This window comes from Papaver somniferum, chromosome 2 (assembly GCF_003573695.1).
Source record: "Papaver somniferum cultivar HN1 chromosome 2, ASM357369v1, whole genome shotgun sequence".
NCBI lineage: Eukaryota > Viridiplantae > Streptophyta > Magnoliopsida > Ranunculales > Papaveraceae > Papaver > Papaver somniferum.
This window is the reverse complement of record NC_039359.1, coordinates 203,365,578-203,437,666: the sequence shown is the minus strand read 5'-3', so window position 1 is coordinate 203,437,666 and position 72,089 is coordinate 203,365,578. Positions and strand designations below refer to the sequence as shown.

The 72,089-nt window shown below is 35.7% G+C and overlaps 1 protein-coding gene, 1 long non-coding RNA gene and 2 pseudogenes across 2 annotated transcripts; 2 read left to right on the top strand and 2 right to left on the bottom strand.

The window, feature by feature from the left end:
• Positions 1–5,961: 5,961 nt before the first annotated feature.
• On the bottom strand, positions 5,962–8,410 carry LOC113350272 (annotated as a pseudogene).
• A 21,490-nt stretch (positions 8,411–29,900) lies between these two features.
• Positions 29,901–31,990, top strand: LOC113354402. Its single transcript, XR_003361859.1, has 3 exons — positions 29,901–29,994; positions 30,329–30,383; positions 31,572–31,990. It is a non-coding gene; the product is annotated as an uncharacterized LOC113354402 (long non-coding RNA).
• A 7,234-nt stretch (positions 31,991–39,224) lies between these two features.
• LOC113350271 (translationally-controlled tumor protein homolog) lies at positions 39,225–41,034 on the top strand. Its single transcript, XM_026594390.1, has 5 exons — positions 39,225–39,377; positions 40,061–40,134; positions 40,223–40,351; positions 40,442–40,599; positions 40,713–41,034. Exons 1-5 carry the CDS (start codon positions 39,350–39,352, stop codon positions 40,828–40,830), a joined length of 507 nt encoding a protein of 168 aa, XP_026450175.1. The 5' UTR covers positions 39,225–39,349; the 3' UTR covers positions 40,831–41,034.
• A 704-nt stretch (positions 41,035–41,738) lies between these two features.
• Positions 41,739–44,838, bottom strand: LOC113354401 (annotated as a pseudogene).
• Positions 44,839–72,089: the final 27,251 nt, after the last annotated feature.

The window sequence follows — 72,089 nt, the reverse complement described above, 5'->3', positions numbered from 1 at the left end:
ACTTATTTATCACTCGAAAGTCTATTCTGTTTTATCTCCTATTGAGATTAAGTCGTATAGCTATATAAACTTTCACATTATATACATTTGATATTTAGAGCTGAGTTTAACTCGGTTATCTATTCCCCAAAATATGTGTTGGAAGCTTTTTTTCTTTAGCTACGTTCATCACTATTCTTGACGAGTTTAGTTGGAAACCATTTATTTGTTGAAAACTAAATAATGAGTCAAAAGATGATCATGTGAAAATTTCCTTGAAACATCTTACATGATTTGTGTGAGACAGTCATTTGATGTCGAATCGAAATGTTTCGTATTGATCATTCGATCACTTGAAAATTACTTATAAGCTAATAGTTTGTGTGAGATAGCTATTGTCGTTTTCTAAGGATGTTTTCAATGATTGAAAAGGGAGTTTAGAACAATTAACCTCTCTATGGATATAACACAATATACATACCAGTATGCAAACTGTTGTAGTATGATCCAGGTCCGGAAACCAAGTTTGCATACCAGTATGTGAACGGTTTTAACTGATAAAGTCCGGGAACCAAGTATACATACCAGTATGCGAACGATTCTACCTGAGTTAGGTATGGGACGACAACATGCACACCGGTTTGCAAACTGTCGGACAATACCAAAGTCCGAAACTTAAGTTTGTGTACCCGTTTGCAAACTAAGTGGTTAAAGTTCTAAATCGGTTTACTAAGATTTCATACTCATGAACAAATACATTAATAAATTAAGGAATGCAATCTTTGCAAATTGTGGCTTAATGTTCATGAATTGATTCTTGAATAAATACTTTGTACAATCATGAATCAAATCGATTTTGCTTCAATTGTGTCTTATATACTTCTACGAGAATTTAAACAATTGAATAACTCTATGAATAACACAATTATATTTATTTGATTATTATTTGATTTAGAAGTGCTAGATGATTAATATAAAAGTGTTCATATGGCTAACTTCGATTAACTGTTATTGAGCCAACTTAATATACACGTTTAGGTACGGTTACCCATATCTAAATAAAGATATATTTTATTTGTGTGTAACAAGCTAAGACCATCTAACAGTGGAGATATATTGCTTTGGTTTTAAGCAAACTTAGATTGAATCTTAAATCAGGTTTTCATCTAATGGTGAATATCGATTGCTTTGTTTCTAAGCTATCAAATCCTGATTTGAAGACTATATAAGGGAGAACTCTAGCAACTGGAAAACCTGATCCACACACTTTCGTGTGATACTAGTTGCGAGTAGAGTCGATTCTCCTTTAACCTAGATTTTTCCCAAAACTATTATAGGTTAACGACTTAAAGACTTAATTGGGATTCCGAAGCCAGACCCAACTATTTTCTCTGTAGTTGTGTGTTCTGATCTTACTTGTTCTATCGTATTGAGTACTATCATCTCTAAGATTTGCTCGAGATTTATCTCTGATAGGTAAGATATAAAAAGTAATCACAAAGTTATCATCTCTTTCTTTGTGACTCCACGATAACTTCTTTTACTACCATATAGTTAAGTTATTATAAGGTGATTGATATTTCTAAGTTTTTCTTCGGGAATATAAGACCGAATTTACCAATTGGTTTATATTCACCTTGATTTATCAAAAGACGGAACAAAACTTCATAGGTATATCTGTGGGAGACAGATTTATCTATCATAATAGACTTATCTGTGTAATACAGATTTGTTTATAAAGTCTTCGACTTTGGGTCATAGCAACTCTTAGTTGTAGGTGAGATCATCTAAGGGAATCAAGTGCATAGAGTCCCGCTGGGATTCAGAGACGTAAGGAACGCGACTATACCTTAATCGGTGTGAGACTTAGTTAGGGCACAACTGCATTCCAGTCCGAAGTTAACTTGTTGTAGGCTAGTTACTTTAGATGCTTAATACAGTGTGGTGTTCAAATATGGACTAGGCCCCGGGGGTTTTCTGCATTTGCGGTTTCCTCGTTATCAAAATTTCTGGTGTCTGTGTTATTTTTTTTCCGCATTATATTTGTTTATATATTGAAATATCACAGGTTGTGCGTAGTTCAATCAATTGGTAAATCCAACCTTTGAATGTTGATTGAAACTGATTGACACTTGAACATTGGTCTTTGGTACCGTTCAAGTTATTCTTATACCAATCAGTTTATGGATTCCATCCTGTTGATTTGCTAATTGATTTGAGAAAGAGATATAAATCTTGGATATCTTTCCTTGATTGAGTCTGACTGTTGATAAGTGCCTAAAATATATCTTTTGAGTATCACTTTCTTATGCCTTTGTAAGCTATTTTCTCTTATATTTTCAGATATTATGCTTGTTTTGGATTTTGTAGGTATTTTGGAGTCATGTGATCAGAAATAAGAGAAAAAGGATCTCAATTTTCTCTTTGGTAACCTTATGCATTGGCGAACTTGGAATTGATGGATTCGAATCGTGTAAAGACACAACACTCTAGTGTGTCAAAAACAAAGAATTACCGGGGAACCTAGTGATCTCTACACAGGGACATCACCATTTTATTTAGTTATAAAGAACATAGGACTTGGTTGAATGAATTAACATCATTTCAAACCTTGTTTATGGCCGCTAAAATGATGAGAGTTGTTGAGCCATTTATAAGCCATCAGTTAGCCATGGCTCTGCTGGTGTTTAAAATGAGTTGGAAGAGAGGTTTTCGACACACCAAGAAGGACAAGAGCTCATGTTCAGTAGACTGCAGTTTCAGACAAGATTTTAATCCAAGAAAAGTTATTGGAGAAGAGATTGTGCTGCCATTGATAACCCTGGTGAACGGAGGAGGTTAAGACTGGGATGTTGGAAAATTGACACTAAAACAGGGTGAAGAAAAGAATGTTGTATTAGGGTTCAAGGCTCTAATGAAAGATTCTTTTCGACAATTATTCGACCCTTTCCCAATTGAATTGGTGAGTACGAACAGGTCAATGAATATCGCCGTCAGGATACTTGAAGACCCACAACAGTGTTGGATTCAAAGCTTGTACGACCTTGATCCAACCAAGAACACACTGGTTTTGTTTCTGATGATGCTTGTAAGAAAGAAAATGGAGAGAGTTGAGATGTTGTTTTGAATGGAAAACAAGTCTCCTATTTAAAGAGGAAATCACACCCTTTGGAGATGACTCTTTTCAGAGTGAACAGGCGCGTCTCTTCCTGCAATGCGTCCATTGGTGAAACGAGATTTCTGTTCAGTTTTTCTAACTGATAATAGAAATCCTAGAACAGAAAATTTACAGCGAGACGCTGTCTCGCACTCTGCAGTGGTCCCCTTCCCCCCTGGATCCCCAACGACCTAACCGAGCAGGTCGAACCCCGAGAACAGCCTAAATTCCTACAATTCAAGGGGTTGTTGAAAATATCCAAGATGGGAATGCGAAGCTGCGATGGACAGGGAATAATCGGTTTGTTGTAAACAGTTTTGGTTATAGTTTACCACTGAGAAGTCAGGGAAATAATGAAGACAGGATGAGATGATTCCATCGATCAAGGATGATTAATGGAGGGGGAATACAAGCAACTAGATTCCGTGTAGGTACCAGAGAGATGGGTTGATCTCAGATTTGCAAATGCTGACACGAACATAAGTTGAAGCCAAGATAACAACGAAGTTATTGAGTTGCTGACATTAGTTCTTTGTGTTAAATGAATATTGAACTGTTTTAGAGTCTTGAATGAATGTTTGGAACCCTGGGTTCGTCTCAAATGCAGGGAAGGAGCAATAGGAGAGGTTTTAAAATGAGCAGCAGAGATATCCTGCTATTAACAGCAAAATGCGGACAACACATTTGAAGAAACGACTGAGCCACCAGTTAACACAATGTCAAGTTCAGTTGCCAATGGTTTATCTCACTACATCTTAGTTACGGCTAGCCATGGGTCTGAGGGTCATACACGATGGATTATAAGAAATTCACGAGTTCAAGAAAGGCAGGGAGGTACTTGTATTACAGAATTTGTGTGTCTCGAATATGGACAGAGGTTTTTGACCGATAAGATAGGGATGAATATGAGCTACTGCCGTTGGTTTTCCTATGATGAATGGCTGTGATTGATGAGGTTTAAGAAGTCGATAAGTATTGGAGGTGGGTCTCAATCGCAGGTTTGGAGAACAAGCAACAGAAAATTATAAAAGAGGGAGAAAAGCTACAACAACAGGATCTCATACCCCCTCCACGACTGTTTTCACCCTCAACAGGGAGGAGCTTTGCTCCTCTCCAATTCGCCACCACCAGCATCTACCCCATCTGCATTCCATTATCACCTGCACACCTTCATAACCACCTGCATACCATCTACAACATCATTGCCATCAGCTGCAGTTCATACCACCAGTTAAACCCACGTACAATAGCTGGAGCCAGTCACCTGTTCGCAGTACCTTGAGGAGCCTGTACATCCACAACAAGACAGCAGACTACAGGCAACTACACAGCAGCAGTTCCATGCCGCCAGTACCATTTCGTTTACCATCCTGATGGCGAGATCCCGCAATTGCCAGTTTCTTTCTTGAACCACGGCAGTTTACCTTCACTTACACAACTCCACCTGCAGTTGTTTGGTTTTGTATTCCTGTTTTATTTGTTGTTTCCTTGCCATGAACTCTAGTAGCTAAATTCCTGTTTGGTTAGGGTTATTTTGAAGTTATGTGACTTGTCTTTGATATTTTATCCAAATTTGATCTTTCTTTTGAATATAGTTTTATTGCTTGTCTTATGTTGTGCTTATGACCATGAATTGTTTTCAAGTTGTTTGAGTGGCCAATCAAATAGCTTGTTTGCGATACTAATACTAGATTAATCCGTAATTGTTATGGTGATTTAATTATAAGTAGCAAAACATCAACGTTGCAATGGGATATTGTGGATTTTGATGTGTATTTGGCAACCCTAAGTTAACATGTCGAACTTATGAGCATGTGGTTAGGATCAATCCAACTCATAGAACATACTGGTTAGTTAAGTTACACTAGAGAGCTTATTCAAAGTGGCTTGATTGACTAGACACGAGTAGAGAACTTATTATATGAAGTGACTTTGGAGTTTGATGGACTTGTTGAACTTATAACTTGTCTAGGATTATTAGTAAACATATTTTGAAGAAGGTTTATGTTCACTAGTGGAGAAAGAACCTATAATCATTCTCATCCTCATTGTTCACATTCGTATTTATTTTGTAGTTTTTGCATTATTCAAATTTTCAGAAATTTAAAAGACAACTTTGACTCAACTCTCCCTTAGGAACGAAGCTGGTTATCCTTGTGCTACTTGTTAGTGTAAGAAAGTAAGGAATATACCTTTTGTGAGTTTAACACCTCATCAAAGTTGGCGCCGCTGCCGGGGAGCAATGGTAGTTTGAGTTGTTATTTAATTTTCTGTTTTTGCATTTACAGGGGTTTACTCAATAAATACATTTGTAGATTTGTAAAGATTTAAAAAGAGTCATGAAAATTAATAACTTTGCGAGAATTATACAGAGTTGAGCAAAATTTTGTGGAGTTATGCAGAGTTGTCTAATGTCTTGCAGACATCTGTAGAGTCCTTAAGAGTTGTAAAAACAAATTTTTTATGGAAATATGCATGATAAACATAAATACAAAATTTATTGTAGCTTATTTATTATAGTAACTTCAACTAAATTAAAATAAATTATTATTATTTTGTATATATAACTTATTTTTTATGTTCAATAAAATAAAATAAAGTGTGACAATAAATCAAAATAATTATTATTGTACACTAGTGTAACACGCACGCGCGATGCGCCTGCCGTTCCGTTTGTTTCATAATTTTGTTGTTTTCATATAATAGCCAACGGTCAGAGTCAACACCCAGTCAATTGTCAAAGTCAACGCCAAGTGGTGAAAACTCATTTCAAGAAATTCTACAAAAAAATAATTACAACTAAATTCTACTTTTTCATTTAATAATTTTTCAATCTTTACATCAATAATTTGTAACCGTAACTCGTAGTTTTCTAAGACAGAAAGACTTCTTTATATACAACATTTTCCGTTGGAGTAGCTTACAGAAGGGACAATACCCTTGTAAATAACAACCCACCCCTTAGTTACCAAGATGCGTATTAGAGATTAACATGCGGTTGTAGCATGGTGCTCAACCCGAGCTCCATACTTTGGGTTCCTACGATGCCCTATAATCTGGAACCTGTTCTTGACCACATCAAGGGTGTGGCAAATAGCTTCGGCACATGTACCACAAACGCACAGGAAAAAAGCTGGAAGCTAGAGAGACTTTCACTTGTAAGTTTTAAACCTTGGTTGGATGATCTGAGCCTGTTGAACCGCAAGGTCCAGCGCTTGAAGGTGTCGTAAGTGCCAAACTGCATGCCAACATAAGGAATGATCTCAACCAAAGTCTGCAATAATCCTGCATATAACCCTCGAAAGCCACGACTTGTTACCAATATCAACAAAAGCATATGTCTTGATTTTACATGCCCTTGGCTCCCCTTGTGAGGCTAAAATAGTTCGTAACAGATGAAATGGATATGACCCGACAATTGCTTCACATCCCGCTAATGCTCCGCTTAACTAAGATAAGTAAGGATTCAAAAGAATGTGATCCTCGCCCTTATATGAGCCTCAAACAAAAGTTTTAAACTTGAGCAACATCGCAAATTTTATTAAAATATACAACATGACCATGAGTAGAGCCGGGACATTATCACGCCAAAAACCCAGTAATCCTTCTTGTCTAAAAATGTCCTTAGTTTCCTACATCATCCCGGTATATTTTGACTACCCACACATCTCTTTACGAAGTAATGCCCATGATGAAGTTGGCTCCAACTGAACCTAAAATCTAATCTTGGTAACATACGACGGGGATGTTACCCTTCGAGATATGCTGCCAAAATAGCCCCGGCAGCGACATCAATTAAAGCCCATTTAAGTGGCCTCGATTCTTCCATCACCAGAAAGGCATAATCCAGGTGCAATGCTAACACTACCTGGAAGAATGGAAATGCGAAAGAAAAATTCATGAATTTGTTTAAAAATTCATGAATTTGTTTAAAAATTCATTAAAGGGACAATCAAAAACATCAATTCCCGAATAATGATCCCAAATACTTGGACACCACACAACTATTTTATCTCAAAAAATAGGGGAAGTGGCGCTAAACAACTTTAATACTTGATGGTTCAGGAATCTCATTTTTTACAAAACTTTTTTTTCTTCCTCGGGTTTAAGAAAGAAATGCAACCATTTTTGGCATTCTCTAAAAAATTGAAGGTATGGTCTCAAAGTAATAGATTAGAAGTACAAAATGCTCAAACCTGTGTATGATATGTAATACATGTATGCCACATTAAATTTGATTTATTTTCGTCTTGACTACATATAGGTAGATGCTACATATGTTCTATATTTGCACTGATCGATCAGTTACACCACAAAGGCTTCACATCAATGACAGTCATACTGTGGCATCAACCCATTGACACTCACAGTATTTGCAGTTTTAATCATATCAAACTTAACCATCTAGCTCGTGTCAAACTTAATATCTAGCAGAGATGCATGTCGCTGTGCTCGTGACTAATTTGTTTCTTAAAATATTAATCTTAATGCTTTACATCACTGAATATCTGTTAGGAAATTGAAGTAGATTCGCATGATGATTCTTATACCTCTACGTCATAACCATTCTCTGAATAAGATCTGCGTGTCTTTTCTGGATATAAGATGATCAGATTATGATGTTTCGCATTAAACGACATGTGCATTATAAACGGACGTTATGTGTCTACTTCCATTTAAAATGGCTACATTAACAGCAATATCGACCATGGGTTTAATTTACATACCTTCTACTTTGTATTGTTCCTCGACAGTAAAGAACCAAAAATGCTTAGATTCCATTCTTGAGTGTTGCTGCTGGTTATAGTGACTGTCGCGGTGTTGGAGAAACTGACCTTGTTGCTGCTACTCTTGGCAATTAGTTGTTGTTTTCTGCAGTTGATGAGGAAACTTATCAATGACAATTTATCAAACAGTTTAGCTTCCATTAACAAAGTAAACATCATCAAATATTTTAACATGTTTAAATCATAGAATATCTATTAGCATAGTGAATGCTGTCACTTTGGATGTTGGCATCGATCCTTGGTTGGATATCTTACTAAAATTAGTAAAATCAAATTCAACGTAAATCGCACTTACAATACCTAAAGGAACTTCAATTTGTAGAGATTGTAATTGGGGGAGATCGGGTTTGTTGTGGATTTGAACTTAAATTTGTAGAGATTGCAATTGGGGAAGATCGGGTTTGTTGTGGATTTGAATCACCCATCAAAATTGCTGAAGTTCGATTTACAGAGATGAGAGAACGCTTATCATTCGCCCTTTGCACTCTTATATTATTATCTTTTATAGCCAAGTCTTTTTGGTTTCTAGATTTAAATCAACCTCGCCTTTTTAGGGGCCACCCGAAAGGATTTAGGGGCCATCAATTTGTACCCAGACAAAGACTCTAGTTAAGGGGTATCCTATATGATATTGAAATTATATAAATACCCTTCTGGTAAAACTGTATAAAAACCAAATCAAAAAAAATTCTATTCATTTCAACTCTTCTTCTTCCAGTTTCATATTATCTTCCGATTGTGGAAGAAAAAAAACTTTCCCTCGTTCTTGTGTTCAACCGAAACATCGTCGCGAATCGTAAAATCAAAACATCGTCGATTCGTTTATAAAACAATGGATAAGGGAAATGAAACCCACAGACCTAGAACCAAAAACGTTGCTCGGGGTATCGATCCAAAGATTGGGATTTTAGCAAGAAATAAAGAAATTGTTGTTGCAAATGAAGAAGAACGCGAAGAACGTGAAGAAGAAGTACCCGTCGATGTAGTCGGTGGTTGCGATTTCGATAGTCAAACACTTCGTCAACTTCAAATGGCCCCAATTAGGTAAGAATCTATCATTTTTGGGGTTTATTTCGCTTTAATTCGACGAACGAGAAAAAAATTTCTAGGGTTTTCGGTTATTTATCCAGATTCGGGCGATATTCATGCTTATTTACTTCCGAATGTAGTCGTGTTCTTCATTTGTCAAGAACATCGACAGTATTCGGGAGAAATATTTGATGGTTATCCGCCGAATATTGTTGGTCATATCTTCCTGGATACAAACTGGTAATAATCGGTAGTTTAATGAATTTTTTGGCTCCCGAATATATTTAAGTAGACACACAGTATTCAGAAGTACACTCACTACCGAATATATATATATGTATTGAAAAAATCTCAAAATTTCTGATATAGGAAAAATCCCATTTTGGGGACAGTATTTATTCGGAAGACAATATAATGTTTTATACCTCCGATTGTGTAGGATAAAATTTTAGAGTTTCTGAACTCCAGTTGATGAATATTCGGTTGTAAACATGTTTAGTTATATTCCGATTGTTTTTCATTCGGGAAAAATATGTGTCTTCTTACTTCCGAATTTGTTCATTCGGGTTATAGTTGTGTACTTTGTCTTCCGATTGTGTAGGATGAAAAATTTAGAGCTTCTGAACTCCAATTGATGCATATTCGGTTGTAAATATGTTTAGTTAGCTTTCGATTGTTTTGTATTCGGGAACAATATGTGTCTTCTTACGTCCGAATGTGTACATTCGGGTTATATTTCCATACTTTGTCTTCCGATTGTATAGTTTGTAAATATTGTTCTTTTCTTTGTTGTTTAGACAAAGTCAAGAAAGGAGGAAGAAAGTGACAGCTAGTGCTAGGAGGGAAAGGGGTGCCAAAGATAATTCAAGTGCTCAACAAAGCTTACAAGAACAAAGCAGTCAACAAGGAGTGCAACCAAGTGCTGAACAAAGTGTAGAACAACAAGGCAGTGAACAAGGGGTGCAACCAAGGTGCGGTCAAGATGCGGTCCGTCTACTCAAACCTACCGCCGCACCAACAAAAATGCTTGCGTGGCCTTTATCCGGTGAATGTGAAAGGTTCAAGTCAATTGTTGCCAACTCAGGGTTAGCTAATGCCGCCGAGAATTCATTGTTGGAACATGATCGCGTGGCCATATCGGCGTTCGTGGAGAGAATGTATCATGAGACCGATACTTTCCATATGTCGTTTGGGGAGATGGCGATTACCCCGGATGATGTTGTGCAGATTCTTAACCTTCCCGACCAAGGCACAGCTGTGAAGTTTAACTACACAAAGCAGTTAAGTTGGGCACAACTTTATGCTCTAACTAAAAATTGCTTAGGTTGGGATGAAGAGACAACAACAGCAGAGTTTAGGAGGCATGCAAGTTACAGAACAAGACAAATCAACATTACAGCTTTCATGAATATGTTCTGAGGCACCTTGGAGAAGGAAAAGAATGGAACGTTAACTGATGAGCAAGTATCAGTTTTTCCCAAATTCTGATTTTTGGGCCATCGTACATTCGGGACTTTACAAAAAAAAATTATCCTATGAATATTACAAATTCAAAACAAACCATGCCATGGCTCTAGGTGGTTCCAAGGGCCAATATAGAAGGTTAGACAACCCATATTCGGAAGTTTGGGTAACTAAGTTGACTTCCGATTATTGCAAGTTCAAAATTTGAAAAGTATCAGTTTTTCCCAAATTCTGATTTTTGGGCCATCGTACATTCGGGACTTTACAAAAAAAAATTTTCCTCCGAATATTACAAGTTCAAAACAAACCATGCCATGGATCTAAGTGGTTCCAAGGGCCAATATAGAAGGTTAGACAACCCATATTCGGAAGTTTGGGTAACTGAGTTGACTTCCGATTATTGCAAGTTCAAAATTTGAAAAGTATCAGTTTTTCCCAAATTCTGATTTTTGGGCCATCGTACATTCGAGACTTTACAAAAAACATTATCCTCCGAATATTACAAGTTAAAAACAAACCATGCCATGGCTCTAGGTGGTTCCAAGGGCCAATATAGAAGGTTAGACAACCCATATTCGGAAGTTTGGGTAACTGAGTTGACTTCCGATTATTGCAAGTTCAAAATTTGAAAAGTATCAGCTTTTCCCAAATTCTGATTTTTGGGCCATCGTACATTCGGGACTTTACAAAAAAAAATTATCCTCCGAATAATATAGTCGTGTTTAGAAATACCAACCTAATCGGCAGATAAAAAAAAAAAGTTCGCTACCTAATATCCTATTCGGAGGAAATACGTGTATCGTTAGCAACCGATTGTAGTGCATCATTGATACGAAACCTCAACAGCCATATTTTCAGAAATTAGAGCCGTTGGAACTCTAATCTATATAAGGAGGGTAACCCCTCTCAGTTATTATTGAGTAAAAAATCAGAATGAAAAACCTTTTCAATGGCAAGTCAATCATCAATCGAAAACATACTTCGAAGATGCAAGCGAACAACTACATCAATTGCAGCAATGAAAGAAGAAATACAAAAAAGGAACAAACAACCCAAAAAAATTAAACCATCGTTAGTGGTAACGAAGGAGGAGGAAGAGGAAATCAAGGCTAAGAAGCGAGGTCAAGAAAAATTCCATCAAAGAGAAAGATTAAAACAAGTTGAGGAAGAGATCGAATGGATAAAAAATTGTTACATTGTGAAAGATCTACCCAAAGAACAACAGGACGATCGTATATTTTGGATTAACGTTTCATTGGGTCCTTTTGTTGGTAAGTACAAGAAGCCACGCCACAATTATGAACCATCCCATGTTTCTTCAAGGGTGCACCATGTTATAAAATTGTGCACCGAGTACAACCGTATTCTTGCTAGGCACAGAGACGACATGTTTGCGGCACAAGATGCTTATTCCAAGTGGAGAGGAGAGTCGTTTCTACATTTCGAAGCCGCGTTGATTGTTGCATCTCGGACTGGGAAAAAAGAATAACATGTGATGTTTGAGTGTTGTAAATTCAAATTTTAATATTAATCGGCGGTTTGATAAAATATGGAATTCCCGAATATGATTAATCGGATTGAAGTGTTTCGGATTGATTAATCGACACAACTCCATTTTGACTACTAATTAGTATTTTCTTTAGTCGACCATGAGACCCCTCCGCAATGCTTGTCGCCTCGTTCTTGAAGTTACGATATTCATATGTCCATGCAAACACAAACCTCTCCTTAATCGTTAACCATTGTTTTTTAAAATACTCAACCGGTTTTGGGTAGTCCGTGCCGTATTCATCCTCAAATTTCTTCAAGTTACATTCGTAAATTTCCTCGGTCATCGACCAAACGATTTTGTCCCATGCTTTCATGAACATTTTCCAAATAATTCCATCCTCCTTCCACTTTTCTTCAAATAACCTATCCTTCCTTACGTTCTTCCACGGTTAATTTACTAATGCGCTCATCCTCTTCCTTTGACCTCTTGGTACCCTTCCTTGGTCTTTTAGCTTGGAAATGATGATGGCAATTGGTTTTGAGATTGCATTGAATGTGCCACGTACATTGCAAGTTTTGGGCTTCCGGAAACACTACCGCTATTGCATGCATTAAAGCTTGATCGTTATCCTTTACAATAAACCTTGGAAAATTATCAAAGTTATAAATGGACCTCAACGTCTCCAACATCCAAATGAAACTCACATTGTTCTCATGATCCATTAAACCCCATGCAATCGTAAACGTGTTTTTGTCCGAAGTATGGCAAGCAATGTTCAACAACGGCATGTTATACTTGTTTGTCTTATAAGTAGCATATATCAACAAAATTTGATGAAAGCATTGAGCCAATTGGATCATTTCGGGATGTTCCAAGAAAATACGAACCACTATACCATCCTTTTCTTCCCTTCTCAAGGTGTAGCCGTGTAACCCCGCTAACCACTCTGATTGTTGCATGAACGTTCTACCATCCCATTCAGTCCTTTTGATCGTAGATAGGGCCGACTTAATTGTAGACAAAGAGGACAAGTTGTCGGGGTCGTCCGCCTTTATTTTACTTAAGATCGCACTCGCTTTTTGGATCCGCATAGACCTCACCGTCTGCATTTGATGTGGTTTTAACTTGGCAACCATTACATGTCCAATTAAATCCAACGGATCATCATGGTTGTGACAACCATTATCAACTTTATACATTTTATACTCTTTACCTTTAATACCATAGGGCTTATAGAATACAATCTTAAATGGGCATCCTATCTTCTTGGTATTGCTTCGGTATTTCCTATTCGTCTTCCGTACGTACTTACTATTCTTTCCCTCGTGACTCTTTCGCGTCCCACCTCGCTCACAAATCATTTCAAATCGAGTGTCGCTAACATGATTATTTTGAACTACCACGCACATGTTATCTTTTGCCTTGTTCATAAGCCATTCCTTTGCCTCCTTCTTACTTCCAAATGTCTAAATGTGCATAAAACAAAACAAATCTAATAAGCATAACCATTTAACATATAAATTTTGAAAAGAAGAAGAAGTAGTAATGAGTATACCAAATCGTTTGCATAGTATAGGGAAGTGTCGGGCCTCAAATAGAAATCATCAACAAACTCTTCAACGGCCTGCATATGAAAGCAACAAATTATTATACAATAATCGGAGGTTATTAAATAAGTCAAACTGTCGAATATACTATATTCGGAATCCTATCGGTTACCCAAAACACTCGATTTATGCAAATGAATGTACACAGTTTACTGAGTGCAAAAAATGATATAATCGGAAGCTAAAATATATAGTAAAACAGCCGAATATAAATAATCGGGAGATAATTTTAATCGATAAACATCTGATTTTCAAGTTTTCGAAAATTTTATTTTGAGGCCACTGGTTTATTCGGCAGACAAATAATGTTAAACTATTACCGATTGTAAAGGATAAGAATACTGAGTTTTGAAATTTTTTGAGGAATTCGTTTTTGGGGCCATTCGGGGGTAAATAACTCTACATAACTACCGAATGTAGATTTTTTTGGAAAACCAGTTTGGGGTTTTTTCTCATATTCGGCAGTAAACTACTATCTTGGAACTATCGAATATACATATTTGGTACTCAGTGTGTTATATTCGTAAGTTTATTCGAGAAATTATCTACCGAATCTGGGTAGTTCATGGCATTCAATGCATGCAATAATCGGTTTTTCTTGTTTACAAAAGCACACAAACGCATGTAAATCGAGTATTTGAGTTTCTTAACACAATACCTGTGTTTTACATGCATCGTTAGCTTCAATATCAGGCGATTCTCCATTTTCTTCCATGAAAGGGTCGTCTAGGTTTTCCTCTCCACAAAAGTTTGGATCATTCAACATACACCCCAAATCGTCTTCTCTAAACGGTCGTGAACCCTCAATATTTTGTTCTTCGCCATGATTCTCACCTTCTTCTTCATATCCATCCATTTTTGTAGTGATAAAATGGGTTTTTCCTTTTTTCCTTCACCTTCTTCTCTATAACTCTAACAACTCAAAAATGAAAAAGAAATGGAAAAAATGAAACAGAAATCATTCTAATACTGCACCGACTACAATCGGAAGTCTGGGTAATATTTTGGCTTCCGATTGCAATCGGAGGATAAAAATGTTATCATATCCTACGAATATATAAGGGTAATTTTGCCTACGCGAGATAAGGGCTGGCTACATTTTCCCTTTGGGTGACCTTTTTTGTTTTATTGTTGGCCCCTAAATCCTTTTGAGTGGCCCCTAAAAACGCGAGGTTAATCAAAGGCTATATTGGAAATTACAAAAAAGCTTCACCAAAAAAAGGCTTTTTTTTTTGTAAGCATGATATCTATTAAATTACTAAAGGACTATTACATAAGGATATAAAATATCCCAAAGTTCATCAATTACAATCATATTGGTAAGTCATAAATCTGCATCAACTTCATATTTTGGCTGAGTAGCAATCACCAAAAAAAGGCTTCACCAAACAATTACCTCTTTTCTTTATATTAGTAAGATTTGTACATAATAATTAAAATTCAAATAATGTTTAACCATATCATATAATTATACTCATCTATAATAGGAGTTTTATAGATTGTGTATTCATGAAATAAAATAAAAGAGAGTAAAAAACATCTTTATAAAAAAGTTGGAAGTTTTCCAAAATCTTACATATTTTGCAAGACTTTTATCAAGGCAAGTATATACAAAAAAGTCACTCAAAGTCTTGAAAATTGGTAAGTATACAAAGTCTTTGAATTTTCAAGTTTACAACGAGTAACACAAACTTTAGAAGACCCTTTGACAATCTACAACGAGTAACATAAATTTTGAAAGAGATTTTAAAAGTATACAACCAATAACACAATACTTTGTAAATCCATTAAACTCTTTGGAAATCAATAAAAGTATTTATTGAGTAAACCCCTGTTAGTTTTTCATTATAAGCTTTTACTAATTTGTTTGCTTAGAATTTTATTTTCAGGTACCAAAAAAAGAAAGAAAAATCACTCGTTTTGCGTGTGCACGATTTGTAACAAGAGGTAGGTCTCTAAACAACTAGTTGTGTACTAAGTACTTTTCAAGATGAATCCTTTTGAGAATAATGCATATAGTTCACAAAACCATGCATACTATGGTGATCAATTTAATTCTCATTCTTATGACTTCCAACCATACTTAGGATATAACCAAAACCAATCTTTTGGGTATGATGAACGATCACAAGGATGGGTGGAGAGTTGTACTTTTAATCAGTTTTAATTCTAGACATGTGCATATGCTCGATCACATTCTTTATGAGCTAAAGGCAGTGGAACAACTTGGTAGACAACCAACCAGACCTTGTTTTAATGAGTCTAGCCCAGCTCCGGATCGTATTTATGACCATTCACCCATTCAAAGGGATGATATTTGGGATGGAAACTATGAAAGTTGTGTGTATCTAAGTTTGGCGGAGCAATCTTCAAGTCAGAACTTTGATAGTTTTGTTGAATCTGCTATTCCCGTGATGCAACAGATGCTTCAAACAACAAAACAATTTTGTGAATTTCAGCTAAGTTACAATGAATCACCCCAAGAACTTCAACGGAATATAGACAACATCAGAAATGGCATGAATCAAATTCAAGAAGAGCGGAACCAGTAAGAGGTTCAAACTCATTCTAATATTCCCATGGATGCCAATATAGAGTACGATGATTCCAAAGAAGACGAATCCTTAAATGGTGTAACTAGCTCAATTCTTAATCGTGATAATGATCATTCACCTATTCAAAAGGAAGAAGTTGAGTTTAGATGTTGTGTATGAGAGCGATGATCATTATGACTTCTTTGTGAATAACACCCCTAATTCAGAGATTGTGAATACTTTGAATGAGAAGTCAACTTGTGATGAAGACCATAAGGATTATGATGACTTACTTGGAGCAGATTTCGATTTTGATGATGAAGATTTGCAAGTTATAGATATATAAGAAACTGATGAACAATGTCTTGACAAGAGTTTGAGTGAGAATGATGATACTTGTGATGTGGGAATGGAATTATCTAGCAGTACCGAGGATCCGGTAATACATGAGGTTTTGCAAGGTTTGTCTAACCCTTTACATGAATTTCCATCTAATGATGATCCTCTCAAACTAGTAGTAGTTTCTCAAAGAGTTGTTAATCCATCTTTTAGGAAAGTACCTCATTTGGGGCTAGAATTATGTGCTTCAAAAATATTATCTGAATTTCTTGCTTCTAAGTATCCACCATATATGTTTGAGTCTAACACCATGCAGGTTATCCAAGAGGAAACAATAGAAGTTCCTTCCACTTATATTTTGTATACACTTCCGAGTGTGGAAAAGATTAAGTGTGGGGGTAACTCTTATGAGACGATGGTTTCATTTTTCCTTGTATTTGCTAATATTCTTGTGAAGTCATCGCTATATATGCAGACTGTTTTGCGGGTGGATCCCCAGATTTTCAGATTGTTGATATATGGGGAATCTATTTTGAACATTACTCGTATGCATCAATCGGGTGAACAATTCCAATTCTTACTTCCTTGTCTTTTTCAAGTATTCATCTTATTATTTTTGCAAAGGTTTGAAACATTGAGGACAATGTTTGATTTAAGTGTGGGGGTAGGGTTCCATAAGAAAAAAAAATGACGTATACAAAACTCTAACTTTTAGAGATTTTTGAACAATTTAGAATGAATACTAGCCTTTCTAAGTAGATGGAATTTTTTTTCGACGATGAGGTATATTTTAACTGATTCGGGATTAGATGTCAACTAAATAGCTTGTTTAGTGTTTATCCTCTATCATTCAAAAATTGCTATAAGTTGGAGTTTAGGTTTTGTGGATATATCTCTCGTAAACCCTCACGAGACTATAACTCGTCCACTAGGGACACCTAGGGATTTAAAGGCTTGTTATACATGCTAAGTGTAACCGTGGCCTCAACGAAACGGAGTTGTTGTATTTTAATTTTGTTTTATTTGCTCGAGGACTAGTAAAGAATAAGTGTGGAGGAATTTGATAAGTGCCTAAAATATATCATCTGAGTATCACTTTCTTATGTTTTTCTTAGCTATTTTCTCTTGTATTTTCGGATATTATGTTTGTTTTGCATTTTGTAGGTATTTTGGAGTCATGTGATAAGAAAGAAGAGTAAAAGGATCAACATTTGCTCTTTGGGAACCTCATGCGTTGGCGAACTTGAAATTGACGGATTTGAATCGTGTAAAGACACAACGCACACTCTAGTGTGTCAAAAACAAAGAATTATTGGGGAACCTAGTGATCTCTACACAGGGGAACCACCATTTTCTTTAGTTATAAACAACATAGGACTTGGTCGAATGAATTAACATCATTTCAGACCTAGTTTGTGGCCGCTAAAACTATGAGAGGTGCTGAACCATTTTTAAGCCATCAGTTAGCCATGGCTCTGCTGGTGTTTAGAATGGGTTCGAAGAGATGTTTTCGACACACCAAGAAGGAAAAGAGCTCATGTTCAGTAGACTGCAGTAACGGACAGGATTTTAAGCAAAGAAAAGTCATTGAAGAATAAATTATGCTTCCATTGATAACCATGATGAACGGAAGAGGTTAAGACAGGGGGAGGAGGTTAAGACAGGGAATGCGAAGCTGCGATGGACAGGGAATTATCGGTTTGAGCTGTACACAGTTTTGGTTATAGTTTACCACTGAGAAGTCAGGAAGTAATGAAGAAAGGATGAGTTGATTACATCGATCAAGGGTGATTAATGGAGGGGTAATACAAGCAACTAGATTGTGTGCATGTACGGAAGAGATGTGTTGATCTCAGATTTGCAAATGCTGACACGAACATAAGCTGAAGCCAAGAGAACAGCGAAGTTATTTAGTTGGTGACATTAGTTCTTTGTGTTAAATGAATACTGAATTGTTTTAGAGTCTTGAATGAATGTTTGGAACCTTGGGTTCTTCTCAAATGCAGGGAATGAGCAATATGAGAGGATTTAAAATGAGCAGCAGAGATATCCTTTTATTAACAGCAAAATGCAGACAACATGTTTGAAGAAATGCCCGAGCCACCAGTTAACACAGGCTCAAGTTCATTGCCAATGGTTCACCTCACTACATCTCAGTTACGGCTAGCCATGGGTCTGAGGGTCATACACGATGGGTTATAAGAAATTCACAAGTTCAAGAAAGGCAAGGAGGAACTTGTATTACAGAATTTGTTTATCTCTAGTATGGAAAGAGGTTTTTGACCGACAAGACAGGGAGGAATATGAGCTATTTCCATTGGTTTTCCTATGATGAATGGCTGTGATTGATGAGGTATAAGAAGTCGAGAAGTATTAGGAGGTGGGTCTCAATCGCAGGTTTGGAGAACAAGCAACAGAAATTTATAAAAGAGTGAGAAAAGCTACAGCAATAGGATCCCATACCCCCCTCCACGACTGTTTTCACCCTCGACAGGGAAGAGCTTTGCTCCTCTCCAGTTCGCCACCACCAGCGTCTACCCCATCTGCATTCCATGATCACCTGCATACCTTCATAACCACCTGCATACCATCTACAACATCATTACCATCAGCTGCAGTTCACACCACCAGTTAAACCCGCGTACAATAGCTGGAGCCAGTCACCTACCCGCAGTACCTTGAGGAGCCCGTACATCCACAACAAGACAACATACTACTGGCAACTACACAACAACAATTCCACGCCGCCAGTACCATTCCGTTTACCATCCTGCTGGCGAGATCCCGCAACTGCTATTTCCTTTCTTGAACCACGGCAGTTTAATTTCACATACACAACTCCACTTGCAGCTGTTTGGATTTGTATTCCTGTTTTATTTGATGTTTCTTTGCCATGAACTCCAATGACTAAATTCTTGTTCGGTTAGGGTTATTTTGAAGGTATGTGATCTTTCTTTTGAATATCGTTTTATTGCTTGTCTTATGCCGTGCTTATGACCACGAATTATTTTCAAGTTGTTTAAGTGGCCAATCAAATAGCTTGTTTGCGATACTAATGCTAGATTTTAGAACCCTAATCCATAATTATTATGGTGACTTAATCATAAGTAGCAAAACATCAACGTTGCAATGGGATGTTGTGGATTTTGATGTATATTTGACAACCCTAAGTTAACATGTCGAACTTACGAGCATGTGGTTAGGATCAATCCAACTCACAGAACATATCGGTTAGTTAAGTTACACTAGAGAGCTTATTCAAAGTGTCTTGATTGACTAGACACAAGTAGAAAACTTATTCTACGAAGTGACTATGGAGTTTAATGGACTTGTTGAACTTATAACTTGTCTAGGATTGTTTATTTTGTAGTTTTTGCATTATTCATATTTTTAGAAATTGAAAAGACAACTTTGACTCAACTCTCCCTTGGGAACGAACCTGCGTATCATTGTGCTACTTGTTAGTGTAAGAAAGTAAGGAATATATCTTTTGCGAGTTTGGCACCCCATCAACTGCCTAGTTGATTTTCTTGAAATTATATTGAAGTTAGTCCATACAGATTATCGAACAACATATTGGGTGCAGTTGTTAGACCCCCGCTTTTTCAAATCATAATTTATGTCACTGGTTAATTTGACCAAAATATAATTAGTTAACACCCGTCTGATTAATCAAAACCCCCACAAATATCCACTCTTGTATGATATTTTAAGAAAGAAATAAATTAGCATTGGTTTGGTCGTTTATCGACTAACTCGTGATAAAAACAGGAATGGGTGGAGCAACCAACCCATTATCCATGATCAAATAATATCTTACACTCACAAAATTATACAAGTCTATATACATAAATAAACAATGAAGATACAAAATTATACAAGTCTATATACATAAATAAACAATGAAGAAAATAAATTAAGTAGAGAGAAGAGGAAGGTTTATCTATCTTATTTATGCAATCAACTATCTATTTTCTTCCTTGTAGATTTGAGCAGACAGATTCGTAGTTACCAAATAGTTCCATATATATTTAGACATCAAGTGAATCAGCTGTTGACCGAGAGCAAACTCGTATTGATAACTTTTTGTGTATTAATTAGCTTACTTAATTACTAACTGGTTTATATTCTTATTTCGGTGCATGATAATGAACGATATGTATATAGTCAGAGACTCTTGTATATATACAGGTGGTCGTGTTACGGATTACTAACTCTAAATAAATGACTTTATAATAAGCAAAGAGACTCTTATTGCTGCTTTTTGTTTCACAAATGTTTGTTACACTTCAAAGTGAAATAAAGTGGCTATTTATAGTCAGAGAACAATTGAGTCGGTGGGACGAAAAAGACATGTGTCCATATGTTAAAACATTCAAAATCTTAAAAACTAAGTAATGACCGGTTATCTTTGATCGGTAAGGTGGAGAATTTGTACGGATTTGCCTCGATTCTTCTTGGGCGGTAAAAATGGTGGGTCATCACATAATGACATGTACACAGTACACACAACAGTTATAGCCTTTGAGGTCTTTTTCCTCTGAGGGGGTGATATGCTGACCACAAGTTCAATGTCGCGGTGTCTCGCAACTGGGAGAGTGAGTAGCCCCTTCCCCAAATCGTATATGTACGGGCCTATTTTGTTATGCACGTACTAAATTGTTTATCTTTTATGTTCATTGTTTATCTTTCAGATATGTTTGCTTCAACATGTAGCCTTCTTTTCCATGTTACGAAGAAATGCTTATCTTATGTATGTTTTTTTGTTCTTGTTAGATTTTGTAAAACACATATATCAAAATAGTTTCGTCTCCCATTCATTCATTCAATCTGCCTCTTATACAAGATATACAACCCTAGAGTTCGACCTTACAATGGACTGTCCATAACAGTTGAATCATTGGACTGTCCATCACAGTGGAATCATTGGACTGTCCATAACAGTGGTGATAACTGTGAACTGAGACTGTGGTCTTGGGTCTCAAACTGAGACTGTGAAGATGGGTCTCAATCCAAGAGTCTCGAGCCCATAAATATAACTCTCCTAATACCCTCCCTCAAGACGGAGCATGGAGGTCACACATGCCCATCTTGGACATAAGAAACTGAAACTGAGCTTTCCCTAAAGATTTAGTAAAAATGTCCGCCAATTGCACTGTTGTAGGAGTGTAAGAAGGCGTAATAAGCTTCTGCACGATAGCATCTCTAACCAGATGACAATCAACTTCAATATGCTTTGTTCGTTCATGAAAAACTGGATTCTGAGCAATATACAAAGCCGATTGACTATCACAGAGAAGACGCATTCCATGTGGATGATGAACTCCCAAATCACCCAGTAATTTTTTCAACCATTTTAATTCACACGTCGCCGCTGCCATAGATCTATATTCCGCTTCAGCTGACGAACGAGAAACAGTATGTTGCTTCTTAGTTTTCCAGGATATTGGAGAATACCCAAGAAGAACAAACCAACCCGTCAACGAGCGTCTAGTTAAGGGACAACCAGCCCAATCAGAGTCACACCATCCTTTCAAATTAAGACCACTATCAGAGCGCAACAGAATTCCTTGCCCAGGATTCTTCTTCAAATATCGAACCACACGAAGAGCCGCTTCCCAATGTGCTATTCTCGGCAGTTGCATGAATTGAGACAAAATATGAACAGAATATGCTAGGTCTGGCCGAGTCACGGACAAATAGATTAAACGCCCAATCAATCTTCGATATTTTTCCACATCCGTGAACAAATCTCCTTTGTCCAAAGAAAGACGGTGATTAGTTTCCATTGGAAATTCTGCAGGTTTTGCACCTAATAAACCTGCTTCCATGATGATATCCAACGCATATTTGCGTTGACACATATAAAAACCTTGTGCACTCCGTGCCACCTCCAAACCCAGAAAATACTTCAATTTTCCCAAATCTTTCATCTTGAAGCATTGTCCCAAGTAACGTTTGAATTGATCAAGCGCAACCAAATCATTACCCGCAACAATCAAATCATCCACATAGACCAAAACATTAAGTTGGGTTTTTCCCTTAGTCATGATAAAAAGAGAATAATCAGAATATGATTGCCGAAACCCATAATTCTTCAAAGCTGCAGACAATTTTGCAAACCAACACCGAGGAGCCTGCTTTAAACCATATAAAGATTTTTTCATCCTACACACCATATTAGACTTACCTTGAGAAAATCCAGGTGGTATTTTCATATACACTTCTTCTTCCAAGTCTCCATGAAGAAATGCATTATGTACATCCATCTGATGTACTTCCCAATTCTGAATTGCTGCCACAGCTAGGAAAGTCCGCACTGTCGTCATTTTCGCCACTGGTGCAAATGTCTCATTGTAATCCAACCCTTCTACTTGATGATTCCCAAAGATCACCAGTCTAGCTTTGAGCCGCACCAACTGTCCATTCTCATACTTCTCTGTGTAAATCCATTTACTACCAAGAGCTTTCCCGGCGGTAATTCTTCTAATTCCCATGTTCCTTGTTCTTCCAAAGCTCGTATTTCTTCTGCCATTGCCTTACGCCATCCTGGATACTTCATGGCTTCTTTGAAATTTTTAGGCGCAGACCCAGCAGTAATTGCTGCAAGAAACTTTTTATGAACTGTAGAGAATTTATCACAACTAACATAATATGTCAAAGGATACGGCGTACCTGAGGATGACGATTGTGGAGAGTGAGCATGAGATGGACTATTTTGTCGTACAGTGTGCGTTACAAAACCTTTGAGCCTACTAGACGGAATCTTCTGTCTCCTTCCTTTACCCATACTAGCGTCCGTCACTTCCTTCGAGACCATAGGGTTCTCAGTAATATATTCTGGGTTCTCAGTATTCTTCAGGGTTCTCAGTAATGTCTTCCGGGTTCTCAGTAATGTTTTCTGGGTTCGCAGTAATACCTTCCTGGTTCCCAGTAATATATTCTGGGTTCGCAGTATTGTCTTCTGGGTTCTCAGTAATGTATATTGGGTTCTCAGTAATATCTTCTGGGTTCTCTTGCTGCACTATTTCTTCATCATCACTCCAACACACGTCATTATTAGCCTGAACTGTCTCAGTTGGCTGATCAGGTACCCTAGATATGTAAGGAAACTGATGTTCATGAAACTCTACATCCCTTGAAACTAAAAATTGTCTCTTGTCTAAGTCATATAATTGCCATGCCTTCTTCCCAAAAGGATAACCCAGAAAGACGCATCTTCTTCCTCGACTTGCAAACTTATCCCCTTTACTACTTTGATCATGTGCATAACACAAGCAACCAAATACTTTCAACTGACTATATGGTGCCGGTTTCCCAAATAGAACTTCATATGGAGTTTTGTTATTTAGAACCGGTGTAGGCGTACGATTAATCAAATACGCTGCTGTCAAAGCACATTCTCCCCAAAATCTGATCGGTAAATTTGCTTGAAACCTCAAAGCTCTTGCCACATTCATTATGTGCTGATGTTTTCTCTCAACTCTTCCATTTTGTTGAGGTGTTCCTACACAGGATGTCTCAAAAACTATTCCATTAGTCTTAAAGTAGCCACGCAATGCATTAAATTCGGTTCCATTATCACTTCTGACAATTTTGATTTCTTTACCAAATTGACGTTTCACAAGCGCAATAAAGTTAAGAAATATTGTTGCAACCTCAGTTTTGCTTTGAATTAAATAAATCCACACACCTCTTGAAAAATCATCTACTATTGTCAAAAAATATTGTGCTCCAGAAGACGAGCACGTCTTATAAGGACCCCATAAATCTATATGAACCAAATCAAAACTACAACTGGATTTGCTCAAACTACTAGCAAAACTACTTCTACGATGTTTTGCACGTGGACAAATATCACACGCATCATTATTTTTCTTCAATAATCTACCCAGACCTGGTAACTGTTGTAACACTTTCTCTGATGGATGTCCCAATCGCTGATGCCACAGCTCATACGTATCTTCACTCACCGTAAGCACTTTAACTGGAGGCACACCACAGAACATATATAGTCCACCTCGTCGCTCACCCACTCCAATCACCTTCCTCGTCAACCGGTCCTGTATAAGACATAAAGTGTTAGTACATTGAACATTACATACTACCTCATCAATGAGTTGTGTAACCGAAATCAAGTTACAAGTTATCTGTGGCACATAAAGCACATTGTCCAATCTCAAACCACCAGGAAGAATAACTGTTCCTATTTTCTCAGAGTGAGCATATTTTCCGTCCGGCAGTCCCACTGAACATGCTCTAATATCTTTACATTTATCATATCATCTCTTTTACACGTGACATGATTTGTAGCTCCTGTGTCTATAATCCAGGATGTTTGATTTGTCTTACCTTGGAGTTGGGAACTGATTTTTCTTGAATTTAAATATTCAAGAACCTGCTGAACTTGACTTGCAGTCACGCCTGTCAGTCCTGATGCATCTCCTGAAGATCCAGTGGCAGGATGAGATGATGCTGTTGCTCCCGAGATGTTCAAATTATGCGCACGTATATTGTCTTGTCCTCTACCTCCTCTGTGTTCACAAAACCGGCACCAGCACGTCCTCTACCACCAGCTCTACCACCAGTTCGGCCTCCTCGACCATATCCTCTTCCACCTCTTTGTCTGTCACCCCACCATTCCGGGTATCCAATCAGCTGAAAACACCCTTCCTGTGAGTGCCCTTCTCGGCTACAATGCTTGCAAAATTTGTTAGGATCATACATATATTGGATGGACGCTGATCTGACTGAACCTTGAACGCCATAATATTTTCCTGTGTCTGAGACGACACAACTCCTTCCCCCAATTTTAGACGTTCCGAATTAACCACAGCTTGATAGACACATCTATAGATGGCAGTGGTTCTCTTGCCAGTAATTGTTCACGCAGGAGCTATACATGGTATCCAAACCAATCAAAAAAAGTGTAAGAAATCTTCTTCTCTCAACGTACTAACTGTTGTGCAATGTTACACGTGCACTGGCCACAGCTACACTTTGGTATCTTCATGTACGTCACCATCTCATCCCATATATCTGTTCAATCTCCCATAGTACACTGCAACCTCCTCAGTTTTCTTCTGTTTGCATTCACTTAAGGCAGCTTTCAACTGGCAGATTCGAGTTCCACTTACAACACAAAATCTCCTATTCAAGTGCATCCATAACATTCTCGCATCATCATAATCCCCCAACGTTGATCTAATATTTGTCTCCAATGTATTGCTGATCCAAGAGACCAGCATCGAATGCACTGCAATCCACTCCTCTAACTCCTCAGGTTCTGTTGGTTCTTTGATGGTTCCATCAACAAAACCAAATTTTCGTTTGGCTATCAATGATCTTCTCACTGCTCTAGCCCATTCATCATAGTTTTCTCCCTTTAATACAATAGGTGTGATGATAATCCCTGGTCCATCACTTGATCCCAGATGATATTCTGGTTTCTTCTTTTGCATGTTGTTTTCTACCTCTTTTCCTCTTTTAGATGATTCTGTATCATCCGCCATGGTTACTGTTCCAGGGTTTATTCGTGTTAATCAACTCTGGCTCGTGATGCCATGTTAGATTTTGTAAAACACATATATCAAAATAGTTTCGTCTCCCATTCATTCATTCAATCTGCCTCTTATACAAGATATACAACCCTAGAGTTCGACCTTACAATGGACTGTCCATAACAGTTGAATCATTGGACTGTCCATCACAGTGGAATCATTGGACTGTCCATAACAGTGGTGATAACTGTGAACTGAGACTGTGGTCTTGGGTCTCAAACTGAGACTGTGAAGATGGGTCTCAATCCAAGAGTCTCGAGCCCATAAATATAACTCTCCTAATAGTTCTCATCTATTGTATACTCTATTCTATAACTAGGTATCTGTAAAGACCCGCAAGCTTGTCAACGCTATTAGACCAGTCAAGAGACGTATTAGCCGATAATAACTCGATTATTTTAACATGAATGTTAATTAATAGAAGTTAATCTAACAACGATCTAGATACATAAATAGTACCATTGATTAGATCTCGAAAAGTTACGCGGAATGGACTATTCGAACGTGTCAATCAGATATCGGATGAAGAAGATATTATCAGTTTTTGTATGAAGGAAAAGTAAATCATTTTCCTTTAAACCGCCTGGATGCCCTTATCATTTGGGAAGGTGCCTTTATCATTAGTCGCTGGCCTTATCACCAGATACATGTCGAAGAGAAATCAGTTTCTCTTATTTTTTCTTCTTTATCATCTTCTTCTCTGTTCTTCTTCTTTCTTCTTCATTCTTCTTTTATTCCTCTCTTTCCTCTATTCTTCATGCTCGTCAATTTGCGAGAAGACTGAATGATTTTGAGAACGAAAATTAGGGGAAAATGTCAAGAGCTGATCGTTTGTGATGATGTTGCGGTTGATTGAACACGAGATGATGATAGAATTGCTACTGTAAATCGAAGTTAGGATTTCCGGTTAGGGTTTTTGTAGAATTTAGAGATGATTTGGATTGTTGTTAGATGAAAAACGATTGGGTTGAGATTTAATTAAAGTTCTGAAGTTGTTGGAGATGAATTGAGAAATTAATATTAGGGTTTCATAAGGTAAACTCAAAAAAGGATTAGAAGATGAAATTAAGGTTCTAAGAGATTGATTAGAGATGGGGTTTTGATTGATTTGAAGATTTGAATGGAAGTATTGGGTTTGATTGAGAGAAGCGAAGATTGGAATTTGAATTCGGGTTTTTGGTAACAAGGATTTAAGGTTCATGGGTTTGTAAGTTAGCTGAAGAATATGAAATTGACGCTTCAGGGTTATCATGAAATCAAGGTTGGAGATTACACAAAGGGTGAATCATCTACCTCAATTTGAGATTTTGATTAAGGTAATAGTTCTTTTAATTTCCAAGTAAAGTAGTTCGTAATTGAGGTTGGATAATTATTATTGTTAAGAAGATTGTGTTATGGGTTGAATCCAGAATCTGTTTAATGAATGCTAGGTTAGATGCAGTTGATTAGAATTGGAATTGAACTGTGATTATAGATGGTTGGTGATGTTGTGATGTTGGTGGTTGTGATTATGAGAGTTTCAGGTAGTAATGGAGTTATTGAGATGGAAATGATGATTGGTTATTATTATGGCCTGAGTTAGAATAATGCGGGGAATGGGTGAAGTCCTTTAGATGAATGTTGTTTAAGTTGTAGCAAAGAAGTTAGTTTGAGGTATGTTGTGCAATCTTGATGAATGAGATGCATTTTTGTTGATGGGGTGTGTGGTTTAGCTCTGTCTTAACAGGTGGATGGTTACAAGTCATGAAGTCCTTAAAGTTGCTATAGTAATCTTGTTGTTGGATCTGGTGGAGTTATGACAGAAGTGGTTTGAGTCTGAGATGCTATGGTTGGTAAATGTTTTATTGGTGGTGATGAGTATGTAAGACTTTGATTGATGTGTGAGTTGCAATTAAGGTTTAGATGTATATAGTGAACTGATGTTGAGAGGTGTTGGTACTGATGTTAATTGCATGGAGTTGTAGTGAACTGAACTAAGTATGGAAATGGGTATAAAGGGTGTGTTATGAAGCTGGGATGCAGAATTGTATCTGAGTTGAGTTAAATAGAAATAGATTATGTTTGGCTATTGTTATTGGGGTTTCAGTGTATTGGTGAACTTTCAATGAGAAGACGTGACTTTGAGTTAGTGATTACAGAGGTTAGTAATTTAGAGATGGAGTTTACTGATAAAGAAGGTGAAGACTGAAACAGTGACGTAGGGGTTCGTAATGGAGATACAAGTTGATATGTTAATGAGAATAAGATGTAGACGAATGTGTTGAGATGAACAGGGTATGGATTGTAAGAGTGAGTGCAAAGTTGTTCTTATTGAATGGAACAGTCAGTGGCAGGGAAGAGCAGTGTAGTAATGAAGCCACGAGATTATGGATGAACAAGTTGAATGAAATGTTATGTGGCTGAGTTATAAGAATGAAGGTTAGATGAATGTGTTGGGTTGAACCTCTCTAGTGAAGGCTTAAAGCTGCAATTGCAAGTAGGCTTAAATACAGTTGTATTGAATTATAGAATTCTATTTGAATGAATGAGATGTTTAGTAATTGTATAAACTTTAGTTCTTTAGCATTAAACCTATTAGTCATCCTAGTCAGTTTATCTGACTCACTTTGTTTAGTTGACTTAGTCAATCTGACTGAGTCGACCAATTGTCCTACTGAATAGGTTTGACCCAGTACTGACTCAGTAAGCCTTGACTGAGTTGGTTTCTTTGACCATTTGACCAGGACCTTGACTTGACTATGGACTTAACTGTTAGTTGAACCATTTGACCATCATTGACCGTTAGTTGACCCAGTTGGGTCAACACTTGTGTAATGGGCCGAGTCTAGTGGACTTGGGCTTAGTGTTATATATTCTTAGTTTGATGTTATGGACTCTTTTAGTTTAAACTAGCCTTTGGCTTCTTCTACGAATTTGTAGATATTCATAAGACTTAGTTTTGGACCAGAGAAATAACTTAATTGAGTTAATAAACCTTTAAATATGCAAGAGATGGATAACGAAGATGTGTAGAACCATAAATGGGCTTATAACCATTAGATAGACTTGTATGATTCTTGTGTGAGCCATTTTGGCTAGTTTCTTAGACTTCTTGTGTGATTAACAGTTAGTCTGTATTAACAATGATCGATTCAAAGGATGAACCAGTGGATCGTGGATCTCGAGGTAGGCGTGGCTTGTCATCAAAAGAGGTGGGAATACATTTAACTCTTTTGTAACCATTATTGTTTCTTTTACAAGAGTTTATGTTTAATAAACTCATGCATTGTCTGATTGTATATTCCATGCTTTACTTAGTTTGCATTTCGATTGTTTTGTTGATTCTTTGAATCTTTCCAAGATTTGGAGAGGACCTGTAATGTTTTGTTGTCAATATGAATTGTTATGGGAAATGAGAATATCCACATGTGGTATATAGGATACGCTCCTTCACATTTATACCTACATGAATTCAGCTTTTATTGCTTAGAGTGGGTCATCATGGTCTTGGTGATATCAATAGCTAATGAGTGTGGTTAGCACGAATATTATACATTGTTGGAAGAAGGAGTTTGTCCATATACATGTTTGATCATTTCAGTGACTTGGTCACTTTTTAATGGTTGGGAAAACATTATTGTTTTCCAAATATTGACATGATTACTTGAAAGTTAAATGTTATTCAGGGATGATGGCTCACCCATTCTCACTTTCAGTTTCAGAGATAGATTAGAGTTGCGCAGCGAAAGCTTTGAGGCGTTTATTAGATTACTTTTGCTATGTTTATTATGTTGTATATTCTATTTGCAAACCATGACTATTGCATATGTATCATTTGAGAGAAGTTTTATATATATATATATATATATATATATATATATATATATATATATATATTTCAGATGCGGACTAGTTTTTTGGTTAAGTTCTGTAGAAATTTCTTATTGAATGCTTAAGTATATGATTTGGATTCTTAATGCCTCTGTATTTAGTTAACCTCTTGGATTAGTCAGCTGCTAGCTTTGGGGGCGCTACAGTATCACGTGGACACCAACTTAAAATATATGGTACCTCACTGGTTTGAACTTCAGTTACACTTGAATCTAAGAATATTAAAGAAGTAGTTTACCCTATAAGCAACTTATTTATTGTTTATGCTAAGGAGGTAACTTTAGCTTATGTTTACAATAATGTTAACTGCGGTAGTTAGATATGTTCTCATATACGTCATCTTACTATCATGAACTTAGGGTGCATTTGGTTTTATTTTGGCTGACTATGAAGCATAAAAAATTGAAGACTTTACTTATACAGTACCATAATATTTCCAATATAATGCCCATATACATTTATCATAGTGGCTATAAAAAAGATTAAGTATTGTTTTTTTGTGGAAAATAGGTTGTTGACCTAATAATAAGCTTCCTTCCGAATGTGTTAAAGCTCAAAACTGGAGGTGAGTTTCCTTATATAAGTCTTAGAGTTGTGATACATGCTTGTAATATATATAGAAATGTTCATTAAAAAATGTTGATGCATATTACACATTCTAAGTTCTCCATGTTATAACACAATTTGGATTACAAGTGGTCTACACATTGTTCAATCTATTAAGTCAGCCACTAAATGCTTAATTTCATTAGCATCTAAGTTTGTCAATATTGTTCTCTATAAACTTTTGAAATGCTACCCGATATTGATTTAGTATATCTTATCTCGTATCTCTTGAAAATGCTACTGCCTCTACCAACAGCTACCCATACTTGATAGTTTTGTAGCTGGCTAGCTGTTACTTATTTAATGAATAACTTTGTTCTCATAACAATGTGATTGTCCTCATGTCTATGGTCAAGTCTCTAGCTAAAAGCATCCAAGGTTGTTACATTAATGGGTATTATTTTTGTGGTGAAAAATATGTTAAAGAATTTGGTGAAAAATCACCTCAAGTTTTTGTTTTCTACAATTTCGCATTGAAAATAAAGGTTGTCTCGCTTTATAGTTGATTCTAACAATAATTTGTGTATTACTCATCTTCCCCAAGAATGACAATTTATTGTTAACGGGAAACTACTTATACGTATGATTAAAATGTTATTTATCTATATATTTTTTAGTTTGTGTAATTTGATTTTGTTAATACAATACTTCATTTGAATTGATTGCGATTTAGTTTACCTTATTTTTTCTTTCTTTTGAGAAAATCAGGGTATAATTTTGCTTAAAGTTATTCAATGTACACTTGTATTTCTAATGGATCAAGAAAATAAATTCTCAATTAGTGTATATTCTTTTAGAGACACGCATTAGTTTTTTGAGACAAAACTTTTGTCGTAGGATGGACGGTGTATTAACTTTTGCAGTTTATAGATGTGAGATGCATTTTTCGAGACAAAGCTTTTGTCGTAGGATGGATGTTGTATTAGCTTTTGCAGTTTATAGATGTGAGATGCCACGCGACCCTATCCAAAATCATGGACTATTTTTTAACTAATTATGGATATCAACTAAGTGTGATGAGATGCATGCTCCCCTTACTATTGTATAATTTGTGGTACTCAATTAAGTGTCAGATGCATGCTCCCCATACTATTGTATAATTTACGGTACTCAACTAATTGTGGGATGTTTCTTTTCGATTATCCAGGTTGTAACCATTATGAGTAATGGTGATGGGTGCTTTACCGCAGGGTGCTAGACATATCGCCCAATGGTACAAAATGATGCGACAAAAAACTTAGGTGATTTGTTCCCTAACATTTTTATAGTTAATTGTTTTTCATTGTTTACCTTTGACAGCAATGTACTTTTTTGGCATGCACGTTCCTTCTTACTTAGAAATTTTCAAACCTTCAGCTAATGAGGTTTTAAATCATGTGACAATGTAATAAGGATCTTGGATGTTTGAATATGATTGAAGACCCAAAATGGTTATATATACTAATATCCATGATTTATGGTATTTGAAGGCTCCAGGCAGTATCTCAAGAAATTATAATACAACTTCAAGGTTTACACATACATTCAAACTACTGGGGTTGAGATACTATTTACCGTTTAGTCTGATTATATAGGCCTCTCTAAATTTGTATAGACAGACTATGTTATGATTATTAGGACTAACTTTATTACGAGGTTCCATTCTCATCAGGGAGAAAAGAGTTTTCCTCTGACTTTATTATTAACTTAAGTTGGTCGTAACCGAATAGTAGGAAAATAATAACCTCCTTTTGATCCATAAAGCCGTGACTTGGTCTTTCGAATTCTTTTGCATAACATTTTCTGCTCCAGAGTTGATTTTATTGCAAGTGTAATTCTTTTTGGCGTCTTATTGTTCGAGTTCACAAAGACTAGTTCTTTTCTACTGTTTCTTATCTCATAATAAGATGTTGTCTTCTCAGTATTGTCGTATGCAGGGTATCCTTATTCCTTAAGGCTAAATTTATATAACAAGAAGGTTTCTTATTTGATATGTTGTGTAGCTTGAAAGTTGAAACTAATTTAGTTGTCATTCCTTAATAATTTTCAGGGCTTTGATTATAATTTAAAAATTGTATAAACTGCAGTAAGTGCGAATGACATGTAACCAATATCCAAAACGTATGACTTATGCAATGACAACCAACAAGTGGCAGGGACTGTCTGTCAAAGTGAGATTGTTGGGTGCACAATAAAGAAATTAAGGTTGTCAAAGGCACTGACAACGCCTGAAAGCATGACTATATAATAGACATGTAGACGCATGGATGTTCGGAGGGTTAATGCTCAATTGTTAATTTGTTAACATATTCTAGTGCATTACTTTGTGGATCCCAACGAATAAAGTTTAGTTTCATTAATATCATCTATTTCGGTAACTACATATACTACATTAGTAGTCAGTTTCTTCATACTCTTTTTTTGAACCATTTTATATTAATTATTTGTGGTAAAGGACATAGTCACGGGAGTTGTTGCCCACGAACTAAATCTTAAAGAGACCCGTTTCACAAATTCTGATGTTAAACCATTTTTTAGTTATTTCAGAAAATTTTAATGTAAATGCCTTACAAAAGATGGTCTAAGGTTGGTTGGATTCAAATTTATTATCTTTGGTAGATTGTCCGTCGTATCTTTTCATATATTCATGAACAAAAATCTATGCAAGAAAGTTCAAAAATTTCATGCATATTAAAAGAAGAGGAGGTAATTTTGGGCTAAAGCTAGAGATAACACAAGCATATGACTCTCTCAGCTGGGAGTTCTTATTTCAAGCCATGAAGGCTTTTGGATTCTCAGTTAACTTTGTTAAATGGATTCATATTTTACTCAAGTCTACTAAAATTTCTTTTTTGATTAATGGGGGCCTGCTGGTTATTTTGGTGTGAGTAGAGGACTCAGGCGGGGTGACCCATTATCACCATTACTATTTGTCATAGCAGAGGATGTACTCAACAGACAATTGAACTCAATGGTCTTAACCAAGACTCTTATTCCAATGGTCAACATAAATGGAGTGCAGCCAACACACATTTTTTTTTGCTGATGATGTATTCAGCTTTTGCAATGGTGATAAAAGAAATGTAAGAAGACTGGTGCAAAAACTGAACGAGTATCAAAGATCATCTGGTCAAAATATCAGTTTAACAAAGACCAAGTGTTTTATTGGGGGGACAAGTGAAAGCAGAAAATTGCATCTAGCTGAAGAATGCAACATTCCTCTAGCTTCCTTCCCAAGACAAGTATTTGGGAGTAACTCTAATTCCTGGGAGCATTAAATCTTCTCATGTTTGGGAATGTGTAGAATATCTTCAAGATAAACTAGCAGGTTGGAAGGGTCAATTATTATCATTCCAAGAAAGATTGATTCTTGTGAAATTTGTCTTAAGCAACATACCAATTTACAATATGTCTGTTTATAAATGGCCTGCAAGAGTGCTAAAAGAATGTGAGGGAATAATAAGGAACTTTCTATGGTCTGGAGATCCTAATGTGAGAAAAGCAGTTATATTGAAATGGGATAAAACTTGCTCTCCATTATCATAAGGTGGTTTGGGCATTAAAAAACTTGAAGTTATCAATAAAGCTCTTTTAATGAAGCTCTACTGGAAGATTCTCAATGGTGAAGAGGAATGGGCAAAATTCTTTCAAGCAAAATTTAAGAACAGTAGAGGAGAGTGGATAACTTACTACAAGAAATCCTCCATATGGCCTGGTATAAAAATGGTTATAAATGAAGTTGAAAGCAATACAAGATGGCTAGTAGGTGATGGCCAACAAATTTTAGTTTGGCAAGATACATTGATAAAAGACAGACCTCTTTGTGACATATTCCCAGGAAATTCTCTTATGCAGTCTAATCCCAATATGAAGGTAGCTGAACTTTTAATCAATGGTGAATGGATTGTGCCTCCTGAGTTTTCACAATTTTTTGGTGCAAATGAATTGCATGTTGCTGACAGCACAAGTGATAGAAGAATTTGGTGTGATTCATCTACAGGTAATTTTTCTGTGGCTTCTGCTTGTGAAGTAATTAGAATGAAATATCCTAAATTACAGTGGACCAAACAAGTATGGCATAATAGTGTGCACCCTAGTGTTTCTAGTAATGTATGGAAAATAGTTAGGAGAGTGGTGCCATCTGATGATACAATGAAAAGAAGGAAGTTTCATATTGCATCCAGATGCCCTTTCTGCAAACAATCAGAGGAAACACTATAACATATTTTGTGGTATTGTGATTATAGTGAAATAATTTGGAAATGGCTTGGGGTGTTTTCCAATTTATAAATCCAACTGCCTTTGAAGATATTTTATCGGCGGCAAAACCAAAAAGCCCTGCAGTAAAGGAGATTTGGAGAAATGCTGCTTTCATTACATTGAAAGAAATTTGGTTCTCTAAAAACAGAGCGGTTTATGAAGATGAAGAATTTAACTTAGAGATGATCAAAAAAAGAATTTTAAAGCTCACAGCTGACAGTGATATTAGAATGTTTGCATGCATGTGGAACTCTTCTTATGATCTCCATATTATAAAAAAAATTAAGCTAAGATGTAGGAAAGTCAGATACCTTCGGGTCAAAGAATGCTTATTTCTTCTTCCTAGGAGGAATCAATTGCTAATGTGTTATGATGGTGTTGCAAGAGGGAACCCTGAAGATTATGGATTTGGTTTCATATGAAGAGATTGGACTGGTGATGTTAAAGTTGTTGCCACTGGTAGTTTGGGGATTGCAACAAACTTCTTAGCTGAAATAATGGTTGTACTATTTGCAGGTGAATCGGAAGTGACTAATAACTTTTTTAGATGTTTGTTTCAGAACTGATTCAAGTGCAGCCATAACAGCTTTTAGAAATGGGAAACTTCCTTGGATTGCTATCACAAGATGGAAGAGAATTTGTAGTATAATAATTTGGGAGTTTATACATAGCTTTAGAGAAGTAAACTTCTCAACAGATTCGTTGGCCAAAAAAAGTGCCAGAATGAATAAAGGGGATTGTGTAGTGTTTACAGGAAAACCACCTTTCCTCAAGAAAATTGAAATTCCTTTCTTAAGATATTATAGATTCTGCTAAGTGTCTCATTTGTTAGCCTACATAATAAAGGCTTTTGCTTCTTATTTTCTTTTAGCCCGAGGCCCATTTAGGGGTGTTTTTATTTTTTCAGTCTAAGGACCATATGGGCAATTTTGTATTGTGAATCTTTATTTCAGTTCTAATAAAATTCTTGCTATCGAGCAAAAAAAAAGTTTAAACATTTCCCGTTGTTGAGAAGGGATGGGTCACTGCATTACTTATATACCAAAGTGTTTACATGATGTTATTGCACGTAATAAAAGAGCGGTTTAGAAAATAAAAAATCTATTTTTGTGGATATGGCCAATTATATGTCGAGATGCACAAATGAAAGAAGAGTCAAGATGTTATTAAAGGGTAATGATACAAAACGTTTATCTTGAACTACTAACATGGTTTGGAGCCTCTTTTAAACTCGTTAATGCCCAAATGATGGTTGTACAAATTTTTGTAATCTGGAAGAATGTAATGTACAAATCATTTTTATTCAAATTATGAATTTGTATATGTTATTTATAAAAATGAGAGGGTACCAGGTACGCTACCAACTTTTTCATTCGGCAACCTGTATGGAAAATACCTAATACAATTGCAAGTAGATCAACTTAATGATCTTTGACAATATGTATGTAGAGTTTATATTGATATCTATTCTCAATCAGACAGTCTAAACTCAAGAGTCCATGAACCTTATTGTTAAGAAGAGTACTTGGACGATCCTAAATATCAGTATCGAAGATCAATCTAACCGTATCCAATTAATTAAATTAGAATTCCGCAAAATATGAAACTTGTTATCTATCTTTCAAGATACGAATTCTACAAGATCGAGTCTCGTAATCGATCACAATTAATATGGACTTATCTACTAAAATTGAATACATACTACTTGTGATATTCCTATTATAAAGATAAAAAATATAATAGGGGAAAGGAAAACACACAAGACACCGGAAGTTTTATTAACGAGAAAACCGCAACTGCAAAAAACCACAGGACCTCGTCCAGGTTTGAACACCGAATTTTATTAAGACGCTACAGACACTAGCCTACTATCGGATTCTGATTGGAAATGTAGTTGAAACTGAATTCACCCTCCTAGCAATTCAACTGTACTCGTGAGTCTTATGTCTCTTGAACCATGCAAGGCTCTAAGCAATTGATTCTCTTAGCTGACATCCTTTACAACTTAAGAATTACTTCATCCTAAGTGAATACTTTTTCTACCAATATGTATCTAACATACAAGCCTATTTGATTTCCTTTAGATCGAATAGATCAAGGCTTGGAAATATGTTTGCAATAGACAAATCTAGCAACCTCACAAATCCGGAATAACTACACTTAGTTAGATGAGAAGCTTGGATTCTTAACCACCTCTCAAGAACAATCATGAATGGTTTTCATTAGGTATCTATCTTGAGGAGTCAGAAAGTCTAAAATAAAAAGACGTTTCGATTTACATGTATCTCGTTCCTGAAAGAGATTACTAAAACCTCGATATCATAATAATAAGATCAGGATACATGAACCATCAAGGTAAAGATAGTCAGACCTGGCTTCACGAGTACCTAAGTGAAGTCTTTCAGTCGTAGACCTAATTATGTTTCTCATAGGAAACCTAGGTTAATGAAGGACGACTCTGTCAATTAACTAAGACATAAAAGTGCCAGGGATTGAATTTTTCATTAGAATAAGTCTCTCTATTTATAGATTTTCAAGACCGAGGGTTGCTTAGAATTCAAACTAAGATAACTTGAGAATCAAGTAAACACTTTCTTGTTTAGATAAAACTCTAGTTAGAGTTTCAAGTAAGCATGTGAGAAACTTGTCTAGAAATCATCTAGAAGAATACACATTATAGTCCGGATTCCAGAACAGTGTACAATGACGGTTCTTGCCAAATATGCCTTTCGAACTTGTAAGCAATATTGTGTTCATTTAAACACTTAAGACTTGAGTCATGATGCACATACACAATGTGTTTTAATAATGATCAAGGATGTCTTAGAGGTGCTTATGTGAGCCACAGCAATGCTAAACATATATATGAAAATGGTCTCTAAGCATTTGCTAATACGTATTGGGACGGTTTGTGAAACGGTTGGTGAACTGTTAGCCGGTTCGTGAATTTAGAGCGACACGGTTTGTGCACTGTTCAGTTATTCCCAAACTGTTCAGTTAAACTCAGATGTCTATGGTTCATGAACTATTTGTTATTTGACAAATCCAGATCACCATAATTCATGAACTGTCCCTATTCAGAGCTTTATGGTTCACTAACTGGGTTAATGAACCTACCTATATTCTGAAATCCATATATCCATGGTTTGCGAGATGGTTCGCCAACCTACCCTGAGTGCAGATTTAAATGGTTCTAATACACTCTCTTTTGATATTGAAACATTCTCATTTGTAATAGATACAAAATACCAATGCTTTGGTAATTTTCAAATGATCCATGTAACGAAAAAATAGTTTTTGTACAATAAATTGTTTCGAACTAAGACTGCTAAGGACCAAAGAATATCCGTTACTTAACTCATATTTCGAAATGTTTAACAAGACAAGCTTGATTTGGAATTTCTTCTCTGCAATATTAAATCTACTAGAAGTCATACAACGTAGTCTTATTAAAATAGAATGTTGACGCATGTGAGTAAATAGAATGGTTCAGTCTTCACATGCCTCTTTGTTGATGAAGTTCTCAAAATGTCTTCGTCGATCTTCAATCGTCGAGAGTTATTCGGTGATTTCTAATACTCAACTTCCAAACTCTATACCTAGTCCGATACTTGACTTTAATATACTATAAATCAAGATATAATTTTGTTTATCTAACATTGACCACAGGAACTTGCGAGTTCGAACAGTCTAGGACTATCCATTTTTAAGTTTTTTGGTTTGACTCGTAACACCTAATAATCAATGACATCTTAATTAAGGCGAACATTTTAGAAAAGATTATGGTGTTAATCTCATGTTCATTTGTACCCCGAAATTAACTTCTTCAACTTTTAAGTGCATATCATGGTATGTTGCAAAAAAACTATACAACCATCACGGAAGCAACCCAAAACCCGTGCCCTCGTATATACTGTACAGGGGGTGGATTGTGGGATTCGATTTTACTTCGAAGAAAAGACAGTTAGTCCAAAAGGGTCTTTGGAGCAAATGGATGTCTGGAAGAGGTTTGAAGTTGAGGGGTGAAAAGCAAAGTACCTATTCTTTCTCAACAAAAAGAAGAAGAAAAAGTATCAAATTTGGATCTAGATTGGTCAATAATATTCCTCCTTCTTTTCCTCGTTATTATTCCCCACTCGACAACAATGATGCATTGTTGTTCGATGACTTGCCTATCTCTCTGGGCTATCTGGCCTCTGGTACAAATTTCTCGTTCACTCTAGACCAGAGTCGCCATTAATTAGCTAAAAACTATTTCGTTTCCGTGCAAGCCTGACCGTTTATTCTCTTGGTTATCTGATGTAATTTAGAGATGCACGCATCCTTGGAGTCCAACGACATTCCAAATTTGCGAGTCTCTTCCTGTTTTGGACTCCTACAGAAAAAACAGCAGTTTTGTTTCTACACGTTTCTAGAAATATTAAGAACACCACATAACAACACCCCGAGAAAGAGTTTGATTCGATTTCTAAACATTCACCACCGCTTAAAACTTTTTACGGAAACCCCTAAAAGTAGAAGGGTAATTAGGTAAATTAAACCCAAAACCCTCGTTATATATTCTGAACTGAAAACAATAACAAACCCTCTCCTCTCCCCGCACCCACAGATATACGGCTTTTTTCTGCAAAACTCTTTCCTCTTCTTCTCGATTTTCTACGAGCAATCCGGGAGAATTTACCAAACATGCTTGTCTACCAGGATCTTCTTACAGGTATATTTCCCTATCTAATGGTTTTTCTTCATCAGTTTTTTGTTTATAGCCATTGATCTTTTATCATGTTTGTGGCTTTCTCTTTCAAATAGATTAAGAAGCTTAATTAGGGTTTCCTGTGAGATGGATTTTTGTTATTGGGTTTTTATAATACATGGGTTTCTTCTTATTTGATTGAATTATAGCGTTTCATTATGATTTTGAGTCTTCTCTCTGCATGTTTGTTTGGTTGATTGGGGGTTATTTTGAATCTTTTGACATCTATAATATGATGATTCTTGTTTTGGAGCTAATTGCTTGTGATAGGTATCTAAGTAATTAGAGATGCAATTAAAAGTTCTTAGATCTGAGAGAAATTACTGTTGTTTAGATCAGATCTGTTTGTAATATCTCAATTTGAATAGGGGGTTTTTATTTTTATTTTTATTTTTTTTGTGGTGAAATTCACGTATCTTCTGTGTGAGAATCAAAGCAAAACTCAGAATTACAGTCAGAATTACAGTTTGGTCAATATTTTCTTTTTCTAGATTTACTTATTATGATGAGATTAGATGGGGCAAGCGACCTTCTTACTGTCAAGCTTAATTCAATTCAATGTTCCCTCTAATTTTTGGTTTCTAAAATATGCCCCTGCTATTGGTTTCTAAAATATGCCCCTGCTAACTTTTGCTGGAACATGCCAGGTGATGAGCTTCTCTCGGATTCTTTTCCTTACGAGGAAATTGTAGATGGAATGTTATGGCAAGTTGAGGGGAAGGTTAGTAGTTTTTTGGCACGTTGTGGTGTTCCAAATTTCTAACTCAATATGTTAGGGAGTAACGTTTGATTGTTTTTATGATATACAGTGGGTTGTTCAAGGAGCTGTTGATGTGAACATTGGTGCTAATCCTTCTGCTGAAGGTGCTGATGCTGATGAGGGTGTTGATGACACAGCTGTGAAATGTGTTGATATTGTCGACACTTTTAGACTCCAGGTTTGTGCTGCTACTCCTTCTTTGCAAGATCGAAGGTATTTGTAATATTTTGCTTTGTTGAACTAATCTGTTAAGAATCTCTATCTGTAGGAACAACCACCTTTTGACAAGAAACAATTCGTTACATACATCAAGCGCTTCATCAAGACTCTTACACCCAAGCTGAGTGAAGAGGAGAAAGCAAAATTCAACAAGGGCATTGAGGCAGCAACCAAGTACCTTCTTCCAAAGCTCAAGGACTTGCAATTGTAAGGCTATTTACTTACTCATTCAGCTTGCAGTAGCAAAGTCTGTGACTTGTTTGTGCGAAGTTATTTCTTTGTTTTCATTATTAATATGTTATGTATCTTTTTTTTGGCAGTTTTGTCGGGGAGAGCATGCACGATGATGCTACAATGGTGTTTGCATACTACAAGGAAGGTGCTGCTGATCCCACCTTCCTCTACTTTGCCCACTCTCTGAAGGAAATCAAGTGTTAGGCCCTGAATGGTCTATTTATATTGTGTCCTTTTTCTTTTTCTCAACTTTTTCCTGTGTTTTCTATTTTTGATTTCTAGCCTGAGAACTCTGTAGTGAATTTGAGAGTATGTTCGGATCATGTTTAAATTTACTATTATGTAACGGTTTCAAGGAGAAAAAAAATTCATAATCTAAGTTTCAGTTTCATGGCTGATTATCTCTCATCTGTTCTTCCCCACAACCTAATGTTAGGGTTTTCTATGATGAGTTCCATTTACAAATACCTAAAAATCTTAGGCGTCCCTTGAGGAAATTTTATTTAGGTACGGAAAAACAAGCGAAGAAGTTGAGAGTTAGTTGCATTAGGTGTACCACAACTATGTTTGGACTTGCCACTAGCTTTTCTTGTCTCAAATATGAGATGAGGAGCTTCTCTCGGGTACCTGGTAGAGTGTTATGGAGTTAGGAATGAAACAAATCATGTACAGGAAATACAGAAAGGAAATATTTGAGGGGTACAAGTCTCTCTGTTTTTTCTTTTATCTCTGTAGTTGATTGTTCTAAACATCTCTGGACGTGACTAATTTCTTCTGCATAAGGTGCTGATTTGCTGATGAGGGTGTTGATTACCAAGCCCTGAAAGTTATTGTTGTCGACACATTTAGATTCCAGGTTCCAGATTTGTTTGTGCTGCAATTTAGTGCAGCGCGTTTGGATATGAATCTGCTTCTACTTCTGCTTTCTGAAAAAGCTGATTTTGATGCTTCTAGAAGTCGTTCTGAAATATTATTGCCAAACTGAGTTCTGAAAAGCAACTTCTGAGTGTGCATCCAAACACGCTATAAATGTATGTACTATATCTCTAATAATCCAAGTTTAAACAGACCCTCCTGTTTGTAAGGAAAATTCAAGGGCATTGAGGCAGAAACCAAGTTCACTCCACACAGAAAAACATTAGAGATTCTATGGTATGGCAATCTGGTTAAGGACAGGGAACGCGTTAGGCACCTAGTCATCTAATCTATTCTATGGTCAGAAAAAAAGGTTTAGGTTAAGATTTCATGCATGTAGAAATTCAAAAAGAAGTTACCATCCTAACATTTCTGTATCCCAATAACCTAACTTTATATCCCCCCAAAAGTGATTGATCAAAAAAGATATCCCACCAAAAGAAAGAAAAGAACCAAAAGGAACCACGACCCACCAATTAACTCTGTTTTTGTGTCTCACCGTACACCAAAGCTGCAGCTCAAGTGTTCCTGGGTGATGATTTGAAGAGATTCCTGCATTTTGGATTTAGATTTATAGTGCGGAAGACATAACTGGTAGAAGCATGTGTGCGCTGAAGGCAATCTTTCATGGGATTTGTGTGATTTGTATATACATAATCGAGATTGAAGCCCGCTAAAACCTTCCACCGGTAAGTACTTCACTGACGTCCAGAAGAAGAGAAGTACCCTTTGTTGCTCAACTGACATACCTTCTACAACCTGCAACAGGTTTATATATATTGTTTTAGACACTCTAATTACACTAGGAAATAGATAGGTAAAATTTCCAGAGCTTGGTGAAAAGAATTTGTTTAGGTTTCTTCATTCTATATGCTTATCCTATCGACAGAAGAAAAATCTCTCTATATCTTGTTATATTCCACCGAAAAACGTTTCCAACATACACTTAACCACATACACTAGTCGCAACCTCAAATATAGTAGAACTGATTAATATTGGGATAGAAGAATGTACCTTCCAGAACCAAACGATTTGGCTATCAGTTTTCTTGAAGCCATTATAGTCGGTGTGCGCCTTCCAGTCCTCCACACATATAGCTCTATCACTTCCATGCAGCATAAGATCGAGATCTTCATGCTCTAAACTCCGAAAGAAGAATGCAAGCAGGGATGGATCACAAAGAATTTCAGAAAAACCTTCCCCGAATTCTTTTACTTGATCTGAGACTGAGGTCACAAAACGATGTTGTATTAGGAGATTCACATAAGCTTCTCGGTTCTTGCTATTCAACGCAATGCTATTTCCTCCTGGAAGGAGCTCCACAGTTCTCCTAGATCCTGAATTTTCGATTTCTCTGACAAATGTTAGACCCAAAGCATCTGAATCTAAAATATCAGTATCCATTTCTAGAATTTTCTTGCAGCTCGAATAAAATAAGGGATCAGCATCTCGCACATCTTCCAAAGAAACAGTCTCTCCAGCCAATTGCAAGAAAAATGTGCGATCAAATAAGATCCCTACTTGCACTTTGTACACCAACGCTAATGCAGTTACCCGTCCAAAAAAGTGAAAATATTTAAGGTGCAGTGAGTTGACATCGGATGCTGGATTAGGAAAGAACCTTCTGAAGTTGTCTGGGCAAGCTAGAAATAGGGCATTGTGTGGATTGCATACTGCTTGACAGACCAAGCAAAACCACTCTCGCAAAACGCCAGGACCAGTCGCTCTCTCATTTTTAAACTTCATGAAAAGTCTACCACCAACCAAATCTTCAGCATCAGCTTCATAATATACTTAAATGATTCGGCCAATAACTGTTCCCTGTCAATAAGCATTTCAAACAAATGTTCATAATCATATTCATATGCATCTTTCAGCTCAGGCAACAACATCATCGTCAAATGCCTCCTAGATTCAAAAGATGTGAAATCCTTATGCTCAAGAATCCAACGATGACCATCACTTCTCCTTGAATTCTTAATGAGAGCGTTTAGAGCAATGTGCCTTGACCGCATCACGGATATAACATTTTTTTCAGCACCTTTATAAATTTTAGATAAAGTATTCAGTGCCTTCAATATATAAAGATATTGACCCCACCCACTCCGATGACTATCAATTGTCCCTCTACTTTTGCTGATCGAAATCTCTATGTTCTTCAAGCATACATCAATTTTTCCAAGCATATCTAAGAAGATAACATGAAGCGATCCAAGCTCCACAATATCACATAGATGTGAATCAGTCAAACAAATGCCCATCCTGCCTAACCCGTCCTCAATTGCTTTAGACAAAAGAATCAAGAAAGCAATAAAGGCACTAACATCACCGAATAATGACACTACAGCAATTTGTGGAGAATTAATACAAGATTCCAAACCCTTCATCACCTTACGTCCCAGCTCAGATACAAACTGACACAACCTCTGAATCACAACTACTTTTTTTAGCATAATCAAAGTATCTATTCTTCCTAATGGTTTTCAACATTTTCCTTAGCGTGATTACACAAGAAATATAAAGCCGATTCGGTTTAGATGTTTTACCGCAAAGCAATTTACAGAACTCTAAAATGATAGGACCATAATAAATATGCTGAGGGTTTAAAAAGAGTTGGATTGCCTTTTCAGCACACTCCTTGTTACCTGCAATTGGGGAAACAAACAGCATGACCAGACCTGCTGCTGCACCTGCAGATACAAACATCTGATTATGACGAAAACTACTGGCATCTGTCGAAGACATATCGATGAACACTCTAACATCATTAACAACATTCTTATTTGCACCAGGACGTTCATGTCTGCAAAGCCTGCCCGCTGTTAAGATTAACTTATTAACAACTTCCCACGTGTTCAAATATTCAGCAGTCCTGATTCTTACAACCTATTGAAGCTGCGAATCCTTCTGTATCGAATAATATTCTAGGGTTTTATCCATCTGAAGCTGTTTCCCTCTATAAATCAAATAACCTTGCACAGCTACAGGTATTCCAGTCTTTTCTCTAATCTGTTCATGAACAGATTCAACTGTATCATCACTATTTGCATGGATTACCTTTGTAGTACCATCAGAGTTTCTCACGAAGAAATGCAAAGACTTCGATGATGAAGACCCAACATATCTAGTTCGTTTACTACAGAAAGACACTGATTGATTGTCTCTATCAAGAAGATTGCTAGTCTCAGCATCAAAACTAGCAGCTCTTTTCATCTTTACGTTTACAAATTCTTTGCCGATCAGAAGAAGTGAAATTAAAAATTCCGCCAAAAAACGCCTATTTTTACCGACAACCTAAAAACTCTACCCAATTCTGTCGGTTTCTCTCTCTAGTTGGAAATTAACTAAATACTCCAGTAAATACCATCCCAGTCTACGGCAAGGGGTGACTTTTTTTTTTAATAATTTTTTTTTGTATAGAAATAATCGTGTGAAAACTACATGGAGACCCATTCTTTGGATCTTTTCCACCGTGAAACCCACACTCAGAAAAGTTCAGGCGCGTACCCATTTTCTGGGGTAAACTTTTTCCCACACCCAGAATTTCTAAAATTGTTTCTTCGCTTATTCTTCCTCGTTTTTCTTTTATTCTTCTTTTCCTAAATTGATTCGGAGATGAAGAAACTGTTTAGAAGCAGAAATCGAAATAGAGCTACATCAACAACCGATCCTAAAAGATAAATCCTCCTCTTGTTTCTTCATTCTACTCATACAATTTTTAGATATGGTTATTTTTAAACAAAGTTTTGGAAAGAGTTTACAAAACACATGAATTGATTTCCTCTTCAACGCAAGTTTTAAAACGAGTTTTGAATGCAGATTTGATTTCAGTGAATCGTATTTCACAAACCCATTGCATAAAGTTTGAAAACATTGGATATCAAAGTTTCGATACTGATTTGGGGATTTCTTCCCACGAACAAAATCTGATGGTTTCACTCTTCGTATGGCAGATATTATCAAAAGTTCTGACTTAATTGATTGCTTGCAGCGAAGAAACAAGACAACTTCGTCAAGAAATATTTGCAGTCGATAGATGAAAGCTTGGAATATATTACCAAAATCTGTCAAAGTAAAAGAAGAAACCAATTAGGCCAGGGCGAAGTGACAGCTCCAACCCATCATGTGAAGCAATAGCAGCTTCAAGGGAAGAATTCTCAATTCAGCGAAGTCTCATCATCAATGAACAACTAGTATACAACGAAGTTCAGCAACTCATCTCGTCAACCAACCATTCCAGCGAAGACAAAAGAAGATCAGAGAACACCCATCTTACTTCAGGGATAATTGATGAAGTAAATTTAATCGAAGTTGAATTCGCCCGAACATCATCAGTAACATCACCAAAGTTACTTCGTAGCATACATTTCGTGAAAGGGAGGAGATTCAACATAAAGTTTACACAGTGAACAAAGAAATACTTCGTGAAAGAAAAAAGTTAAGCGAAAAGATACTTCGTTAACTGTAGTATGAGTAGCACTTGTTTGTTGAATTTGATGTTAAATTTGCAGGGACTGTAAATGGTTGCCACGCACTTTTAAGGACGATTGCTTACAAACTATTAAAAGAGTAGAGATGCGTGGTTTGATGAAGGAAATAATATCTATGTTATGCAGATACTTTTTTCTTAGTATTGAAACCAACAAAAAACAAGGTTGCATAACTTGTTATGCACCTACAATAATATCTACATAACATGGTATGCAGTCATGAAAGTGGATGCATAACATGACTGCATAATGCATTATGCGTCGAGAAAATTGTTGCATAATCTTTTATGCATCGAGAAAATGGATGCATAACCTGATATGCATCATTTAAATATGGTTGCATAACGCATTATGCATCAATTTTTTCTGTACGAACTAAAATCAACCAAACCAATGGCTACATAACTTGTTATAGATGCATAACTTTGTTATGCAGTCGAAAAAATGGTTGCATAATTTGTTATGCATCTGCATAATGTGTTATGCTTCTTTTTTGGAGGCTGCATAATGAATATGCAGTCAGTTTTTGAAAATTTTCCCTAAAACGATGATCACCTCCGATTTTTTCGTGAAAAACAAAAATTTGATATTGTTGTTTGTACTCGTTGCGTAGCTCTCTTTAAAATATTTCCAACGATATAAAATTTGTAAAATTCTAAGGCACGTATTTTTAGATATGTTATATCCAAGTTGTGTTGCCAATTATACCCCTGGAAAATTAGGATGCATAACAAGTTATCCCTGAAAAAACAGTATGTATAACACGTAATGCGGATGCATAAATCGTCATGCAGACATGTTTTAATAATTTCAGATAATTATGGGTGTCACATAAATATTTATGGATGTCACGATATCCAAAATTAATTGTGGGTCTGACAATGAGATTTTTTTTTTTTGGGTCTCCCCCTAATTTTCCCAATAATCATTTAATCCCAAAGTTGTTGGGCTTTATAATCTCTAGTCCTCCCCTGTAAAGCCTAAGCCCAAGAGGTCCAAATTTACCAGATCTGGTACAACTCAGTCCTTTTATTAACGATTCAGTCCAGAATGATTCATTTTGATGACACAAATGCCCCTGTAGAATATAACATATTGTTTTATCATTTGCTGGCAGAGCCCTGCCGCAAAAACGAAAGCGAAACTTTGAGTTCTAATTTTTCATTTTGTTTTCCACTCGATTATATTCCTATTAAATCTCTTTGATTTCTCTCTCAATCCCATGTTCTTCTCCGTTTAGTTTTTCACAAAATTCTATAAATTGGTAATTTAGTTTTCTCTAAAACCCTATAAATTGATATGGATGGAATTAGATTAGTAGTAAGGTTTATGTGGAGGAGATGCAAAACTTCTACATGTTGGAATCAATTATTTTGAATTGCTTCAGGCGTTGAGTGATGTTGGAGTTGGTAAGAAATCAATGACCGTCAGTTGTGCCACTTTTCAAGTAATTCCGATCATTTTTTGTGTAGTTGTGTTTTGTTGTGATCATGATACATTATGTTTTTTATGAATCATATGATTTATTTTATTTTTTGGTAATTTCATGTTTATGGTAGTTTTTATTGTTTTATAGATTGGATGATGACGAGAGTTGGGATCTGTTAACAGTGGTTTTTGAGGGACTTTACTAGGATGCATGGTGGTTTCTTATTCACCTTTTTACCAGGTATTATCTTTTTTATCCGCTTTATATTTTACTTATTAGTAATCAATAGATTTGGATGGAAATGACATATGATCTTCCAATGTATCCGTTAGTGGAAGTATTATGATGGAATGTACATTTTATCCACATGATTCGTCTAAGTTATAACGGATTAATCATAAAATTCTATGTTGGTATCTGGTGTATACGTGTTTTATTTTATGCTGATTTATGTCTGGTGTCATGATGTAATACATATGCCCATGAGGCAATCTTTTTTTTTTCTTCTAGGTAAGCATAGGTAATTACAGTTTGTGGAGTGCCCGAATGATCTTTATGGAATGATAAATGCTACAAAATACGCTTATTTGGTGTTTTTATGCATTGATGCAAGTTATGGGTTTGAAATGGTAAGTCAAAATATAAAATTCTCTATTTTTTGTTACAAGAATGACTGTTCTAGTTCCTGGAGTTGATTTACATATATTGGTTTATACTAGGTACATATTTTATCAGTTATGCACATTATTAATTGTGAATAAGCTTTAATGCATGAGCTTTTCTTGTACAACCTTTTAAAATAACCCCAATGCTACCGCCCTGGGGTCTTATTTGATTTTGAGGAAGATCATTGCCAAGTTTAGAATGACTTTGTTTCTCACTTGTATAAAAAGTGATACTTAGTATGAGTACCGGTACTGGTTGTTCGACATGGCCATTAGCAAGTGTGTATACGACATCCAATATATTAAACATACCTGATTACTGTACATGAGTTATATTTTGATCCAATAGACATCCTATGATACAGTTTGTTAGATCATAGCTCGGTTGAACCCACCAAGCGTTGGTATGTCAAGTTTGGTTGTCATATTTTAGTATCATCAAAACTCATATATATATATATATATATATATGGTCGCTTGATTAAATACTAGAGTCAACTTCGTTTAGGTTAGACTAGAAAGTCTAGGAATGTTGAGACGTAAAAGTATTACTCCGAAGACCTGAAGAATGTGAAGAAGTAACGACTACAACGAGGACATATCTTTCAAGTTGGATTATATTGAAAACATAGCATGCGAAGTTGTATATATATAATACTCTAGTGGTTATACTTTGTCATATCATTATAATCAAAGTGTCAAGGAACTTATTGAATTACGAATTATAAACACTTATCTTTTGGAACTTCGTAAATACGACATCAACATAATATTTGTATTTGGTTACTTGATCATGTGTAAGATATAGGTATGATTTCATCTTAGGAAACAATGTTTTATAACATTTGATTAAAGGAAGTACATATATGAACTTGTTTCATAATCGAAAGGAAATCATGATCGATCGGGTACTTTATTGAATATCTTTTGAATGACCAATACAAGATGACAAGGTAAAACCTATATTTAACTTGTTGAGATTTGAGGTATAACCGGTCATAGCCTATACTGTGTAGCATGTTGGCCAAAAGCTACTTTGTGAAGCATGGTGTAACCAGTCACAAGCTACATCGGAAAGTTAGTTGTAATCGGTCACAAGCTACCTTTTGGAATCAAGGTGTAACCGATCACAAGCTAATTTGGGAAGTTAGTTATAATCGGTAACAAGTTACTTTGGGAACCAAGGTGTAACAGATCACAAGATAAATCCGGAAGTAAGGTGTAGCCGATTGATTATGATTTTTGATGGGTTATAGTAATGAGGTTCAAACTCTCGGACTTGTGAAGATTAAATTTAAAGATTTAATAAAATTATATACAAAATTATTAACAATGGGTGCGAGAGGTAACCAAGACACTAGATTCCACTATTATGCAAAATTGAATGATAAATATTTCAAAACTCTATTCAATTCTTAAGTCCTCTTTTATATTTAATTCACTATCAATCATACAGATTCTCAGACATTATTTGTAAACCTTAAGCATAGATTATCAAGAGATTAAACCAAGCATAACCTATCAAACTGAATAACAAATAATTAAGACAATCATTCAAACAATTTAAAACTCTACAAAAGCAGCGATTAGGTGAATTATATAATTAAATGAAATAGTTATCCATTTATGTTGCGTGAATAGCTTCCTCCATTGCCTTGGTTACGAGGGAATTAGCTCATCATAGTATAAATGCTCTCAAAATAATTTATTATGGCTCAAAAATGGTTTACAAATGATGAGAAGGAGATAAAATGGTGTAAACAGCTAATGTGCGACCCACAGGAAGCGTCACACAAGAACGATACATATGAAATGCTGTAGTATTTGGGAAACTACGACCCACGCTCCACTGTCGCTGTCACTGTTGAAGAACGACAGTCTCTTACAGTCTATTGTTCTTCGTGTTCATCTTCATGCAGCAGCAGAAACAGAGTTTTGTTAAACTCTGATTTCGTCTTCTCTGGACCTTCTCTCGACCCCAAACTCTCGACACCCTCTCTAGTAGACCCAAAGAGCCTATTTATACCCAACAACAGCTCCAAATCTCTCCAATATCTCCAATATAATTCTTCATTATGCAGGCAGTGAATAACAATATTTTCCGAATATTTTCTTACCAAACTTGGAATTTCTTGCGTAAACTTCCTCCCTCCACGCTCCAAATCGATTCTTCACGACCCAAAGTGATGCTCGAGCCATTCCACATCATCATAACACGTCCATAACTCTCCATGACGCGTGATTATCATCCTCCAGTGCATGCTTGCCCTGTTTTGAACTCGAGAATCAAAACACTATTCCAGCCATATTTGATCAAAACCACCACCCAAACTTTGTTCCTTTTGCCAAATCACATCTTTCTGCCAATTTTCAGCGATTAAATCGCACTCTAACCCATTCATTTTGACAATCAAAATTCTGCCAGTTGAAAACTTCATTTCCCGCCAAAAACACAAATTCAAATTGTTGAAGAAGGTGCCCCTTATCCAGAGTGCCGGGGTGCGAATATCAATTGGGGTGGAAATAGTAATTTTTCTGGGTTCCTCCGGGATATTTCTTGGACGCTTCCGGTCTGGGGTGCCTACGGTACATTTCTCCGGGGTGTAAAACACTGCTTTTTTGAGCCCATTTCGCCGCAAGGGCTTATTTCTCTAAAATTTCCTACAAGAACACAAAATAACAGAATAAGTACTTAATCGAGTCTAACAATACAGAACATTGAGAACAAAATAGACACATAAATGCGTCTATCAAATACCCCCAAACTTATTATTTGCTAGTCCCGAGCAAATCAAAACTACAAAATAAAATAGTGACCGAGTTAATCTCGGGAAGGTTTACCAGAGGTTTACCCACAAAACCTTTACTCCAGACCCTAGATATCTACACAGAACCTTGGAAGGCACTAAAGAACCTCATTGGTTGGCATACTTATTGCTTATGGGAGGAAGAACCCTGATGCAAAATTCCAATTGCTGTACACGAGTTTGCACTCAAGCATACTAAAATTCATATAAGTGACAGAGCTCTACTAAGATAGTTGAACTATGGACATCATATTCGGAGTCAAACTAATCATATGGATAGAAAAAGGAGATGGAAATAGAAAAACATAGATGGTTTTGATGTTTACTAAGTGAACAGCGTTTCCCATATCTGTTTGAAGGCCACTGCCAGAATGAATCTATCCTAGTGGACTGAGATACCGGTCTGACTAATATCAACACAACTGGCATATACAAGGGAACCAGTGGTCAATAACTTAAATCTAGATCAACAAACTAGCAAATACAAGGGAACCAGCAGTTGACTACACAGAACAATAACCATTTTTTTTTAACTTAACGGCATGAATAGATCTTTTTGATCCAAGCGCATGCTTCTTGTCAGCAGATTACACGATAGTTCCCACGGGTCCTGCATTCCACGCTTGCTTAGGCGACGGAAACAGGGAGAACACACGCATATTTCTATCCAAGTGTTAATACTTATTCCGATTGGTCTAACTGGTCCGGTCTCTTTTTTTTTTTTAGTAACTCAGTCACTCTAATTCACCCTAGTAGTGGTAACAACTTGAATCGTGTGCCCCACCTAATCACTTAGAGAAACATAGTTTAAAATGAAAAAAAAAATGAAAATGACTCAACGAGATATGGTGCAACTATCATGTTATTTCTAACATCTGAGCTCTGTGCTTTTATGAATAGACTTTATAGATGTTTCCATCTAATCAGATTGGTTCCTCAACTCCTACAACCAATATGCTTCCATCCACTTAGATTAGTTATTGCCATCCTGAATACGCATAAATTTCTAGGCTCTGGAGTTTATTAATTGCAACTAAAAAGTTTCTCCCATACTACAAAACTTAAATCTAACATTGTCCTCAATGTTCTAAAGATGAAACTAAAAGCATGAACAAGGAGAAACTGTTACCATTTGAAGCGAAAGAGTTAAGGAAAGATATTACCGTGTTGCATGAGCATGGGATACCTCCCAAGAAGTGCTAAGTTTAAAGTCTTCAGCCAGACTTAGGAAAGGGTTAGTCAACTCGAACCATAAAGTAACAGTCGAAATAACCGTGGGTCTTCAAAACTAAATAGAGCTGACCAAAGGAAACTGCAATGAAACAATAAAGTGAACAAGACTAGCATGCCCTTACTTAGTTTCCTGATTAAGAAATTTATATCTAATTGTGGTTCAGGTTCAGGTTCTAAGAAAGGGTATAAATAAAAAAAATTCATTGGCTGCGTTTCTTCATAGGTGGGATCCGAATCATTAGGTCCTAGAGTCTGGAAAAACTCAAATATGATCTTAGAAGCGCACAATAATAACCTAAATAGCTGAGGATCCTCTAAGTCAATAAGATTTGACTTACATAATTGACCACAATGAGAGTAGTGGTCATTCTTAAGCAAATGTGTCATTTCTAATTTCCTAAAGCATTTAGGTTTAGTCTCACAACTTAATATTCGACACATTTGGAATATAAACGTTCCCACAGTTGGAAGAAAATTATTTGGTGGGAAAACAAAGTCAATCTGGGGATCATAGCCTGGGCAAACCAGAGGATGGGTTTCTAACGACTGAACTTCTTCCTGGACATCATTAGGTTCGGGAAAACGAGTATGAAGGTAATCTTGTAAAATTGTCGAGGCAGAGATGTCAAGTCCTAAGTGAAGGGACTTTCTGAGAGTTAAAGGTAAGGCACTAGGAAGGTGATAATCACCCCCAAACTTAGAGTTTTCAGTGTCTCTAGATAGACTAGTTACAATCTCCCTAATTTCTAGATCATTGGAATCCTGAAAATAGTCAATTGCTCCTTCGAGGTTATACTCAAGCGACGCATCCTTACTCATATTTAATAGCTCTACGAGTTCATTTTCTTCGTCTAAGACTATTGTTTCTAAGTCGCTAGACTCTAAAACAGCATTTTCGGAAATAAACCCGTTCCTCTAAAGCATTATCGGCTTCGTAATCAAAAGGAAAAACTACATCGTCTAAAACGGTGGTATCCCTAATCAAATCCTCGTCTTTTTGAATAGGTGAATAATCATAAAAATTATTTGGCTTTGAACTAGAATCATTATAAAGCTCAATTGGATTAATAGATTCCTGATCACTATGCCTACACATTTCAGATTCTTCATTACTATTATCCTCATCATAATAGTACGAAGATGATTGAACCTCATCAAAACAAGTAGTGTTACCAATTATAACCTCGTCATCTTGATTATGTGAATAAAAACTATCCTTAGTTTCGAGGGTGGTATTGGGAAAACTACACTGGAAATTAAGACTATCCTGAGCATGTTTTTCCACAATCCTATTTGTATTCTCAGTAAATTGCTTGAGGGTCTCTTCTAGAGATATCTTAGTTGACGCTCTACGGACTCTTCTGGAAGCGGAATATTATAAGTCCCTTTCAAAAATAACTTCTGTGTTGACTCATTAAAACTCTTGAGAGACTCTTCTAAAGAAATAGGAGGATTATTTTGCTCGTATGACCTGTGCGCGTGTGGATAGTAATTGGGATCACCATGGTATGGACTATAACTTTCGAAAGTTTGGCGTTCCCAACCACTATTCACACTATGGCCATAAAAAGGATGATGTCCATATTCAAATTCAGATCGATACTCATTGTATTGGCTTCTATCATACCAGTTCGACATTCTTAATTGAAAGGGAATTCTACACAATCACAAACAAGGCTGACTCGACCAAATCAAACCTATAAAATCTAGCAAACAACAAGCATGATGGCTCCACTTAGATTGTTTCTAGACCAGCTTCTAATCCTTCGAAAGGGAATTCGTTACAATTTAAGCAAACCCCTCTGGAATAAATCCGAGACAAAGTAAGTTGAATTGAGGCGAGGGAAGCTCAGTGGAGCTTTGATACCCAAGGCCTCACCGCTATCACAAGGCGGCGCAGTCACGCATTCAACTCACAGAAACCATCATAAACTTCGAGGTGTGCTTAAGAAAGTAACCAATATCCTTCGAAATTTTTTCCTAATAAGCGCGTTACACTATCGGTCTCGTTCTATTCAAGTTTTAAGCTTGGGTTCGCGTTAGGTTTCGTTTTCCTAAGGCGGGCAAGAAGGGAGCGGTGATGAAATCTGAACCCTTATCTTGTATTGGCCAGGCCTTGCCCTTTACTAGGAATTTAAAAACAGTCCAAATTCGTCCTCAATCAATGAATCACCTTAAGGAACACAGTAACTCGCTTACAGGAGATTCGCGAGTGTTTCGATGGACTTACCTCCCGTACCAGACGGGGATGAACCGTTGAAGTCGACTCGGGCCACGACTCCTATGTCATGTACGAACCCGAGGGGACGAGACGATATAGTAATCGTCGTCCTTCCCTGCACACAGTTTATATAATTTTTTTTTTAATAATACCCTTCTGTAGGGTTAAAAAAAAGAATAAAGTCCAATTTTCCAGAATAAAGTCCAAATAAAAAGTCCAAAAATTACAAAAATTATGAAAAATAAAGCCTATTTACAAATTCTAAAAAAATAAAAATATAAGCTATATACAAAAAAAAAAATAATAATAATAAAAATTAAATCCTAAAAAAAAAATTATGTCTTTTTTTTCTTCTCTTTTAGCTTTAAGCTTTTTGTTCCCAAGTCCTTAGTATTCCACTTCGAACCTGTAAATCAAAGACACAAAAAGAAACGTAAAAAGGAACAAATAATAGTAAAAAAAAATAAACCTAAAAATTCTACCTAAGCACAAATCCGCGTCGGCGCCGCCAAAATGATTATGATTTTTGATGGGTTATAGTAATGAGGTTAAAACTCTCGGACTTGTGAATATTAAATTTAAAGATTTAATAAAATTATATACAAAATTATTAACAATGGGTGCGAGAGGTAACCAAGACACTAGATTCCACTATTATGCAAAATTGAATGATAAATATTTCAAAACTCTATTCAATTCTTAAGTCCTCTTTTATCTTTAATTCACTATCAATCATACAGATTCTCAAACATTATTTGTAAACCTTAAGCATAGATTATCAAGAGATTAAACCAAGCATAACCTATCAAACTGAATAACAAATAATTAAGACAATCATTCAAACAATTTAAAACTCTGCAAAAGCAGCGACTAGGTGAATTATATAATTAAATGAAATAGTTATCCATTTATGTTGCGTGAATAGCTTCCTCCATTGCCTTGGTTACGAGGGAATTAGCTCATCATAGTATAAATGCTCTCAAAATAATTTATTATGGCTCAAAAATGGTTTACAAATGATGAGAAGGAGATAAAATGGTGTAAACAGCTAATGTGCGACCCACAGGAAGCGTCACACAAGAACGATACATATGAAATGTTGTAGTCTTTGGGAAACTACGACCCACGCTCCACTGTCGCTGTCACTGTTGAAGAACGACAGTCTCTTACAGTCTATTGTTCTTCGTGTTCATCTTCATGCAGCAGCAGAAACAGAGTTTTGTTAAACTCTGATTTCGTCTTCTCTGGACCTTCTCTCGACCCCAAACTCTCGACACCCTCTCTAGTAGACCCAAAGAGCCTATTTATACCCAACAACAGCTCCAAATCCCGCCAATAACTCCAATATAATTCTTCATTATGCGGGCAGTGAATAACAATATTTTCCGAATATTTTCTTACCAAACTTGGAATTTCTTGCGTAAACTTCCTCTCTCCACGCTCCAAATCGATTCTTCACGACCCAAAGTGATGCTCGAGCCATTCCACATCATCAGAACACGTCCATAACTCTCCATGACGCGTGATTATCATCCTCCAGTGCATGCTTGCCCTGTTTTGAACTCGAGAATCAAAACACGTATTCCAGCCAAATTTGATCGAAACCACCACCCAAACTTTGTTCCTTATGCCAAATCACATCTTTCTGCCAATTTTCAGCGATTGAATCGCACTCTAACCCATTCATTTTGACAATCAAAATTCTGCCAGTTGAAAACTTCATTTCCCGCCAAAAACACAAATTCAAATTGTTGAAGAAGGTGCCCCTTATCCAAAGTGCTGGGGTGCGAATATCAATTGGGGTGGAAATAGTAATTTTTCTGGGTTCCTCCGGGACATTTCTGGGACGCTTCCGGTCTGGGGTGCCTACGATACATTTCTCCGGGGTGTAAAACACTGCTTTTTGAGCCCATTTCGCTGCAAGGGCTTATATCTCTAAAATTTCCTACAAGAACACAAAATAACACAATAAGTACTTAATCGAGTCTAACAATACAGAACATTGAGAACAAAATAGACACATAAATGCATCTATCACCGATCACAAGCTACCTATGGGAAGCAAGGTGTAACCAGTCACAACCTAGTTTGGGAAGATAAACGAAGATTTGAAGACGGCGAAGTTTTTCTTATTAGTTTTCATATATTGTGAATCATGTGTACAAACCTTGATCGGATGGGATCCAACTAGAATCGTATTTATCTTTTATAAACTTGATTGGCTAGTTGCGTGAGATCGGCATCACTTTATAGTTTCTCTTTGAGACGATTGATTGCAAATCTAAATATTAGTTATTGCGGTAATCAAAGTTTAGGTTGATCTAACCAGACAAAGGAGTTTATTAGTAGTTTAAACGGAAGAGCCTTTATCAATGACTCATAATTTTTTATTACCAATATTGAATATGACAACTTTATCCTTTACTGTTTGAAATACGATCAAAAGGATTGGTGAATCACGATCTAGAAGTCGAAGGCGCAGCGATATTGAGGAAACTAAGTAGCTAAGGGTAGTCTACTTGGCCTCAACTATACGAAGTTGATATTATATTTTGTATAGCGGCTTAATTCTGAGAGTATTCAAAACTGAAATGGGTCCCGGGGTTTTTCTGCATTTGCGGTTTCCTCGTTAACAAAATCTTGCTATGTCATTTACTTTGTTTTCCTCATTATAATTGTTATTATAATTAAGTAAGTTACACACGTACGTTAATCTGAATTTCTTGACATTGATCCTAATAGTCAATTGGTTATTATCGTAACTATTGTCAAGTAAATATCTTGTTGTCGTATTATTTCGACCTCGTCCATAAACAATCGCACAAGGTATAGGACTTAAGTTGTATTTGAAAAGGCGGGGGCCTAACAACCACATCCAATAATTAGTTTGGCAATCTGAATGGACTAACTCCAATATACTTTTAAGAGAATCAATTAGACAGTCAGACTCAGTCTTAAGAAAAGTATATCAAAGAGTTTTATATCTCTATCTCTTGATTCAACCCGCAATCAGCAAATAGGAATTTGCGAGCCCGATTGAATATAAGAGGATTAAATTGAACCGTACCAAAGACCAATGTTCAAGTGTCAATCAATTCACTCAACAACCCAAAGGCCGGATACAAGAACTGATTGATCTTAACGCACAACCTGTGATGTTTCTATTATATAAATAAAATATAATGCAGAAAAGAAATAACACAGACACCAGAATTTTGTTAACGAGAAAACCGCAAATGCAGAAAAACCTCGGGACCTAGTCCAGAATAAACACACACTGATTATAAGTTGTTACACCAATTTCCTACTACCTATTTGTACTAGATGTAATACCTTCTTCAGCACTTGTAGAACTCATAGCAGAATACCGATTCTCTTTAGAAATTCTTCACACAAATCTTCTAGCAGAACCCAAAGTTCTCTTTAGAAGATACACCAACACGATTGACACAATTTGATATTTTGTTTGCGCAAAACACCGGTTTGATTTCCCTTTAGATGTGAATCAAGGTTTTGGAAACCTTGTGTTTATTTTGATAAAAATAATTACTAGGTAAAAGTAATATCAAAACAAACTTGTAGATTAGGGTTTTAACTTACAATCAGTATATGTACACACAAGGAGTCCGTGAATCTGATTTCCGTAAGTAAACTTGGGTGATTCCAAAGATCAATTTCCAAATTAAGAAAAACCCTAATAATTCTACAACAAGAACAACTAGAATAAATCTAGAGATATCTTGTTTAAAACTTCTTAAGGATTTTTACGAGATACCTTAATCGAAGTTTTATTTCTATCTTCCGAATTCGACTAACAAGTGTTGGTATACGATCGGAAACTGGAATCTATCAAAACCTAGGGTTTATGATCAACAACTCTTGAATGGTTTTATATCAGAAGAGAAAACCTTAGAATAAACAAGAGGTGAAAAACCTAGATTACAAGTTGTATGATCAATCACGAAGATTAAATCCAACTTGGATTTGTGATCCCCAATACAAAGAATTTTATCTCACTCTTGTTCACGAAGAACAAAAGACATGGAAACAACCTGCAAAGCTTACGCCAATTTTCCAAAGGGGATGAAAACTGTGTAAACTCATGAACCCTTTATTTATAGTGAAAACTTAGCTTGAAAACAAAGCTAGGATTTTGACTATTTTCCTTTTTCAAGACTCTCCTAATTATGGGAGTCTTTCCTAAGTTACAAATATTATGCATAAATAATTAATTAGCAAATATTTATTTATGTGAATAAATCACATTTTAACTTAGGCAGGAATTAAAAGTTATCACAAACACTTTAATATGGTAATCAAATATGTTTGGATTAACAACCATCTTGCGTAGACAAGGAAACATCACCAACTTGACCAAAAATAGCTTTTAGTCACGAATTGGGCCCAAGTCCGTGAACTGTTACAAACAACCCATGGATTCTTTCCTACTAACGAACTTTAATAAATCACTCATAACTTCATCGTTATAACTCGGAATTGAGTGATTCTTGTCTCGTTGGATTCGTAAGCTCATTCACTATAAAATGAGATTATTTATAAGGATAAAGGTTATTGTCTCCAAGGTCATGAATCAAATAACCTCAAGTATATATACATAAATGTACATTTACCGTCATCGGAATTGTTCCATAGAGTGAGCATATATCTTGATAGATTAGAAAGGTCGAATTGAACAATAATCTGAATGAAACCAATCACATACCTTTGTTGATGAAGTACTTGTTGATGTCTTCTTGTAGTCTTCAATCTTCAATCTTCATCCTTTAAGGATGGCTTCGATTCAACTTCTTAGACCTAATCTAGTCCGAAACTATCTTTAGTATGCTAAATCAAGAATGCATTTTGGCAACTAAAATTGACAACTAACTTGACGTACCAAAGCTAGTGGGTTCAACTGAGAAGTGCTCTAACAATCTCCCATTTTGTCAATTATAGTGACAAAACCATTTTACATATGGCTTGTACTTGTTAAAAGCAAAATCGACAAGCTTGATTTCCTTGGTTCTTCAACTATTTATGTGTTCATATTGTACTTGTTGAAGATCCATCATAGTATTATTACACAACATCAAAGTTTCATTGTATCAAAACTTTGACAATAATACTACGGTGATATGTATCACACCCCCTTAGTCAATACTCCATATCACATGGAAACCACTCCCCCTTACATAATGATCCGAAAACCATATGTATTTGTAGTGTGAACTACATATTAATTCTCCCCCTTTTTGTCAATAAAATTGACAAAGGTACAAGAACGGGATCATAATGAAATTTCCAAAAGAGACATTTCATGACTAAAAGAAAAAATACATACCAACAAATTTAGATACAATCATAAAGCCGAAGCTAAATGCATTCATCAAGGAGTTTAAAGATACAAGATAACCCCTTCATGCTCCAAACCCACTTCTCCCTACAAAGATATGACAATTAAGCACAAGTTCGTTTAAGAAATCCCCCTCATAAGAAGTCATTCCCGAAATAACAACAAGAGTGACCTTACTCCAGAGATAAGGATTTATATATTGGATTTTAGAAAACCCACAAGAAGATGCGAACTAAGAACCAATCATTGAAAGTCTCTCATGAGATCAAGTTACTGAACAATAGAACTATCTCATGGTAATAATACACAATATGTAATCATGAAGATCAAATATTGTGATCATCTTTTCTAAGATACAAACTTGTATGAACAAGAATTGATATGCTTAGAAGGAAGAAAAATCTTTTCCATAAGGATTTACACCAAGAATGGTTACCATAAGAGTATGAAAAATATTCTTTCATAATAAAAACCAACATCCATGGCTTTGATAATTGCTTCTAACCTGTTATATTTAAGAATTCCAATCACAAATCAAGTTAGGTAATTAAGACTCATACACGTGGTATCTAACCACATTCATCTTAACCATAACTAGTTCAAATGAACTAGTTAGAGAGTTGTTCAATTGCAAGGAAATCTCATGTACTACACAAGACACAATTGAAGCAAAGATGATTTGATTCGCTTGAATCGGTTCATGAACTTTTATAGACAAGGTTTGAAAATTGCATTCCTTAGTCTTTTTAAGTTTAATTTCAGAAATCATCTTCAGATATATAACCTTCTCAAGTTCGCAGACTAGGTTCGCAGACTTCAGTTACCGGGCAGAGTTTACAAACTCTAGCAGAAATTCTCGGGTATGAGAACTTCGCCAGTTCGCGGACTTAGTTTCACGCAAGTAGTTTGTCAACTCCAACAGAAATTCTCGGGTTTGAGAACTTCAGCAGTTCGCGTACTGAGTTCACGGACTTGGCTCACGCCATTCTTTCGGTTCTCTTGATCAACAAAGTTCGCAAACTTTGTTTCAAGGAATATGACTTATACACAAATGTGTTTCCACAACAATGCTTATGTCCACCGTTGGTTATGTAATCTAAACTCTCATTTCAATCATTGAAACATTCTTAGAGGATGTTATATAGTTGTTACACCATTTCTCATCAAAGCAATTTTCAAAGTGATTGAAACATATCATGACTTTCTTCACTAGGTAAAGATAAACTTGGTTGAAGCGAAAAGCTTACCAACACATATTTTGAGAAATATGTAAGCGAGTTAGACTCAGCTCGAAACAATAAATTGTTCCACATATCCAGAAATTACCCAACATACTATGTGCACCCCAATTATTTTATATTCCTCACCGCATTTAATATGGCTTCATGGTGAGGGTGCACTTTCAACACAATCAGGTTATGTTGAGGTGAGCAAAATCTTGCTCACGATGGGTATTCGAAACAAAATCAAACATGGAATCTAGGAATTTAAAAACTTCCTTGAAACTTTCAATAACTGTTCCATACATTTTTAAGATGTTATCCCTTGTCGACCTCTTGTCTGGGAGACCCTTATTAATAGTACTCGTTGCTTTATTGGTCTTCTTTGGTACCCATTTCTGAGCAGCTTTTGGAGCAACATATTTCTTTTTCTCCCCAATATAATTATGGAACTTCTTTGGGGGAATACTGAAAACACTGATATTATGAGACTCAGTTTGGAATATCAGATCTTGTCATCTTAACATAATAAGATCTGGTTTCATATCGTTTAAGAAATCTGCAATTCCTTTGCAAGTGACCTGGTTTTCCACAATAAAAACAATGTTTAGTAGAATGGAAAAAGTTATGTTTAGTGTTACCTGAATGTGTATGTAATTGCTTTGGAGCTTGACATAATTTCGTCTTTTCGTTGTCGGCAGTTGGTAGAGATACTTTACTTTTGTCAACCGTGTTTGGTTGAGAAGAAACTTTAGCTTTGACGAATTTTACCTCTTTGCAAATACTAGAAGCGACTATTCCTTCATAGCCCAATCCTCGTGTATCGCGATGAATTCTACATGCTCCAAATATCGAGGTTAATTTATCTGAGCTGCTATTTCTAGACAAACTCTCTTTTAAGCTCGAGTTATCTTCTTCCAAACTTTTGACCTTCTCAAGCGCAATAACTAGATCATTCTTGGATGATTCACATTGAACTTTGAGATCTTCTCGTTCTGAATCTAATAACAAGTTCATCTCAATGTTTTCTAAGTTATCTAGCTTTGTTTGAAGAATAATTTCCCGATCACGACCTTCGGCAATTTCTTCTTTAAGATTTCATATCGTTGAGATAATCTCTTGCACCACTAGAATTAAGTTGGTCTTGCAAGTCTTTATTTCGACTATGAAGTCTGTCATATTTAACTTTCTCACTGAAAATGGTGTTTTCAGCTTCCGAGAGTTTTTTGTGACTTTCTTTAAGAAGGTTATTAGCAACTGGATCCACATGGAACACTTCTTTGTCAGAATCAGAATCAATATCCGCAAGAATTTTTCCAGAAGCTAATGCAACCTCGCCAGCCAACTCTTGGGGATTATAAAATTCAGGTCCATTATCAAGAGTAGCAAATCTGCTGCATATGCCGATTGTCTACGGCTCCATCTAGGACATACTGAAGAAAAGTGCCCGAACCACAACATTTATAGCATTGTACATCATCCTTAGAAGATGTTACATTTTTAGAAAAACTTTTTTTCCCGTCTCTCAAGAATTTTCTAAATTGTCGAGGAGTAACATCCTTAGTATCTGGCGAACCAGATTTATCCTTAGAGGATTCAGAATTGTTTGCAGCTTTAAGAGAAATCACCTCTTTTCTTGCGTGTTCATTATCAAATATCTTTAACTTTCAAGCAAGAGTATTTCTGGAGAGTGTAGAAAGATCGTTTCCTTCTTCAATGGAATGTTTCTTAGACTCGTATCTTGATGGTAGAGACCTGAGAATTTTGCACACAATATCTTTCTCCAGAATAGTTTTTCCTAACGCAAATGAGGAGTTAACTATTTGAGAAAATCTTTGGTTAAACTCATCAAAGGTTTCATCATCAGACATATGAAGGTCTTCCCAGTCAGAAGCTATATTTTGAAGCCTTGCTTCTTTCTCTACGACATTCCCTTCGAATACGGTTTCTAAGATATCCCAAGCATCTTTAGACTTATTACGCGTAGTAACGTGGTGCTGAAGATATGGGGTAATGGCGTGGATGATCACATTTAATCCTTCAGAATCTTGCTTTGCAACAAGAATCTCAAGATCATTATAATCACCAATATTCTTTTCAACAGTTACACCGTCTACTGTAACTGATAAAGGATCATAGCCATTAACAATACGAACCCATGATTGAAAATCTCGCGCTTGAATGATAGAACGCATAGCAAGAATTCCACCATAAATAGTTCGTGCCATCGAAGACTGGCGGTACGTTTATAAAGATAGCAACCCTGTCCATAGAATCAGATTGCTACAAACACAGACTTATGAGGTCTTAGCATGTTTGCCTGCTCTGATACCAAATGAAAAAGCGTGGGTCTAACAACCACACCCAATAATTCGTTTGGCAATCCGATTTGACTAACTCCAATATACTTTCAAGAGAATCAACTAGACGGTCAGACTCAATCTTAAGAAAAGTATATCAAAGAGTTTTATATCTCTATCTCTTGATTCAATCCACAATCAGCAAATAGGAATTTGCGTGCTCGATTGAATATAATAGGATGAACTTGAACGGTACCAAAGACCAATGTTCAAGTGTCAATCAATTCACTCAACAACCCAAAGGCCGGATACAAGAACTGATTGATCTTAACGCACAACCTGTGATATTTCTATTATATAAATAAGATATAATGCGGAAAAGAAATAACACAGACACCAGAATTTTGTTAACGAGGAAACCGCAAATGCAGAAAAACCTCGGGACCCAGTACAGAATAAACACACACTGATTATAAGCTGTTACACCAATTTCCTACTACCTATTTGGACTAGATGTGATACCTTCTTCAGCACTTGTAGAAATCCTAGAAGAATACCGATTCTCTTTAGAAATTCTTCACACAAATCTTCTAGCAGAACCCAAAGTTCTCTTTAGAAGATACACCAACACGATTGATACGATTTGATATTTTGTTTGCACAAAACACCGGTTTGATTTCCCTTTTGATGTGAATCAAGGTTTTGGAAATCTTGTGTTTATTTTGATAAAAACAATTACTAGGTAAAAGTAATATAAAAAAAAAACTTGTAGATCAGGGTTTTAACTTACAATCAGTATACGTACACACAAGGAGTCCGTGAACTAGATTTCCGTAAGTAAACTTGGGTGATTCCAAAGATCAATTTCCAAGTTAAGAAAACCCCAATAATTCTACAACAAGAACAACTAGAATAAATTTAGAGATATCTTGTTTAAAACTTCTTAAGGATTTTTACGAGATACCTTAATCGAAGTTTTCTTTCTAGCTTCCGAATTCGACTAACAAGTGTTGGTATACGATCGGAAACTGAAATCTATCAAAACCTAGGGTTTATGATCAACAACTCTTGAATGGTTTTATATCAGAAGAGAAAACCTTAGAATAGACAAGAGGTGAAAAACCTATATTACAAGTTGTATGATCAATCACGAATATTAAACCCAACTTGGATTTGTGATCCCCAATACAAAGACTTTTATCTCACTCTTGTTCACGAAGAAAAGAAGCCATGGAAACAACCTGCAAAGCTTCCAAAGGGGATGAAAACCGTGTAAACTCACGAACCCTTTATTTATAGTGAAAAGTTAGCTTGAAAACAAAGCTAGGGTTTTGACTATTTTCCTTTTTCAAGACTCTCCTAATTATGGGATTCTTTCCTAAGTTACAAATATTATGCATAAATAATTAATTAGCAAATATTTATTTATGTGAATAAATCACATTTTAACTTAGGAAGGAATTAAAAGTTATCACAAACACTTTAATATGATAATCAAATATGTTTGGATTAATAGACATCTTGCCTAGATAAGGAAACATCACCAACTTGACCAAAAATAGCTTTTAGTCACGAATTGGGCCCAAGTCCATGAACTGTTACAAACAGCCCATGGATTGTTTCCTACTAACGAACTTTAATAAATCACTCATAACTTCATCGTTATAACTTGGAATTGAGTGATTCTTGGCTCGTTGGATTCGTAAGATCATTCACTATAAAATGAGATTCTTTATATGGATAAAGGTTATTGTCTCCAAGGTCATGAATCAAATAGCCTCAAGTATATATACATAAATGTACATTTACCGTCATCGGAATTGTTCCATAAAGTGAGCATATATCTTGATAGATTAGAAGGGTAGGATTGAACAAGAATCCAAATGAAACCAATCACATACCTTTGTTGAGAAGTACTTGTTGATGTCTTCTTGTTGTCTTCAATCTTCAATCTTCATCCTTTAAGGATATCTTCGATTCAACTTCTTAGACCTAATCTAGTCCGAAACTGTCTTTAGTATGCTAAATCAAGAATGCATTTTGGCAACTAAAATTGAAAACTAACTTGACATACCAACACTAGTGGGTTCAACCGAGCCGTGCTCTAACAGTATTGTCTCGACTTTGTCCAAAGACGATCACTTACAAAGCTAGACTTATAGGTTGGTATTTAAAAGATTGTGGTGTATTTGGGTACCCTCGTCTTTTCAATTGGTATCAAAGCGGGCAAACACGAAAATATCTAGAAATCTGTGTTTGGTGTGATCCAACCTATAAATCATGGGCAAGGGAAGACTAAGTGAATGTGAAAAAAATATAACGACGCAGTTAACGTACCACAAGATTCTTGTTCAAAAGAAATCCTCTTATCAAGTTCATATTGCTCAATCGAAAATATCCCTATTAAGATGTCATTGAGTTCTATACTTAAAATTCTTGGAGAACAATTAAGTATAAAAACCTCTAAACTAGAGGAATTGAGCAAACAATTTCTTCAATGTTCCGATGAACTTCTTTTAGCACTTGATAAAGAAAAACTCTTAACTACCATGTATGAAAATCTTGGTAAGGAGCATGAATTGTTGAAAGAAAATTTCTCACAACAAGTATTATGTCTCGAAGAAATAGTAAGTGTTGAACTTTATCGAGCAAAAATAGATGAGAAATAACGAGATGAAGGTCTCAAAAGGATTTATCTCTTGTAGGAAGAACTTGATGATACTAATGCAAGATCCAATTCTTAACAAGAATGCTTCAAGGAGAAAGAAAATACTTTTCTATCCCATGTAAATAATTTAGAGGATAACCTTATCTTTGCTCTTGATTAAAACAAATCATTAGAAGAAGAAATTTCTAAGTTAAAAAAACTTAATGATAGCACAAACAATTTATCATTTTTTTTGGAAACAAAAAGAGGTCATCGTGATACATGTGGCTTGGGATATGAAGGATGTGATACTTCAATATATGACAAAGAGATAAAGTTTATTAAATCTTCAAATCTCTTTGCACAAAAGGATATATCTAATATCAAAAATACTACATGTTGCTGTGTAGAAAATAATGATGTCAAACCAAAAATAGGCGATCAATCAAACGAAATACTAAGAGTAGGATCTATTGCAAATAAGAATAAATAAAAGTCTCTAAGAGTTCGAAAGAGCAAAGCGTCTTCACTAGAATATCCACAAAAGGTAACAACAAAAATTATAATTCTCATAATACTGAACATTGTATTTTTGTGGTAATAAAGATCATTTGCAAAGAAGATGTAAGATTCGCATGATGAAAAATTCCCTTCTTTTTGTATCGAAAGAATCGACAAAAGCTTCTTTTCGTTCAAAGAACTTTGATCATCTTTACTAAAAAAAATCAGACAAGTGAACTACTGTAATAGTCCATGATCTGTTCATCATGTTGTAAAGTCATTCAAAAAGGGTTACAATAAAAATGACTTTAAAAATGAAAAAACAAGATATGTTGCTCATCCTTTAAAAAAGAAGATTTTGGAGACAACTTTTGAATGTGATAATATATCATATCTTAAAAAATGGAAGAGGAAAAACAGTCAAAAATAACGTATTGTTACTTATAACAATTTCTTCTTACCCAATCACTATTTGTGGTTTAGAGATTTGTTTGGTCAGTATGGGTAATTCTAATTGTTTCATGTTAATACAAAGTTTTTATTTATAAGATGTCATAGTCTTAAAAGAATCCGACTTATGTTCGAAATCTACTTCTCTTTCATGATTCTCACGAAATTACCATGAAAGACCTAAGAAATGTTATACAAATATGATATATCAAAGGACTTAATCCTTTCATGATTTATCAAAGGATCGTAAGGTGTTCCGATTGAAACTCATGTGTGAAAAGTCACAATATGTTGACAACCAATTTATGTTTACATAAGTTGTGTTTAGCATAACATATGAGCTTCGGGTTTAAACTTCTGTTATTGGCACACGTTAGTTAAAACTGTTTCAACCTTTCTCTGGTAAAGGTTGCTTTTTTTGTTGTTATTTTGTTCTTGTGAGAGGATGACAACATACTAGGGGAGAGTTATTACTTGAACTTGCGCTTAATGATATATCTTTTTGGGAAGAAGAGGTTGCGGAATCTGAGGTAACGAATTTGTTAGTTAGTCGTTTTCCTGTTTAAGAAAAGCCTGTTTATATTGCATATATTTTGCTTTTGCTTAACAAAATTTCGGTACAATTGATATGTTCCATTATTGTGTATGGATTGAATATTGTGATTCAATTGTTTCTGGTTAAGAAAAACTGTGCAATTTATTGACTTATGATTTGATATCTTCTTTATTGTTTGGTATCAAGTGTTTTTGCTTAACAAAATTCGGTGCTTACATTGGTTATATTTATTTTAATTGCTTCTGGTTAAGATAAACTATGACAACTCAATTATTTGGTTTGTTTCAATTGTTTTGTCCTAACAAAATAGCGGGGTCATTTTCTTAGTCCATTTGATTCCGGATAAGAGAAACTAAGTTAATTATGATCTTACTTAGACTTATCAAATGGAGGATTCGGTTATCAAAGTCTAATAGAATTCCTTGACAAGAAAAACTAACCTAGTGTTTGTCTTGTCTAAAAGGAAAGGGTCTAAGTTATTTTATGGAATAATTAGAGTCTGATAAGACAAATAGAGTTAATTCTGATCTCTATTTGTGTATTGTCTAAATAAGTGATTGTACATGCACAATCGGTTCGAAAAAAAATTAAGCTATCTTCGGACTAAAGGGAAAATTGCTTCGGGAAATTGTTTCCTTGATGACATACTAAAGCTAGATTACTTTTGTAGTTTTGGTTTTAGTATTAATTATCTAAAATGGTAATTGAAACCTTTTTGATTTACTCTTATAGGTTGTACAAGTCTTACGGATTTGTAAGATCCTTTCGGTTTGTACTTTTATTTGCTCGTACCTTTATCATTTTTGTGACAAAAAGGGGGAGAAATATATGGAGTAAACAAGTGATTTTTAATCACTAGGAAAGGACATGTGTGCTTAAACGTTATATCTAACGAAAGAGTAAAACATAGACTAAGGGGGAGAAACATATCATCATGTTGTGTAGTATTTCATACTAAAAGAGGGGAATAACAAAGATGTTAGGATTGACTATTTACCTAGCTTTCCTTTAAGAGGGTAAAAGCTTTTGTTATTCAAATGTCAACAACGACATTTATTTTTTGAATATATGCAGGTTATTGTGTTGTTGAAACTTGGAATCAAGCGTACAAAGAGTGAGTTATTTTGTGATTCGTTTATCTCTATATGTAATAGAGTTTTGTCACTAAAATTAACAAAGGGGGAAATTGTTAGAGCATAGATCGGTTGAATCCACCAAGCGTTGGTATGCCAAGTTTGGTTGTCATATTTTAGTATCAAAACTCATATAGAGTCGCTTGATTAAATACTAGAGTCAACCTCATTTAGGTCAGACTAGAAAGTCTAGGAATGTTGAGACGTACAAGTATTACTCCAAAGACCTGAAGAACGTGAAGAAGTAACTACAACGAGGACACCATCCTTCCACTTGAGATTAGTAATATTGACTTGATCTTTTTTCCATTCCTAACGTATCTTTCAAGTCGGGTTATATTGAAAACATACTGTGCGAAGCTGTATATATATATAATACTCTAGTAGTTAGAATTGGTCATATCATTATGATCAAAGTGTCAAGGAACTTATTGAATTACCAAGTATAAACGCTTATCTTTTGGAACTTCGTAGATACGACATCAACATAATATTTGTATTTGGTTACTTGATTATGTGTAAGATATATGTATTATTTCATCTTGGAAACAATGTTTTATAACATTTGTTTAAAGGAAATACATATATGAACTTGTTTCATAATCGAAAGGAAATCATGATTGGTTAGGTACTTTATTGAATATATTTTGAATGACCAATACAAGATGACAAGGTAGAACCTATCTTAATTACCTAACCAATCTAATTCAATGATTAGGTTCCCTTATATTTTCTAGCTAAATCATCATTCTAAATCATGGGACAAAAATTGTTCTGTACATTCTTATATACTTGAATAACATTAAATGTCAGAAAGCTAATGTTTAGTTGGTAACGAAAGGAAAAGACCCATCTTGAAACAAACTGATACATGGACTCTTTGTTAATGAAAATTGATACATCATGGGACAAGAAGTGTTTTGTATTGATGAAAATAGTGCATATTGCTTGTAAAGTGCATGTAATCATTGAGCTAATACTACCAAAGGAACCTTAAAAGGGAACATTACTGCCATTATTTCTACTTACAACATACTCAACACTCATAATAGGGCCAGAAACGAATCCTAATAGTCATACTACGACACCACCTGATTTTTTAATATTTGTAATCATTATCATAGAAACTTTCAAACAGGTTTTTAAAAACCATCAATTTAGATTACTAAAAACTTCAATCTAATATCATTAAACTACAATATTAAAAAAAATCAATTCATGCAGAAAGACAAGTTATGCGCAATTCTAACTCTACAACTCAATAAACAGGATAAAAAGCAATACACAGTCAATCTTAATTGTACAATTTCAGTAAGAAAATCACAGTATTAATAAAAAATAAACAACCAATTCAGCATAAAATTGGTTGTTATGCTACAATATACAAACTAACAATAACCAGTACTCACAACATTCAAAGTAGCCAATCAACTCCTGTGCAAAAACAACTTTCTACATTAGACTAGTATAAAAAAATTAAATGATAGATGCAAACCTTGAAGAAGTTTCCAAGGGTTTTGGTAGATCCACAAAGAAGAAGTGAGAATATCATCAACACCAGCAAACTGCAAAACCTTCTTAGGAACTCTAGCAGCAACAATACCATCACCAAGAGGAGTAAGAACCATTCTTACAGTAACAGAACCACATTTCCCAGTTACCTTACAAGGAATATCATGTGGTTTAGCAATCTTATTACCCCAATAACTTCTTCTAATAGGTAGAACAGATAACTTAGCAAGAATAGTCCCACCACGAATAACATCAATAACCAGCCACCTTGAAGAAAACTGACGAGAATAGTGAAAACCTTAACCAACTACACAAACAGAAACATAATAACATAAGAAAATAAATGCCTGACACTTACCAGAAAACCTTGCAGATCTGGAAATGCAGCAACACATCTAGTTTGATGCTTCAAGGGAGATTAAGTTCTCTCAAACTCCTTCTGTTAATATCCATAACTATTATTACACTAAGATGTAATTACCAAAAAATCTGAATAAAAAAACATCACATTGTGCTATATTACTAGATAATTTCACCTAGGTTTGTTCAGTTAACATTCTATAAGAATATTGCAAGCGATCCTCCTTCCTCAACCTTTTCTTCGGATTTCAGATACCCCAAGTCAGGATCTGTGAAAATTTGAAAGAGAGAAACAAAAATTATAAATGAATCCATTATTAATGAAATCAAAGCAGTGGATATGCAAATTTTTAGGTTATGGGAAAAAACTTATAACTTCTGAAGAAAACCTAAAACCCAGATTGAAAAAACAAAAACAAAATCCCTATAATCTGAATTGAAAAACCAAAAACAGAATACAAATAGAACTTCAGATTACAACAAACTAACCTCACGAACCATTGAAACAATGTAACGATTCAATAGATTTCAAGATTCGGAACTATTGATATATTCACAATGATTCAATTGAGTGTTAAATCAAAGTAACGAACCAGAGTTTTAAACCAATCTAATTCAATGATTGAAATCTTAGAATCTAAATCTTCTCGGATTGAAGATCGAGAACTAAAAACTAAAAAACCTAACAAAAACATGAAAATCTATATTTGTATAGATCAGAGAAATCGAAGAACATCTCAAGATTCCGAAACGTGAAAACGAACAAAATTTGACAACAATCATAGTTTATTTAAAAGTGGTTAGAGATTTCGAAAAAAACCCTAAAAATGAAAACAAAAAAACATGGATTCAACCGAAAATAAATTGAACATAAATTGAGAAGGAACACTGACGTAAATCTATTTCCAGCAGGTTTGAGATCTAATTAGTGGCATCTGGGATTATTGATCATAAGAAAAATCAAGAGAAGGGATTTCACATGGTGTTAGTTCTTTAGGTGAGAGATGGAGACCAAGAGCAGAGGTGAGGTGAGAGGGAGATGATATGCGGTGAAATAGAGAGGATTTTTTCTATAGTAGGGAAACGATAAAGACGAGAGAGATTATTGTTATCATCCAGCCGTTCTATTATGTTAAGCAAATCATGACCAAAGAAATTATGGGGCCCAAAATCGATCAGCACATCTGAATTGAAGGTTGAGGGTCGTTGAATCGACAGTTCCGTGATGGAAAAATGGTAAATAAAATTTCTAATTCATAGACCGCTTATTAGGCTCTCGGAATTTTTATGTGTTTTTACCGAATCAGAGACCGCTATCTTTGGTCAACGTATCAACTACGGTCAATGAGGGTCTCTGATGTGGGTCATAGAAACCCCATTTTCCACTAGTGTTATAACTTGTTGAGATTTGAGGTATGACCGATCATAGACTATACTGTGTAGTATGTTGTAATCGGTTACAAGTTACTTTGTGAAGCATGGTGTAACAGGTCACAAGCTACATTGGGAAGTTAGTTGTAATCAGTCACAAGCTACCTTTTGGAAGCAAGGTGTAACCGATCACAAGCTAATTTGGGAAGTTAGTTATAATCTGTCACAAGTTACTTTTTGAACCAAGGTGTAACCGATCACAAGCTAATTTGGGAAGTTAGTTATAATCTGTCACAAGT

What these genes read in the sequence shown, in the direction of transcription:
- LOC113350271 (XM_026594390.1), top strand. Translation starts at nt 39,350, where the DNA reads ATGCTTGTCTACCAGGATCTTCTTACAG. An exon ending in CTACCAGGATCTTCTTACAG is followed by an intron (nt 39,378 to 40,060) that starts GTATATTTCCCT and finishes GGAACATGCCAG; the next exon opens with GTGATGAGCTTCTCTCGGAT. An exon ending in AAGCTCAAGGACTTGCAATT is followed by an intron (nt 40,600 to 40,712) that starts GTAAGGCTATTT and finishes TTTTTTTGGCAG; the next exon opens with TTTTGTCGGGGAGAGCATGC.